A 63,444-nucleotide genomic window follows, 5' to 3' on the forward strand; every position below is an offset into this window, starting at 1 on the left:
TATTTATTCAATATAACAGTTGCTGTAAAATCAGTAAGCCAAATAAAGCAATTAATACACTGTTTGATCAAACAGTAATAAATTATCCATAATGTTTGAACACTTCGTTATATTGACAGGTAAAATGTCACCTGTTGCATGGTTTGTGGAAGAAAATAATAATAAGAAAATAAAAAACATGCAGAATTGTTTGGTCCTACATGATATTAAATATGTTTTGTGATATTAGCCTATAATATCACCAACAAGAAGAGTTCATCATCACTGTCCTGGGTTTATCGAATAAATGTCACTCCAATTAAGTTTTATTATGTGATGACCCAAACAGATACACTAGCCCAGACAACAGAGTCGTCGTTGAAGTCAAAACTCAAGGCTGTGTGCGCATCAAGCTTTTTTCTTCGCTAGGCAATTGGAGAGTTGAGAGAAAAGCTGCTTGTTGCGTAGAAATTACTGTAAGCGTCTACTTCCTTCCTGCTTTTTGAAGTACACTAAGCAAACAACGGCCTAGTACTACGCCAAAGCGAAGGGTTGAAGAAGTCAAGGGGTCATAAGAGCAAGTATTTTGGACACGCTGTGGGAGAAAAAGTTTATTTATACTTGGAACTGGCCTTCCTTTTGCTTGTGAGGGAATAAGAAGAGTGTGTGCTTTGTGAAATCCGCTTAATTGAATAGATGTTTAGTGTTCTGAATCGCGCTGAATTGCACTCAGTGCTGTAGACATTCTGAACGGCTTTGAGGGTTGGACAGCCACTGGTTCGATATAGCAGGACTCCTATTAGGACGAGGTGTCTGTTAGTACAAGGTAAGACCTGCACTTACCATCTCCAATGAGTCTGTTTAGTGTCATTCAAACTTTTCAAGCAAGGTGTCAGCATAAATAAAATTTAGCTGCGTGAGTAAAATCTATTTAGATTAAACGCTCTTTATATTAAAGCTTTTTTAGCCTTTATTTACACCTACACTGTTCACAAAAATAGTATTGTGAATAAGAAATACGGTATAGGCACTCTACGTAGCTATTGGCAACAAGGACATAAGCCAACAATATTGATTGCGCACAACGGAGTAACAGCAGCAAGTTGTTACTTGGTTATAACAATGTTTCAACTGTAAATATATAGCCCAGATGATGATAGTGATGATGACGACGCTGGGAAAATGATGATGATGATGATGATGATGATGATGATGATAACAATAATAATACATCTGTTTATTAGTGTTATTATTTCAAACAAGGTCAGATGAAATATTACTAATGGTAGTTATTAATTGGCATAAGGCTTATAAACTACTGCACTTTTGCTATTGGTTTCTTTTTGCTTTAGATTAAGAGTAGCTAAAATATTTATGTCGATTCACTAAAGAATGTCATAATGGTAATCATTGAATCCCAGTAAGCGTTATAACAACATTGTCAAATTGAGCTTGCAGTAAAACCCACATGGCAGCTAGAGTAACGTTAGATTACCACGTGCTTATTGTACTGGAGAGCGTTTGCTTTATGCCATGTGAACCAATTATTGTCAAAGTTGAAAAATATATAATCACAACAAACCTAACTTGTAGATCATTGAATATTAGTTTGACGATATCCCAATGAAATACAGTCACCACAGTCAATGTATTGTATGGAGCCGATTTATCGTCTCATTGATTGGCACATCCTCATGTTTTTGTCCTTCTCTACTCTGTTTTCCTCATTTCGATGGAAATGCCAGGTCATAGAAAGAGAGCCAGGGAGTTCAGTTAGTCAGTGCTGACTAGGATGGAGGGTTCATGGGAACCATCAGAGGCGCTACTCCCTCCATAGACACTGGAAGTGTCACTTTGCCTCTGAGCAGTGTGGGTCTGACTGGGAAAAAGAGGTGCTAGGTAGACAGAAACTGACCCGCCCAGGCACCTGGCCACAGGCACAATGGTGTCCCTGTGAATGCCTGTTTCTCTTCTTACTTGGTCCACTTTAATGTTGGCTGGCTCAGCCCCCCCCCCCCCCCCCTCCCCTTCTCTGCCTCCAGACCCTCACCATGCTGTGGGCTGATGGTGGGGACTCTGGGGAGGATTGTGTGGGCTGATGATGGGGACTCTGGGGAGGATTGTGTGGGCTGATGGTGGGGACTCTGGGGAGGATTGTGTGGGCTGATGGTGGGGACTCTGGGGAGGATTGTGTGGGCTGATGGTGGGGACTCTGGGGAGGATTGTGTGGGCTGATGGTGGGGACTCTGGGGAGGATTGTGTGGGGAGCCACACAGCTGCTGTTATTGAAGCATTATGCCACGTTAACCGACATTTCAGTTTGAGGTGAACAGTAGTATTTTCTACAAGGTATGTCAGTGTAAAAATCTACTGAATGGAGAAGTGTGTCATTTTCAAAGCAACTAAAACTAATTTAGAACCTACATCATTCACGGGAAAATCCCAAACCCAACTCTGTGTGGTAAAGTTAATAGGGACTCATTTTGAAATGTTAAGTCAATGTTTGGTTTGTGTGACATACATTCACCAGGGTTGACGTTATTCTGGCTTCTGATCCAGGGTGATCCATTCATTAGGGATCCCCATTACTCTTCCTTGGGTCCAAACACATAACAAATGTAGTTAACAGTAGTAAGAACTACAGTGAATACTGATATGGTTTGTTGCTTTCTCTCTCTAATACTAATGGCAACAAGTAAATCTATTCTTGTGTCTCATTATCTACAGTAGATTTTAAGTAGTAAAAGTTCAACTCTGGGTATTTTCTTAGCTAGAGAGAAAGCAAACACATGATTATTTCTTGGAACATTGATTTGTATCTTGTAAATAGGCAAGTTATCCGCCTTGCTTTGGGAAGGAATGCTACCCTTTGTGAGGGATTTGCTGGATAATAGTTGTAGAACAAAGTGAAAGTCCACACGCCACAGTGGGGGAAATACATGTTATTCTTATTCAAATGCAAGTCATAAAATCACAGCCATTATTGAAGCTTTTACTGTCTGTGTTTTTGTTTTTCCTCTTCAACAACTCTCCTCCATAGAAGATTCAGCAGGGAATTCCACCTCTCCTCTCACATACCCCACCAAATGCTATGGTGGGGTGTAGACACCAGAGCAGCAACCAGGACTAGGGCTAGATGGGAGCCCATACTGACAGTGCCAGCCTGATACTATGGCTGCGTATGCCCTGAGCAGTCTGATTATGATGAATGGCAACAATCTGACGAATGCGAGCAGCCCTCGGACTGGGAGGCCTGTGCTGCATGTGCCAAACTGCTCCACCTACTACAGCCCTGGTAGCCTGATTCCTGGCTCCCCTGGGGGCTCCTTCGTCTCCCCCCCCTCTCCAGGCCCCAGCAGCCCCAGGGCCCGCTCCCCCTGCCGCCACCCTGAAACCTTGGGGGAGATCGTGGGCAACTGTGTCCGCCGGCTCAGCAACAACGGAGAGGATGAGGCTCCCAACTGGGAGGTTAAGCGCACGGTGCAGCTCCTGCAGATCCACCAGGAGCTCCTGAATGTGGAGGTCAACAAAAAGGTGGGTCTGTTTGAGGCCCACATCTTGAGAGCCCCGTGCAGAACAGTCCCAGCCTCCAAGCCCAGCCAGCCTGCCGAGGTGCCTCCCCCTAACCCCCCACGGAGAGACTGCCCTCCAAGCATTTTCAAGGAGCTCCAGAACGGGAAAGGTTGTCTCTGCTTGGAGGAGGGAGTAACAGGGAACGGCAGAGTGGAAAATAACACGGCTGACCCAAATACGGAACAGGGCAGTCTGCTTGTGAACAAATCAGCAGGAACTTGGGCCCAAGCTGACAATTCAGCAGGCAGTTACTCCCCGAGTTCACTGGGGGTTGGCAGCTTCTTGGCAGGCAGCAACAACGAGCACCCTGCGGAGTGGGCCCAGACCTGCCTGACAAAGGCAGGAGCAGAGCCAACGGAAACCCAGCCACAAGCACCCTGGGCCGGCAAGGAGGGGAGCTGCCCAAAAGTGGGGACCACCATCCCAGCCGTCATAGTCACCGACCACGGGATGGAGGCCCAGGGAGAAGGCTGTGATCCGGGCAGTGAGCCCCAGCAGAGCCCCAGGTCGTCCCGAGGCTTGAGAAAGCTGTCCTCCTCCTCAGCTTCCTCCACAGGCTTCTCCTCCTCCTGGGAGGAATCAGAGGAGGACATCTCCAGCGACCCGGATAGAGCTGAGGGACTGTCACTTGCCTTCCTCAACACCCAGCAGAGAGCTGTGAGTAACACACTTTTATTAAGGAACAAAGTTATTTATTATTTACTTTGTCACTTTACTTTGTTACTTTGTCATCAATTCACCCTCTATTTCACATTGAATGGGTTTTGGCTTACGTTTGGTTTATTGTTCAATGGAATAGGGACTGAAGTTGATAATAAAAATGTTTAAGAAATCTTTGGAATAATTGGACAATTCTGTTTCGCCACATTTAAGAGCACACATGTAGGGCCAACTCTCCCATCTCTAAATTAACTTTTACGTTTGTTAGAGGGCCTCTCTTCACCAAGCTCTTTGTCATACTGCACTCTTGCAACAAACCGGTCGGCATCCTCCCTGAGGAACGGTTGACATTCTCACAAACAAAGGTACTTCTGTGTCCCGTCGTCAGCCTCAGACACTTTGACTCTGAGCGCTATTGGACGGCCTTCAAAGAGAAGGCTTAAAGCACTGTTTATAAATGAGGGGGCTGTGTATACATTACTGGAAGAGTTTGCTTGGCCGTGATTTCCACCTGCTCGATCGGCAATGATTCTAAACAATGCACCGCGATTTGCTATTGGTGTTATTACCAATAAATGTCTGTAGTGGTGAGTGTGTACTGATGGAGGAACTGAGACATTAATTGCAATATACCTCAGAAATCGTTTGTGATAATTTGCCATCTCATAGAAACCTCCTTGGCCTGTCTACGTCTGACTCTGACTCTACGTCTGACTCTGACTCTACGTCTGAGATGCATCACTGGTTACCGTCATGCAGCTGGAGCACACAGACACAGGACTTCAGTGGCAGACTAAAGTAGCAGGATAATGGGTCCTACATGGCATACGGGATGTGCGCCAGGTGCACAGGAGGCTGCTGAGGGGAGGACGGCTCATAATAATGTCTGGAACGGAGCGAATGAAATGGCATCAACCACATGGAAACCATATCCTGATGAAGACAGCTTGTCTGTCGAAACGTTGGATATTAGTTTATTAAATTATTGCATCTGAGCTCCTAGAGTGTGTGGCTCTCCTTTAATTGTTCAAGTGTTCTACTCCGCTAGCCAGCACCTTGCCTAAATAGGTTTGCGTTTCTTTCGCCTCTAGATTGATGTATTTGATACCATTCCACTCATTGCGCCCAAGTCATTACCACGAGCCTGTCCTCCCCCATTAAGGTGCCACCAACCTCCTGTGGCCAGGAGATCCATGTGGTGTCTTATCTGGTATAAACGCCCGAATCAAAACACTTCATTGTGCCCATCTGGCCTGGCGATAGCAAACAAAATAAATATATGAATGCAGAGCGGCAAGGCCAAGATGGCCAAGATAGCCTTGAAGTTAAGTGGATGGAACTGCGCTGGTTTTGTGAAGGCTGTTTACACTGTAACGGATTTGCGTTGGAGAGGAATGTCTTGCTTTGATGTATCCATGACAGCGAGGCAGGCCTCTCTCTATCATTTCTGGCCAATGTCTGAGGAAAGTGTAAGTCTCAGAAAAAGGGAAGATGCATGTAGCAAGCTACGTGATGGCAGAACCATCACCTAGGAGACCTCTGCTTATTAATGAGAGACATTTTCTTGCACTCGATGATACACTGATCTGTAACTGATCTCTTGCAGTGAGCTCAAATAGTTGGATAATGTATCTGGAATGTAGACAGGAGAAATTAACTCAGCTTGAAAGGGCATATTTGGTTTTATAAAGAGGTTTATTAGATTGAATTCTACTTTATTATGTATTCATTCTACTTTACAATGTATTCATGCTACTTTACAATGTATTCATGCTACTTTACAATGTATTCATGCTACTTTACATTGTATTCATGCTACCTTACAATGTATTTATGCTGCTTACAATGTATTCATTCTACTTTACAATGTATTCATGCTACTTTACAATTAGATCAAGTTAACTGGGTGTAACTGTGTAAATAACAGGATAACTGTGTAAATAACAGGATAACTGTGTAAATAACAGCATAACTGTGTAAATCACAGGATAACTGTGTAAATAGCAGGATAACTGTGTAAAAAGATCAAGAACCTCCTCTAAGACTAGGGCTACTATAGTTTTTCCAGATACATTATTTTGTTGATCTGAAATAGAAGAAGTTACCTGTATTCTCTCTTCTTGCTCATCAAGTTCATCACTGTATAGTATCTTCTCTATTCGGTCAAATTCAAAAGTTTTACTTAATTGTTCCTTTGGGACAGTACTGTTGTAGTTGAACCTTGTGAATTCCCTGGAATGTCTTCGCCACTTCTCTTCCCAACTCAACAGCTTCTACCCCCAAGCCATTAGACTGCTGAACAATTCATAAAAATTGCCACCGGACAATTTACATTGACACTCCCCCTCTTGTACACTGCTGCTACTCGCTGTTTGTTTGTTACCTATACAGTCACATCACCCCCACCTACAAGTATAGATTACCTCAACTAGCCTGTACCCCTGCACACTGACTCGGTACCGGTGCCCCCTGTATATAGCCTCGTTATTCTAATTCTTATTGTGTTTCTTTTTATTCTTACTTTTTATTTTAGTCTACTTGGTAAATATTTTCTTCTTCTTGAACTGCACTGTTGGTTAAGGGCTTGTATGTAAGCATTTCACGGTAAAGTCTACACTTGTTGTATTCGGCGCATGTGGCAAATACATTTTGATTTGATTTGATCAAAGTACACCGAAAGTTCCCTGGAAGAGGAATCCAGCAGGAATATGTTTGTAATCATTTTAAAAGACGCTACCATGTTACAACATCCTGATAACACACACCTTTTAGGGCTTTCTTGGCAGGATCTAATATGTTTTGCTATTAGAAAAAGAAACAGAAGCTAAGTGAGAGATGTCATCTGTCATGCACTGGTATTCTCTCTGTAGTATACGTGTGAGAGAGAGAGACAGGAAGACAGTGTAGAACAGTGTCCAATAGGGAAAGACAGCATATTCCTCAGAAGACTAGATCATTCCTTAAGGTTTGGTTTACTTTTGATAGGGTTGATTATCTCAGAATGGAATGTCCCTGGGCAGGTATCCTTGTTTACACTCACACACTGAAAACCTCAGCTCTTCAAAACACTTCAACATGTTCTAGCATCTATCCGCTTCCTGTCCCAATCACAGAGGTGCATTTGGACAGGTTGTGTCACTCCTGTGGGAGTTTCCCTACATCTCAGGCCTATGGCTCGAGTGCCGTTCTGTAGTCAGTGTGGGTCCGGAGAAGTATACATTAGACTAAAATGATGGCAACTACTGAAGTACGTACTACACCAAACCTACGACATTATAACATGCCTATTCAGACAGGAGCTGTCTACTTGCCTCTGTACCAATAAGGTTTCCCAATCCCAACAACAAAAGTAAAGGAAGCGTATGATTGAAAGTGCTTCTACACCTGCATTGCTTGCTGTTTGGGGTTTTAGGCTGGGTTTCTGTACAGCACTTCGAGATATTAGCTGATGTACGAAGGGCTATATAAAATAAACTTGATTGAAAGGTTCATTATATATTGGCTTATTATGACTAACTTACATTGTGGTCCTCTGTAGCTCAGTTGGTAGAGCATGGTGCTTGTAAAACAAGGATAGTGGGTTCAATTCCTGGGACCACCCATATGTAAAATATATGCACACGTGAATGAATGTAAGGTGCTTTGGATCAAAGAGTCTGCTAAATGGCATATATTTTTACTAAACGGTCTTTATAGCTCTATTGTTTATAGCATCAAGTATTCAGGTTGCTTTTTATAACCTGGATGCAGAACTAATGGTTTAGCCAAGTCCTTTGTCATGTGCTATTGAGCTGTAGTAGATTTTGGCATGACAACGAACACAACAGAGGAGTTTTGCTGGAGAACAAACTGATTTGCTACCAGGCTCACTAGGACTGTATGCAGTCTTATTAGGTGGGTTCTCTTGGCTGCGGCCGGGCATAGTGACACCCGCTCGGTCGGGGTACTGAAACCATGTCACCGTGAAATCATGTCACGGTGGTGTCTCCTTTTCCTGTGCCGGCCTGTGGAGGAAAGCGCCCTGCGTGCTACAGCAAGCGACTCAGAGTAGAAGTCTAACAAGGTTCTCTGCAGTGCAGATGCAGAAGGCTTGTGGTTGCCTGTTGGAACAGACCCAATAACAAGTGCCCCGAGGAGCTGTTGTCTGCACTGTGTTGCAGGCAGGCGTTTCTCTAGCGTTGTAAAAGAGTTCTACAGTGGTGCAATAACATTAGTCATTAGTTGGACTGACTGGTGCGCTAATATTCTATTATGACGACAAAAATACTATTACTCACATGCCAGAATACATACATATTTAAATTCAATTTTTCTCCTGGATTGTGGCCAGTTCTTTTTGTACCTGACAGATTTTCATGAATTGAAGTTCAGTTCACAGAATCCAAATGGCCAGACTCACAAGGAAGACTCACATTGGAAACCCCATGTAGCTTTATCTGTTGTGTTAGCAGTTTGTTGTTGTTGTTGTTGTTGATGCTTGGGTTTTTCCTGGTCACACCAGTGTAAAGGGCTGGGTAGTCAATGAGGCTGTAGTGACTGATGACAGCCTCCTGTCTCCAACAGGAAGGATGAAGGGCGCTTTTCACAACCACAAGGCAGGACATGGTGTTGTCTTGCTAAGGCTAGCAGGAGGTGATGTGTTGTGGTTCCTGGGTTATTAGCAGGATAATGACACTCACTCAGGGTTTAGATGACCTCATATCCTTTGAACAAACACTTTATAATGAACTTATCTCATGTGTTTTAATGAGAGAGATGACTTGTTTATTGTTTACTCCATGTGTAACTCTGTGTTGTTGTCTGTTCACACTGCTATGCTTTATCTTGGCCAGGTCGCAGTTGCAAATGAGAACTTGTTCTCAACTAGCCTACCTGGTTAAATAAAGGTGAAATAAAAATAAATAAAGAGACTGACATGTTTTGTGTTATTGTTGTTTACTCAGGACTATTTGTCTAAATTAATGTGAATGATTTTGTATCGCCATTATTCCTTTTTATTGTAGTTTGGTCAATGCAGGAGGAATAGTCAGTCTCTTATTACAGACAATATATATTTTTTGACAGATAGGCATTCCTCTGAGCTCAGTGAGAGGGACATATGAAGTGTTACCCATCACTCCCTTTTTCTATCGCAGTTTTCACTATTCACACTCAGCAGTGATGTTAACAAAATACACACGCACACACTTCTCAAACACACGCACTTTTCACACACACACACACACACACACACACACACACACACACACACACACACACACACACACACACACACACACACACACACACACACACACACACACACACACACACTATTTGGTCATGGTTTCAATCCAAAAGTAAACTTTCTAAACCCAAGTTAATTTAGGGGAAGGATCTTGAGGGCTCAGAAGCAATGGAAAAAGTAACACTCCTGTGGTAGCCTGTTGCCTGGGAGACCATGTGACGTCAAGCCTGCTTCAAACAGAGAGAGAGAGAGCGAGCAAGAGAGAGTAAGAGAGAGAGTGATTGTAATGTTTACTTTTTATTGTTTATTTCACTTTTGTTTACCCATTTCACTTGCTTTGGCAATGTTAACATATGTTTCCCATGACAATAAAGCCCCTTGAATTCAATTGAATTGAGAGAGAGCAGCACTGCTGGAGGGAGGGAGGGAGGGACCTGCTTTCTTATGCATGAGGCAGGAAGTGTCTTTTAGTGTGTATGAGGCAGACCCTAATGCACAGCAGAGAGCTTAGGCTTGCTGGTTGCGTAGCCACGGTAGGGAAAGTACCAGTAAACTCCTAATCTGTTTGTGTTTACTAACTTCGACGTAGAAAAGGCATTTGCATTTCCAAGAGGCTTGTTGGCGGTTGTACTCAACTTTTAGAAGTGGCGATGCCTTACCAGTTCTCTATTCAGCCTGGTCTCATAGACTAGACGTAACATGGTAAACATAAATCCAGGACACTCAAATGACTTTGATATGTTACGTTTGGTATGGTTACTTGAGACATAAGCTTACTTAAGGCAAAAACAAAAAGGTTGCATGTTTAAATCTCATCACGGACAACTTTAGCATTTTAGCTAATTAGTTACTTTGCAACTACCTAGCATGTTAGCTAACCCTTCCGCTAACTCTAACCTTAACCCTTTAACTTAACTCATAACCCTAACCTTAACCCCTAACCCCTAGCCTAGCTAAGCATCAGTCACCTAGCTAACGTTAGCCACAACAAATTGGAATTTGTAACAAACACTACATGACCAAAAGTATGTGGACACCTGCTCATTGAACATCTCATTCCAAAATCATGGGCATTAATATGGAGTTGGTCTCTTCTTTGCTGCTATAACAGCCTCCACTCTAGATGTTGGAACATTGTTGCGAGGACTTCCATTCAGCCACAAGAACATTAGTGAGGTCGGGCACTGGTGTTGGGCGATGACGCCTGGCTCACAGTCGGCGTTCCAATTCATCCCAAAGGTGTTCGATGGAGTTGAGGTCAGGGCTCTGTGCAGACCAGTCAAGTTCTTCCACACCGATCTTGACAAACCATTTCTGTATGGACCTCACTTTATGCACAGGGGCATTGTGGGGCATTTCATGAAAAGTGCCTTCCCCAAACTGTTGCCATAAAATTGGAAGCACAGAATCGTCTAGAATGTCATTGTATGCTATAGAGTTAAGATTTCCCTTCACTGGAACTAAGGGGCCTAGCCAGAACCATGAAAAACAGCCCATGACCATTATTCCTCCTCCACCAAACTTTACAGTTGGCACTATGCATTGGGGCAGGTAGCGTTTTCCTGGTATCAGCCAAACTCAGATTCATCCATAGGACTGCCAGATGGTGAAGCGTGATTCATCGTTCCAGAGAACGCGTTTCCACTGCTCCAGAGTCCAATGGCAGCGAGCTTTACACCAATCCAGCCGAAGCTTGAGCATTCCGCTTCAGCACTCGGTGGTCCCATTCTGTGAGCTTGTGTAGCCTTTGCGGCTGAGCCGTTGTTGCTCCTAAATGTTTCCACTTCACAATAACAGCACTTACAGTTGACCGGGGCAGCTCTAGCATGGCAGAAATTTGATGAACTGACTTGTTGGGAATGTGGCACCCTATGACAGTGCCACGTTGAAAGTCAATGAGCTCTTCAGTAAGTCCATTCTACTGCCAATGTTTGTCTATGGCGATTGCGGCTGAAATAGCCAAATCCAATAATTTAAAGGGGTATCCACATACTTTTGTATATATAGTGTATCATATTTATTCCAAATTCATAACATACTATACGAATTGCAATTCGTAATATATCATACGAAATTATGGACATCCACAAATTAATACATACCATACGAAACATATCATGGTAAATGGGGGAGACAGATTTATATTTACTATATTAGGTCTACCCCTGAGTCCAGGTTGATTTATTTGCAAGTTGTGTTATGAACGGATTGTGAGAACAAGGGCCTAGGGCTTGTAAGCTACTGCCACTCACTCAAAAACCTTATGTTTAGAATTGATAAACCTGTTAGATACCCTAAGGGTAAGGTTAGGGTAAGGTTGTATAGTGTATAGTGTTTTTTATTTTTATTTTTTTTTATTTTTTGTATTGTCCGCATGTAGCTCGTTTTTGGTCACAGGTCCAGGAATGGTTGAAGAATTGCAACATTTGCGTAGAACTAACGCTACAGATAGCAATACTGGGGGATCTGAAAAGCCATAGTCAATCAATCAATAATATACACTGTTCAAAAAAATAAAGGGAACACTTAAGCAACACAATGTAACTCCAAGTCAATCACACTTCTGTGAAATCAAACTGTCCACTTAGGAAGCAACACTGATTGACAATAAATTTCACATGCTGTTGTGCAAATGGAATAGACAAAAGGTGGAAATTATAGGCAATTAGCAAGACACCCCCCAAAACAGGAGTGATTCTGCAGGTGGTGACCACAGACCACTTCTCAGTTCCTATGCTTCCTGGCTGATGTTTTGGTCACTTTTGAATGCTGGCGGTGTTCTCACTCTAGTGGTAGCATGAGACGGAGTCTACAACCCACACAAGTGGCTCAGGTAGTGCAGCTCATCCAGGATGGCACATCAATGCGAACTGTGGCAAAAAGGTTTGCTGTGTCTGTCAGCGTAGTGTCCAGAGCATGCAGGCGCTACCAGTAGACAGGCCAGTACATCAGGAGACGTGGAGGAGGCCGTAGGAGGGCAACAACCCAGCAGCAGGACCGCTACCTCCGCCTTTGTGCAAGGAGGTGCACTGCCAGCGCCCTGCAAAATGACCTCCAGCAGGCCACAAATGTGCATGTGTCAGCATATGGTCTCACAAGGGGTCTGAGGATCTCATCTCGGTACCTAATGGCAGTCAGGCTACCTCTGGCGAGCACATGGAGGGCTGTGCGGCCCCACAAAGAAATGCCACCCCACACCATGACTGACCCATCTCCAAACCGGTCATGCTGGAGGCGTCTCCAGACTCTGTCACGTCTGTCACATGTGCTCATGTGCTCAGTGTGAACCTGCTTTCATCTGTGAAGAACACAGGGCGCCAGTGGCGAATTTGCCAATCTTGGTGTTCTCTGGCAAATGCCAAACGTCCTGCACGGTGTTGGGCTGTAAGCACAACCCCCACCTGTGGACGTCGGGCCCTCATACCACCCTCATGGAGTCTGTTTCTGACCGTTTGAGCAGACACATGCACATTTGTGGCCTGCTGGAGGTCATTTTGCAGGGCGCTGGCAGTGCACCTCCTTGCACAAAGGCGGAGGTAGCGGTCCTGCTGCTGGGTTGTTGCCCTCCTACGGCCAGGAAGCAGCCTCCTCCACGTCTCCTGATGTACTGGCCTGTCTCCTGGTAGTGCCTCCATGCTCTGGACACTACGCTGACAGACACTGCAAACCTTTTTGCCACAGCTCGCATTGATGTGCCATCCTGGATGAATTGCACTACCTGAGCCACTTGTGTGGGTTGTAGACTCCGTCTCATGCTACCACTAGAGTGAGAGCACCGCCAGCATTCAAAAGTGACCAAAACATCAGCCAGGAAGCATAGGAACTGAGAAGTGGTCTGTGGTCACCACCTGCAGAATCACTCCTTTATTGGGGGTGTCTTGCTAATTGCCTATAATTTCCACCTTTTGTCTATTCCATTTGCACGACAGCATGTGAAATTTATTGTCAATCAGTGTTGCTTCCTAAGTGGACAGTTTGATTTCACAGAAGTGTGATTGACTTGGAGTTACATTGTGTTGTTTAAGTGTTCCCTTTATTTTTTTGAGCAGTGTAATAATTATTTTAGCAAAAATGTTTATTTTTAATTTACAATCCGTGGAAGCTATGAGAATAGGAAGATTCAAATCTTTTGTGAAGCATCACAGCACAGTTGAAAAATATATGGCAAATAAAAATCCGAAATGGATGATGTTGGAAGATAGATGGGAAAGGTTGAGTGGAGCAGAAGGGTGGGACTAATAACAAGATAAACAATGTAAGGCATATGGGATCTGTGAAATGTGTATAGGTGCGGAGCTATTGTGAAATAGCACAGTTACAAGTGGAAATCAAACTGGATGGACAACAGAAATAGAGGAAGGACTAAGAACAAACAAGAGAGAACTATTATAAAGTAGACTGTGTCTGTAAAATGTGTATAAGATGTATAAATTGAAGGTAAAAACAGAAATGTTTATCAGTTTACTCCAATTGGGTGATCGGTGGTAGGGTTTGCGGGGAATAATAATAAAGGTATACTCTTTAAAAAAAGTATGTATGTCTATGTAGGTATGTGTATGTATATATGTGTATATGTATGCATACGTGAATGGATATATATATTTACCCCAAAAAATATGGGGGATTGGAAATGATGCAGACAATTACATTGGAAGCAACATTCTTTCCGCAATATTAAGCTGATCCACCACCCCCCCAAAAAAAAAAAAAAACATGTATAGTTGATGCTGCCTGCCACAATGATTTACAGTGCCATGCCGAGTTGAACAAATAAGCAAATAAGTAGAGAGATGCTCCTTTGGTGCTCAGTTCCTTGAAGTGGATTCATAGCAGTTGATTCACAGCCTCTACTTGACTTTTATATCTGTAAACAACCTCTTCTCTTACTACCACAGTATACTGCAGGTATAGTCTACCTAGATGAATCCTACCCCTGGCCCTTATTTACTGTGTGTCTAACTCGCACTGTTATTGAAGAAACACAAGTGGTGTGCATCGAACAATTCTCATTACATAGAAAGCAAGTCATTTACCCTGTGTAGAGTGGAACAGAAGTGGGACATGGAGTCCTCTAGTCTAGTTTATTGTGTGCATGCTTTCAGTCTAGGGTTGTTATTTACAAGTTTCCACATGTCTGCCTCTCTCAGGGTATCAGCATAATAAAGACTGTAATGACAAGGTATGATTTTAGCAGAGGCCTGTTAAAGCATGTCCTTGTTGTTTATGGCCTATTGCCAGTAACTAGCATGCTATATTTCAGAGTTCCCCACAAGGCGGCCTGGCCAGCGGGTGATTTTATTTGTCCCCCCAAGTTTTCTTGGATATAAAAGACTGTAAAAACACCAGGAAATGAGCTCAATGTTTTTTTAATTGAAGATATCTGTTCCCAAGTATTGCCACACATAAATATAGTGGCATATGTGATCGTCTACTAATGTAATCAAGGTTTGAAATGATTCTGTTTTTGTGAAATACTATATCTGATTGGGATTGTTGTGGTCAATTTGCAGTGTGCAAATTATTTTTAACTATGTTCCGGCCCTCCGACCATCCGCTCAAAGAAGAATCGTCCCACTGCTGAATGTAATTGAGGACCCCTTGTCCTCCAGGACTAGGTCTGTCTGTCTATCTGTCTGTCTGCCTGCCTGCCTGTCTGGCTGTCTGTCTGTCTGTCTGTCTGTCTGTCTGCCTGTCTGCCTGTCTGCCTGTCTGCCTGTCTGCCTGTCTGTCTGCCTGCCTGTCTGTCTGTCTGTCTGTCTGTCTGTCTGTCTGTCTGCCTGCCTGCCTGCCTGCCTGTCTGCCTGCCTGTCTGTCTGTCTGTCTGTCTGCCTGCCTGTCTGCCTGTCTGTCTGTCTGTCTGTCTGTCTGCCTGCCTGCCTGCCTGTCTCTCTGTCTGTCTGTCTGTCTGTCTGTCTGTCTGTCTGTCTGTCTCTCTGATTGCCCTCTGAATGGTTACTGTTGTGATGCTGCTGAGGGAAGACTAAAGTCCGGAGGAGTTTAGATTATATTCTCAGAGGCTTTACACATAGTTATTACATTCTGCAGAACCTTTAACCAGAGGATTAGAGATGAAAGTAGTTATCAGCTTTAAGTAAATGCATTCCTCATTTAGTAGAAGAGTGGTGAGAGATATACCATACAGTCATATGGCTGTACAGTAATATAATACATTTGGAGTGTTTGAAGAGTGACTAGCTGCTGCTGCCTGACACACAATGACCTACAGTGACATGCAGAGTTGAACTCCAGTAAATAAGCAGAGAGATGTTGCTTTGATGCTCTCTTCCTTGAAGTGGATTCATAGAATTAGATTCACAGCCCCTCCTTGACTTTTATATCTGTAAACAACCTCTCCTCTTACTACCACAGTATACTACAGGTTAGGGCTGGGCAATATGGCCTAAAACTCATATCTCAATGTTTTCAAACTTATGGGCGATTCACAATATATATCTCGATTTTTTCAATGTTTAATCTAATTAAGCTTTGTTGTACAATTAAAGATCAAGAACACTGCATTTAAACAGTCAGCAATAATGTAATGAATACAGGGCTTGTGAAGTTAAACCAAGGCTGACTATATGTCTTCCACAATCATAAGACCCACTAATCATTACATTATTTTATCAGAATTGTTGTACCTGTTTTTTTGTTTTTGCAATAATCACTGATCTGGCTTTCAGGTTTGTCTATAAAAAAGCCTTTTTTTCCCCTCTTTAATCCTCCACCCGCTCACCCTCCCTCCTCCCTCTCTGTGGACGACTTTGCGGACTAAAAGAAAGTTGATGACATTCGCTCCTCATTCGGCCGTTTGAGTCCTTTGTTTCCACTCATACATAACTACCCTACGCCTTGACCTCTTTCTCTCCTCTCTCTCCAGATGACATCTTGCGACTAGTGAGGTCTGGCCGCCCGACAACCTGCCCGCTCGACCTCATTCCTTCTTCCCTTCTCCAGACCATCTCTGGAGACCTTCTCCCATTTCTCACTTCCCTCATCAACTCATCCTGACCACTGACTGCAACCCCTTTGACTTCAAAATGGCCCGAGTTGCTCCCCTCCTCAAGAAACCAACACTCGACTCATCTGACATCAAAACTATAGACCTGTATCCCTTCTTTCTTTTCTTCCATAAAACTTGAGCATTCTGTCTCTGATCAACTTTCTCATTATCTCTCAGAATTATCTTCTTGTCCCTAACCAGTCAGGCCTCAAGATGGGTCACTCAACCGAGACTGATCTTCTCTGTGTCACGGAGGCACTCCGCACTGTCAAAGCTGACTCTCTCTCCTCTGTTCTCATCCTCCTAGATCTATCCACTGCCTTCGATACCACAAATCATCAGATCCTCCTCTCCACCCTCTCAGGGCTGGGCGTCTCAGGCTCTGCACACTCTTGGGTTGCATCCTACCTGGCAGGCCGCTCCTACCAGGTGACGTAGAGAGGATGTTTGTCTGCACCACATACTCTCACTACTGGTGTCCCCCAGGGCTTGGTTTCAAGCCCTCTCCTTTTCTCTCTATGCGGATGACACTCAACTACATTTCTACTTCCCGCCTTCTGACACCCAGGTGGCGACACGCATCTCTGTGTGCCTGGCAGAAATCTCAACTTGGACGTCGGCCCACGTCCACGAGCTCAACCTCGTCAAAACGGAGCTGCTCTTCCTCCCGGGAACTTATCCATCATGATTGATAACTCCACAGTGTCACCCTTCCCGAGTGCAAAGAACTTTGGCGTGACCGTGGACAACACCCTGTAATTCTCTGCAAACATCAAAGTATTGACTTACTCCTACAGGTTCATGCTCTACAACATTTGTAGAGTATGACCCTACGTCACACAGGAAGCGGCTTAGGTCCCAATCCAGGTACTTGTCCTCTATCGCAGGAATACTGCAACTCACTGTTGGCTGGGCTCCCCGCTTGTGCCATCAAACCCCTGCAATGTATCCAAAACGCTGCATCCTGCCTGGTTTTCAACATTCCCAAGTTCTCGCATGTCACCTCGCTCCTCCACACTCCACTGGCTTCAAGTCAAAGCTACAAGACCATGATGCTTACCTATGGAACAGGAAGAGGAACCCTACACCCCAACCCAAGCACTCTGTTCTGCCACCACAGGTCTTTTGGCCCTCCGACCCCTACGGGAGGGCAGCACCTGCTCAGCCATGTCCAAGCCCTTCTCTGTCCTGGCTCTCCAATGGTGGAACCAGCTTCCCCCTGGCGACAGGACAGCAGAGTTTCTGCCCATCTTCCAAAAACATCTGAAACCAAACCTCTTCAAAAAGTATCTTTAATAATCCTCCTCACCTCAAAAAACCTGAAAACCTTTGCTCTGACACTAATGAACTTTCTATGCCTGTGATATGTGGTTGTCCCACCTAGCTATCTTAAGATGAATGCACTAACTGTAAGTAACTCTGGATAAGATTGTCTGCTATATAAAAATAATAATGAATAAAAGTCAAATGTAAATGACTAAATGGACCTCATCTTTGCTCAGATAAAGGTCAGACAGACAGATTTTGTTGGCCAGTGGAATGTGTATACTTATCTTCATAAGATCTCACTTGATACATTTTCTGTCGCAGATGTGGAAAATACTGTCGCCACTAACGAGCCCCTACCACTTTCCTATCTCTCTTAGAGAGGTTCCTTTAGAGGGGTTAAAAACCACTTCCTCTCTGTGCTCGGCGCCGTGCTCAGTGGAAACTTTAACAACACCAATGAGGTGGAGGAGTCACTGTAGAACAGCGGCATCCCTTTCCTCCTGTTCAATATAGAACGCTGCCTGGGTCTCTATAGCAGAACAATAGAACGCTGCCTGGGTCTCTATAGCAGAACAATAGAACGCTGCCTGGGTCTCTATAGCAGATCAATAGAACGCTGCCTAGGTCTCTATAGCAGAACAATAGAACGCTGCCTGGGTCTCTATAGCAGAACAATAGAACGCTGCCTGGGTCTCTATAGCAGAACAATAGAACGCTGCCTGGGTCTCTATAGCAGAACAATAGAACGCTGCCTGGGTCTCTATAGCAGAACAATAGAACGCTGCCTGGGTCTCTATAGCAGAACAATAGAACGCTGCCTGGGTCTCTATAGCAGAACAATAGAACGCTGCCTGGGTCTCTATAGCAGAACAATAGAACGCTGCCTGGGTCTCTATAGCAGAACAATAGAACGCTGCCTGGGTCTCTATAGCAGAACAATAGAACGCTGCCTGGGTCTCTATAGCAGAACAATAGAACGCTGCCTGGGTCTCTATAGCAGAACAATAGAACGCTGCCTGGGTCTCTATAGCAGAACAATAGAACGCTGCCTGGGTCTCTATAGCAGAACAATAGAACGCTGCCTGGGTCTCTATAGCAGAACAATAGAACGCTGCCTGGGTCTCTATAGCAGAACAATAGAACGCTGCCTGGGTCTCTATAGCAGAACAATAGAACGCTGCCTGGGTCTCTATAGCAGAACAATAGAACGCTGCCTGGGTCTCTATAGCAGAACAATAGAACGCTGCCTGGGTCTCTATAGCAGAACAATAGAACGCTGCCTGGGTCTCTATAGCAGAACAATAGAACGCTGCCTGGGTCTCTATAGCAGAACAATAGAACGCTGCCTGGGTCTCTATAGCAGAACAATAGAACGCTGCCTGGGTCTCTATAGCAGAACAATAGAACGCTGCCTGGGTCTCTATAGCAGAACAATAGCACGATGCAATGAGGTTGCGCGCTCTCCCCACGATACGGAGCTGCCTCTTCCAGTCCCCAACTAACAAACGTGGCGGTGCTATTAATAGTGTGCATGTAGAATGGCTGGAATGGAGAAAGAGGGATGGATGGATAGATGGTGAGGGGTAGAGAAAGAGAGAGGTCTTCTGGTCCATGGCTGTCCTGAAAAGAGTGGCTGAACATTCACACCCATTCTGTCAGGGCCCCTGTATACACTGGATGCCAAAACGTTGGTTCATTCAACTACAAATTAATATCAGGGAGTATAATAGAGTTTATAACTTAAACATGTGTGGGGACATGTATTCACTGGAGTAGACTATGTTGAGGAAGAATGGTTTCACGAATCTCAACCCACCATGGCTGAGACTTATTTACAATAGGATAGAACAGTCATACAGGATTAGGGGGAGAAGGGAGGATCTGTGGACCTATTAGGATGGATGAAGACTGTGGAACACTTGTTCAGAGGTTATACTGAGCGTCTGCCCCCAGCCTCTGCCCTGCTGTGTTGCTTGTTTTGGTATGGTCTATCTAACTATTTACCTCCAGCACTGGCCATGTGATTCTCATCACTGTGCCAGACCATTAGATGACTATGACTGATGCACTGAGGAGCACTTTATATCCCAATTAAGGTGGTAATATCCCATGACCTTGACTACAAATCACCCGTTCTCGCTCTGCTCTGAGGATTTGAGTTAGGAAAACACACTGCACATGGAGGTGTTTTGAACCTCAACGTCTTCGTCAACAGTCACTGAACGAAATGAACAGAAAAATCCCATCTATTATCGCTTGAACAAAATGAATGCTGCCTGCCTGCCTCCCTGCCTGCTTTGCTAGGATACAATGGCAGCTTGCTTACCTCTATTCATGCCTGACACTAGGTGAGTGATTGCTGCAGCACGGGGGAGACGGTAGTAGGAAAGTATTGTGGTTTCACGTGGTGCTAGCTGTGCTGTACTGAAAACTCAACAGAAGCTGATATGTCTTCATACCTACAGTTGAAGTCAGAAGTTTACATACACCTTAGCCATCCAAGTACATTTAAACTCAGTTTTTCACAATTCCTGACATTTAATCCTAGTAAAAAAAATCCATGTTTTAGGTCAATTAGGATCACCACTTTATTCTAAGAATGTGATATGTCAGAATAATAGTAGAGAGAATGATTTATTTCAGCTTTTATTTCTTTCATCACATTCCCTGTGGGTCAGAAGTTTACATACACTCAATTAGTATTTGGTAGCATTGCCTTTAAATTGTTTAACTTGGGTCAAACGTTTCGGGTAGCCTTCCACAAGCTCCCCACAATAAATTGGGTGAATTTTGGCCCATTCCTCCTGACAGAGCTGGTGTAACTGAGTCAGGTTTGTAAGGCCTCCTTGCTCGCACAAACTTTTTCAGTTCTGCCCACACATTTTCTATAGGATTGAGGTCAGGGCTTTGTGATGGCCACTCCAATACCTTGACTTTGTTGTCCTTTTGCCATAACTTTGGAAGTATGCTTAGGGTAATTGTTAATTTGGAAGACCCATTTGCGACCAAGCTTTAACTTCCTGACTGATGTCTTGAGATGTTGCTTCAATATATCCAGATAATTTTCCTGGCATCTATTTTGTGAAGTCCAGTCCCTCCTGCAGCAAAGCACCCCCACAACATGATGCTGCCACCCCCGTGCTTCACCGTTAGGATGATGTTCTTCGGCTTACAAGCCTCCCCCTTTTTCCCTCAAAAACTAAACTATGGTCATTATGGACAAACAGTTCTATTTTTGTTTCATCAGACCAGAGGACATTTCTCCAAAAAGTACGATCTTTGTCCCCATGTGGAGTTGCTAACCGTAGTCTGGCTTTTTTATGGCGGTTTTGGAGCAGTGGCTTCTTCCTTGCTGAGCGGCCTTTCAGGTTATGTCGATGTAGGACTCGTTTTATTGTGGATATAGATACTTTTATACCTGTTTCCTCCAGCTTCTTCACAAGGTCCTTTGCTTTTTCTGAGGTTTTGGCTGATTTGTTTAGATTTTCCCATGATTTCAAGCATAGAGGCAAAGAGTTTGAAGGTAGGCCTTGAAATACATCCACAGGTACACCTCCAATTGACTCATATGATGTCAATTAGCCTATCAGAAGCTTCTAAAGCCATGACAATGTTTTCTGGAATTTTCCAAGCTGTTTAAAGGCACAGTCAACATAGTAATTGTGATACAGTGAGTTATAAGTGAAATAGTCTGTCTGTAAACAATTGTTGGAAAAATTACTTGTCATGCACAAAGTAGATGTCCTAACCGACTTGCCAAAACTGTAGTTTGTTAACAAGTCATTTTTGGAGTGGTTGAAATTAAGTTTAATGACTCTAACCTAACTGTATGTAAACTTCTGACTTCAACTGCATTATCTGAATGTGAAGTCGGCTCGACTATTTGTCCTGTCTGTGTGGCTTGCGTTTAAATGTATAGATATATTGCCTAATTTTTTCTTATTTTGTTGTGTTACAAAGTGCAGTTAAAATTGATTTAATTGTCATTTTTTGTCAACAATCTACACAAAATACTCTGTAATGTCAAAGTGAAATAGAAATATTCTAATGTTTGTAAAAAATAATAAAAAGAAGAAAAATGAAACATTAATATATATTGATTAGATAAGTTTTCAACCCTCTGAGTCAGTACATGTTCGAATCACCTTTGGCAGTCTATCTGGGTAAGTCTCTAAGAGCTTTTCACACCTGAATTGTACAATATTTGCATATTTTTTTTTTTAATTCTTCAAGCTCTGTCAAGTTGGTTGTTGATCATCGTTAGACAGCCATTTCAAGTCTTGCCATTGATTTTCTAATTGATTTAGGTAAAAAATGTAAATAGGCTACTCAAAAACATTCAATGTCATCTTGGTAAGCAACTCCAGTGTATATTTAGTCTTGTGTTTTAGGTTATTGTTCTGCTGAAAAGTAAATTAGTCTCCCAGTGTCTGTTGGAAAAAAAGTCTCAACCAGGTTTTCCTCTAGAATTTCTGTGTTTAGCTCTATTACGTTTATTTTTATTATAAAATTATCATAAAATGATGCAGCCACCACCATGCTTGAAGATATGAAGAGTGGTACTCAGTGATGTGTTGTCTTGTATTTTTTTTTTGAATACACTTTGTATTCAAGGTCATTATTTAGCCAAATTTTTTGCAGTTTTACTTTGTGTCTTATTGCAAACATGATGCATGTTTTGGAATATTTTTATTCTGTACAGGCTTTTTCTTTTCACTCTGTCAATTACAATAGGTTAGTATTGTGGAGTAACTGCCATGTTTTTGATCCTTCCTCAGTTTTATCCTATTACAGCCATTAAATACTTATTGACTGAAGACATTTCAGCTTTCATTTTTAATTGATTTGTAAAAATGTTATTTAAATTTTGAATTTGAAAAAACATAATTCAACTTTGACATTATGGGGTATTATGTGTAGGGCAGTGACAAAAAAATCTAAATTTAACCTTTTACTGCAGTGGGCTAAATCATGGTCACACAGTGTGTTTCTTGGTTGTCTTAAACAAATGTACTTTGAAACCAAAGTATACACTTCACAAACATGGTTATGGGCTTAAAGAAAAAAAGACACCTGACCATGTCAGATATAGTGTTGAAATGTATTCAATTTTGAGTTGGCTTCCCAATATTACACTTTATATACATCATAGAAGACTGAAATATAACAAAATCATTAGACATAGAAACAACACATATTCTGCTGTTAAAAAAATTAAAAAGTGTATTAATTGTGAAATTATATATACAGTACCAGTCAAAAGTTTGGACACACCTGATCAAGTATTGCTACGCATAGATATAGTGGCATATGTGATCGTCTACTAATGTAATCAAGGTTTGAAATTGTTTTGTTTTTGTGAAATACTATATCTGATTGGGATTGTTGCAGTCAATTTGCAGTGTACAAATTATTTTAAACTATGTCGGCCCTCCGACCATCCGCTCAAAAAAGAATCGTCCCACTGCCGAATGTAATTGAGGACCCCTTGTCCTCCAGGACTAGGTCTGTCTGTCTGTCTTCCTGTCGGATTGCCCTCTGAATGGTTACTGTTGTGATGCTGCTGAGGGAAGACTAAAGCTTGGAAGAATTGACATCATATTCTCAGAGGCTTTACACATACAGTACCAGTCAAAAGTTTGGACACCTACTCATTCCAAGGTTTTTCTCTATTTAAAAAAAAAAATTCTACATTGTAGAATAATGGTGAAGACATCAACACTATGAAATAACACATATGGAATCATGTAGTAACCAAAAAAGTGTTAAACAAATAAAAATATATTTTATATTTGAGATTCTTCAAAATAGCCACCCTTTGCTTTGATGACAGCTTTGCACACTCTAGGCAAAAAAGAAAAACCATTGAATGAGTAGGTGTATCCAAACTTTTGACTGGTACTATATAACAATAAAACAGTCAAGTTTATAACATTCCACCCATTTGACTGCAGGAAAGGGCTCCTCCATTTTAACACAACAACATGTGGAAAAAGTCAACGAGTGTGAATACTTTCTGAAGGCACTGTTTGTGCTGTATATGCTACTGTCATCATAATTGCCACAAACAGGTACATACAAACTTGGGCTCATCAAATCATTCAAAACACATCACCTGGAGCCAAGATCTGGATGTCAATGATGTGTGTAACATTTCAGATTTTTAAGAGCACAAAGCAGGTTGAGAAAATCTGGAGAATAAATGCTTAAGAGAGTTACAAATGAGTTTAAGGCTCATTTGCCCATAACCTCAATATTGAACTAACTTAGTTTGATTATGGCCAATGGCCACAATTGTCATAGATACCCAATGACGTAGTCTCAACTCATCTCAATACCTGGTGTTTGGCCTGGTATGACCTTTTGTCTTTAACTTAACAAATCTATTCAACCTCTGTAGAATTTAGTAGACTAACTTGCATATGTAAAGGAGCCTCAATAACCTAATTGAAACTGATGGATACAGCAGAAACAACTCCTCAATAGTAGAGTCATGCAAATCTGTCTCTGAGTCTGGATGCAAGTACCTGACCATTTTCAGCTCTGCCAATGACAGAGTGGCCTTCAATGTCTATGTGTGAACACAATGGTTCATTATGCACGACAAGTACCTGACCATTTTCAGCTCTGCCAATGACAGAGTGTCCTTCAATGTCTATGTGTGAACACAATGGTTCATTATGCACGACAAGTACCTGACCATTTTCAGCTCTGCCAATGACAGAGTGTCCTTCAATGTCTATGTGTGAACACAATGGTTCATTATGCACGACAAGTACCTGACCATTTTCAGCTCTGCCAATGACAGAGTGGCCTTTAATGTCTATGTGTGAACACAATGGTTCATTATGCACGACAAATACTATACAACTGCATAGGTAACAGCTATAAGTATTCCATCAAGGATTATGTTACTAGAAAGTAAACAATGACTAGATTTCACTTGAATGGATAGTACTGTCAGTTTTTCCCTCGAAACACATCTCTCCAGTGCTTGGCATGGCTGCTGAGTAGGAATAATGACAGGTATATTATGTGCTTCCTAACTTTGATGGAAGTGGAGAGAATTATTGAGTCCAGAGAGGAGCAGCAGAGCTGGGGGAATCCATCATCCCAGGAATACAGGAAAAGGAAGTCTCACTGGGACAAATCACCCCAAATACGTCACACCACTGGAGTGACCTCAGATCCTCTCTGAACACAACCCCAGAGAATCCTCAGGAAATTAGCTTATGTAAATAACCTACAGTGCATTCGGAAAGTATTCAGACCCCTTGACTTTTGTCACATTTATTACGTTACAGCCTTTTTCTAAAATGGATTAAGTAAAAAAATGTCCTCATCAATCTACATACAAAACCCCATAATGACAAAGTGAAAACAGGTTTTTAGACATTTTTGCAAATGTATTACAAATAACAGAAATATCTTATTTACATAAGTATACAGACCCTTTGCTATGATACTCGAAATTGAGCTCAAGTACATGTTTCCATTGATCATCCTTGAGAAGTTTCTACAACTTGATTGGAGTCCACCTGTGGGAAATTCAATTGATTGGACATGATTTGGAAAGCCACACGCCTGTCTATATAAGGTCCTACAGTTGACAGTGCATGTCAGAGCAAAAACCAAGCCATGAGGTCGAAGGAATTGTCCATAGATCTCTGAGACAGGATTGTGTCGAGGCACAGATCTGGGGAAGGGTACCAAAACATGTCTGCAACATTGAAGTTCCCTAAGAACACAGTGGCCTCCATCATTCTTAAATGGAAGAAGTTTGAAACCACCAAGAATATTCTAAATTGAGCAATTGTGGGAGAAGGGCCTTGGTCTGGGAGGTGAACAAGAACCCGATGGTCACTCTGACAGAGCTCCAGAGTTCCTCTGTGGAGATGGGAGAACCTTCCCGAAGGACAACCATCTCTGCAGAACTCCACCAATCAGGCCATTATGGTGGAGTGGCCAGACCGAAGCCACTTCTCAGTAAAAGGCACATGATAGCCCACTTGGAGTTTGCCAAAAGACACGTAAAGGACTCTCAGACCATGAGAAACAAGATTCTCTGGTCTGATGAAACCAAGATTGAACTCTTTGGCCTGAATGCCAAGCGTCACGTCTAGAGGAAACCTGGCACCATCCCTACCAGGGGATGATAGGGATGAATGTCCTTGAGTGGCCCAGCCAGAGCCCGGACTTGAACCTGATCAAACATCTCTGGAGAGAACCTGAAAATAGCTGTGCACGATGCTCCCCATCCAACCTGACAGAGCTTGAGAGGATCTGCAGAGAAGAATGGGAGAAACTTCCCAAATACAGGTGTGCCAAGCTTGTAGCGTCATACCCAAGAAGACTTGAGGCTTTATTCGCTGCCAAAGGTGCTTCAAGAAGGTACTGGGTAAAGGGTCTGAATACTTATGTAAATGTGATATTGAAGTTTCAATTTGTTTTTACATTTACAAACATTTCTAAAAACCTGTTTTTGCTTTGTCAATATGGGGCTTTGTGTGTAGATTGATGAGGGAAAAATACTATTTAATCCATTTTAGAATACGGCTGTAACTCCACTTTACACAGTTGTGTAAAGTTGGCTGGATGTCCTTTCAGTGGTGGACCATTCTTGATACACACGGGAAACTGTTGAGTGTGAAAAACCCAGCAGCATTGCAGTTCTTGACACACTCAAATCGGTGTGCCAGGTACCTACTCCCATACCCCATTCAAAGGCACTTAAATCTTTTGTCTTGCCAATTCACACTCTGAATGGCACAAATAAGAAATCCATTTCCCAATTGTTTCAATGCTTGAAAACCCTTCCTTAACCTGTCTCCTGCCCTTCATCTACACTGATTGAAGTGGATTTATCAAGGACATCAATAAGGGATCATAGCTTTCACCTGGATTCACCTGGTCAGTCTATGTCATGGAAAGAGCATGTTTTGTACACGTGGTATATTCTAGTACTTTAGTTAGCCAATAGTCACACACTGAATCTTGATTCTAAAAGTAAACCACTGTGTGTTTTATGGATTTAGTGGCAGTTACAATCTGGATATAAAAATAAACAGTGATAACACTACTCTTGTACTACCAAGTGTTTACCAAGTATAGCCTAAATACACTGAAACTCCATATTAGTCCACCCCCGCCCTCAATCATTCCTTCTCAGACAGAGCTGGGATTTAGTATGTTAACTGTGTGCTGTTGAGTGTCGGTCCGTCTGTTCGTCCCACTGTGTCCTGATTAGGGTTGAATATTTTCCCAGTATTTTACAAATGTTCCATACTGAGAATAAATCACTTTTCTCCCGGGTAACCCAGTCTTTCCTGCCAAAACCCGGAAGTCTCATTCAAAAACATTATAATGCATTTAAATAGGCCTACGGCTGGATTTGATTAGAGCTTTGATCGAAAATTCAATCCTGATGCTACCTGAGCCTGATGAACCATACATTATTACAGATATTTTATGAGCCCTACATTAAAGATATTTTATGAGCCCTACATTAAATACATTTTATGAGCCCTACATTAAATACATTTTATGAGCCGTAGCCCAAAAACGTCCAAATTATTGTGCCGTTATCCAATACATATATGTAACGGCTTTCTAGCTCTTCCTCCTCCTCGGACGAGGAGAGGAGAGAGGGATTGGAAGACCAATGTGCAGTGAGGTATGATGACATAATGAATTTATTTAAAGACGAAGACGAACACGAAAAACACTTGGAAAATTACAAAACAAATAAATGACGTAGACAGACCTGGACGACGAACTTACATGAAACACGAAGAACGCATGAACAGGGAAACTGACTACATAAAAGAACGAACATACAAACAAACCGAAAACAGTCCCGTGTGGCGCAACGACATACACAGACACAGGAGACAACCACCCACAAACTAACAGTGTGAAAACACCTACCTTAATATGACTCTCAATCAGAGGAAATTAAAACCACCTGCCTCTAATTGAGAGCCATAAACAAACATAGAAACAGAAAACATAGACTGCCCACCCAAACTCACGTCCTGACCAACTAACACATACAAAAACTAACAGAAACAGGTCAGGAATGTGACATAACCCCCCCCTTAAGGTGCGAACTCCGGGCGCACCAGCACAAAGTTTTAGGGGAGGGTCTGGGTGGGCATCTGACCACGGTGGTGGCTCAGGCTCTGGACGAGGTCCCCACCCCACCTTAGTCAATCCCAGCTTACGTTTCCCCCTACGACTGACCACCCTCCTATTCCACCCACTTAATTTTTTGGGTAACATCGAGACAAGGGGCAGCACCGGGACAAGGGACAGCACCGGGATAGAGAGATAGCTCGAAACAAAGAGGTAGGTTAGGATAGAGAGGTAGCTCAGGATAGAGGGGCAACTCTGGACTGAAGGGCAGCTCCAGACAGAGAGACAGCTCTGGACTGAGGGGCAGTTCTGGATAAATAGCCGCTCTGGGCTGAGGGACAACTCATGACTGGCTGACGGCTCTGGACGCTCATGGCTGGCTGACGGCTCTGGACGCTCATGGCTGGCTGACGGCTCTGGACGCTCATGGCTGGCTGACGGCTCTGGACGCTCATGGCTGGCTGACGGCTCGGGACGCTCATGGCTGGCTGACGGCTCTGGACGCTCATGGCTGGCTGACGGCTCTGGACGCTCATGGCTGGTTGACGGCTCTGGACGCTCATGGCTGGCTGACGGCTCTGGACGCTCATGGCTGGCTGACGGCTCTGGACGCTCATGGCTGGCTGACGGCTCTGGACGCTCATGGCTGGCTGACGGCTCTGGCAGATCCTGTCTGGTTGGCGGCTCTGGCAGATCCTGTCTGGTTGGCGGCTCTGGCAGATCCTGTCTGGTTGGCGGCTCTGGCAGATCCTGTCTGGTTGGCGGCTCTGGCAGATCCTGACTGACGAATGGCTCTAGCGGCTCCTGACTGACTACCGGCTCTGACGGCTCGGGACAGACGGGCGGCTCTAATGGCACTGGGCAGACGGATGGCTCAGACGGCACTGGGCAGACGGATGGCTCAGACGGCACTGGGCAGACGGATGGCTCAGACGGCACTGGGCAGACGGATGGCTCAGACGGCACTGGGCAGACGGATGGCTCAGACGGCACTGGGCAGACGGATGGCTCAGACGGCACTGGGCAGACGGATGGCTCAGACAGCGCTGGTGAGACGGATGGCTCTGGCCGGATGAGACGCACTGTAGGCCTGGTTCGTGGTACCGGAACTGGAGGTACCGGGCTAAGGACACACACCTTCAGGCTAGTGCAGGGAACAACAACAGGGCACACTGGACTCTCAAAGCGCACTATAGGCCTGGTGCGTGGTACCGGAACTGGAGGTACCGGGCTGAGGGCTCGCACATCAGGGCGAGTGCGGGGAGAAGGAACAGTGCGTACCGTGCTCTGGAGACGCACAGGTTGCTTAGTGCGTGGTGCCGGAACTGGAGGCACTGGGCTGGAGACACGCACCATAGGGAGAGTGCGTGGAGGAGGCACAGGGCTCTGGAAACACACTGGAAGCCTGGTGCGTGGTGTAGGCACTGGTGGTACTGGGCTGGGGCGGAGAGGTGGCGCCGGAAATACCGGACCGTGCAGGCGTATTGGCTCCCTTGAGCACTGAGCCTGCCCAACCTTACCTGGCTGAATGCTCCCCGTCGCCCGACCAGTGCGGGGAGGTGGAATAACCCGCACCGGGCTATGTAGGCGAACCGGGGACACCATGCGTAAGGCTGGTGCCATGTATGCTGGCCCGAGGAGACGTGCTGGTGGCCAGATATGCAGGGCCGGCTTCATGACATCCGGCTCAATGCTCAATCTAGCCCTACCAGTGCGGGGAGGTGGAATAACCCGCACCGGGCTATGCACACGTACAGGAGACACTGTGCGCTCTACTGCGTAACACGGTGTCTGCCCGTACTCCCGCTCTCCACGGTTAGCCTGGGAAGTGGGCGCAGGTCTCATACCTGCCCTTGGCCCACTACCTCTTAGCCCCCCCCAATAAATTTTTGGGGTTTCTTCTCGGGCTTCCTTGCTAGCCGCGTACCTTCATATCTCCGGTCTTGAGCTTGATTCTCCGGCTTCCAGCCACGTCTCCTTGCTGCCTCCTCATACCACCGCTCTTGGGCTCTCGCTGCCTCCATCTCCTCACGAGCGCGGCGATATTCCCCAATATGTGCCCAGTGTCCTTTTCCCTCCAAGACTTCTTCCCATGTCCAAGACTCCTGTTTAGTGTTCCACTGCTCGAACTTCTGCTGCTTGGTTCTGGATTGGTGGGTGGTTCTGTAACGGCTTTCTAGCTCTTCCTCCTCCTCGGACGAGGAGAGGAGAGAGGGATCGGAAGACCAATGTGCAGCGAGGTATGATGACATAATGAATTTATTTAAAGACGAAGACGAACACGAAAAACACTTGGAAAATTACAAAACAAATAAACGACGTAGACAGACCTGGACGACGAACTTACATGAAACACGAAGAACGCATGAACAGGGAAACTGACTACATAAAAGAACGAACATACAAACAAACCGAAAACAGTCCCGTGTGGCGCAACGACATACACAGACACAGGAGACAACCACCCACAAACTAACAGTGTGAAAACACCTACCTTAATATGACTCTCAATCAGAGGAAATGAAAACCACCTGCCTCTAATTGAGAGCCATATTAGGTCACCCTTAAACAAACATAGAAACAGAAAACATAGACTGCCCACCCAAACTCACGTCCTGACCAACTAACACATACAAAAACTAACAGAAACAGGTCAGGAACGTGACAATATATGATATAGGCTACTGCACATTACGCACGACAGAAAAACATAAAAGCCCATAGATGTAGCTAGCTATTTACTCTCTTGGCTAAATAAACTATACTAGCTCCAGTAGGCTAATCTTTTTGAGTATAAACTGTATTACTGTATTGTATTGTATTATACTGTATTATATGGTGTGGAATTACAAACATTGTTCAAACCATGATACAGCAGAAGAGAACATGCGATTATGGTGCAGCACATGCACATGCGACCTACAAAGTTGCAAGTATAGGCTAGCTAATTTGATTTTTGATATATAATAGGGCCTATTTGTATAATTAGCAGGCTGATGCATGTACACTTTTCATAATATTTCACCTGATGTTATTAGCCTACCTCTTTCTCTATTGTTGCTTCATTCCTTCCTCGCTTTCAACACTTAAATACGTTTTGTTGTCCTTATCTTCATCATTCTAACGACATCCTTGAATAATATAGGACTATAATTAAATGCAGAAGGCTTTCACTTCTCTTCACGAAGATTGAATGGTTATAGCTTACTGCCATCGCGCGTTCGCTTTTCTATCACACTACCCCTGAGTTCTATTGGCTTCTGTATTTAATATTCATCAAAAAAGAGCTTGCGTCCCTCTTCAAATAGTTTTGTGCATTAAAGCTATTCTAGTCTAGCTTTTCCTGCATGAGGCTCCAAGAGCTAAGGAGCGTTTTTTAAGGAGAGAGGCCAGTAAGCCTGGTGTGTGCGTGTGCAAGAGACAGAGGATATAAATTAGAAACGTATTATGCATAACCCATCATTAATTAGCAAATAATTAGGCTAATGCTGCATTGAATGTGTTACCTGAAAGAGGTAGGCTAGGACGTCTATATATAGAGCTATATATCAATGTAGAACAGGATGACCTATTTTGAATGCAATTTGAATGGAGTTGATGGAGAGAGAAAAAGACTGCTAGAGACTGCTTGCGCATGCACTGATTTAAAGCAATGATATTCGAGTGATAGGCTGTAGCATAGACTATGCTTCAGAAAATGCAAGCCTACCTGTCACAAGAATAAAAGTTACCATGATGAAATACATGCGCTCCATACTGAGATGGGCTGTCTGTTCACAACCTGAGCGTTGATGATTCATCATGCAGAGGCCGTAGAGAAGCCAGATTTAGACATTGCATATAATTTAACAGTTCCATTTCACGCCATGCTGTTCGAATAAATAATTTATTAGAATTGACTGGTTTCTAGCAGTTATTTATCCCGGGAAAAGGGAGTGGTTTTGGGCGTTAAATCCTGGTAAATCTTGGTAACTGTGTTCCCTCCATTCAACCCTAGTCCTGATGTGTGTCTTACATGTCACTACCTGAGCAGTCTGCTGTCTATGCATTGCCCACATGTTTGTGATTTGTGTGTTTAAGGAACAGGTGTTTTGCATGGACGCGGAAGGCACATAGATTCAGACCTGACTACATGCAGGCAAGGCCATGTCTACGGACGCTGGTTCGCCTGCCTCTCTAGTCCTCACTCTCAAAGTCATACCAACTCATTTGCATGGCCCTTTGTTTTTCTAAGGTGGCTTTGTGAAACAAATGAGCCATAAGCCCTATTGTCCTGCCCCTGTGAAGCCTCAGATTATAGCCAGCAGCTTGTCTGATCCTTGAGAGAGGAAAGTGAAGAGACAGAGTGCAGCATCCATCCATTCATCTATCACCATGTCGTCTTTTGTCTTTCACATGTGGAGCCTGGTTGTCCCTGTACTGGATGTTGTCTCAGCGTCTATCCTCTTCTTCCTCAGAGAGCTGCAGGTACTGTAACAGCAACTTGCTGGCTTTAGACATCAGTTTATACTGAAGTGCATGTTCAGTGTTTCCACTATGATTTTTTTCAGCAGTGGTGGCAAGGATAGCAGGGGCAGAAATATATATTGAAGAAAAATTACAATATATTTTTTTGTAGCGGTGGCAACAATTTAGCAGCGATGTCCCCCAATGAATATATGGGAAACACTTGCCTGTTGCTTTATTTGATAGCAGTATGGAGGTGCTACTCTCGTTTATTAAACCAAAACTAGTTCTGTGTGCTGTATGGGTCTTATCTCTATCCTGATGAAAAGTTCTCATGTTCTGTAAGTTCTGATGGGTGGTCAGAGGTCATGAAAGGCATTCAGTGACATATGTAAAGTGCTTTTAGATATGAGGAATTAGGTTATGACTGCAATGCTTATATACTGTTTGTATCTTATTCAGCATGGATAATATTGAATTAATAAATGCATAACATTTTTCTGTCACAAACTTCCATGAATACTTTTGACCACACATGCGGTCATCTTGACCTGACATCCTCCCTCCACCCTTTTCCATCCCTCCATACCAGAGTCGCTCCAGTCAGTTCCTGTCTCACAGACTCTTCCTGCATCGTCTGTTTCCCCAGTCTCCAGTCAGTTCCTGTCTCACTGACTCTTCCTGCATTGTCTGTTTTCCCAGTCTCCAGTCAATTCCTGTCTCACTGACTCTTCCTGCATCGTCTGTTTCCCCAGTCTCCAGTCAGTTCCTGTCTCACAGACTCTTCCTGCATCGTCTGTTTCCCCAGTCTCCAGTCAGTTCCTGTCTCACAGACTCTTCCTGCATCGTCTGTTTCCCCAGTCTCCAGTCAGTTCCTGTCTCACTGACTCTTCCTGCATCATCTGTTTCCCCAGTCTCCAGTCAGTTCCTGTCTCACAGACTCTTCCTGCATCGTCTGTTTCCCCAGTCTCCAGTCAGTTCCTGTCTCTGTCTCACAGACTCTTCCTGCATCGTCTGTTTCCCCAGTCTCCAGTCAGTTCCTGTCTCACAGACTCTTCCTGCATCGTCTGTTTCCCCAGTCTCCAGTCAGTTCCTGTCTCACAGACTCTTCCTGCATCGTCTGTTTCCCCAGTCTCCAGTCAGTTCCTGTCTCTGTCTCACAGACTCTTCCTGCATCGTCTGTTTCCCCAGTCTCCAGTCAGTTCCTGTCTCACAGACTCTTCCTGCATCGTCTGTTTCCCCAGTCTCCAGTCAGTTCCTGTCTCACTGACTCTTCCTGCATCGTCTGTTTCCCCAGTCTCCAGTGCGTCTCCATGGCTCCTCTCTGCTTCCTTCTAACACTGAGCTGTTTTGATCCGTCTCTCCTGTCTGTGAGGGGTACTGTCGGTCGTCTTCTCCTGCACCCCTCCATGTCGGCTCAGTGCAGTGGCCCAGTACCTGTCAGTCTGTGTGACTAATGTCTTTTTAAGCACCCCCAACCACAACCCAAACCACCATGGCTGGCCGGTTGTGTTTCCCATCAGCAACTTTGATACAGACCAGAACCCCAGTGCCTGAGCTGAGCTGTGAGAGACTCAGATGAGCCACTCACTCTGCTTTCATCTGAATGCACAGAAATATCACAGAACACAGAGATACCTTCTCTTTTAAACCGTTAACTCAAAGGGAGAATCTATTCACAATGTTCCAACACTAGTGATGGATGGGTTTGAGGATTTCTAAGAGATTTATTTTGAACAGAACTAGGTGGAGCCATTATATTGTTCTCACTACTTAGCTACTTTCTCACTATGGATGGAGTAGCACCAAAAAATGCTATTATACGTCGGATGCAGAGGAGGCTGGTGGGAGGAGCTATAGGAGGACGGGCTCATTGTAATGGCTGGAATGGAATTAGTGGAACGAAGTCAAACATGTGGTTTCCATATATTTGATGTGTTTGATAGCGTTCCGTTTATTCCATTCCAGCCATTACAATGAGCCAAATCTCCTATAGTGCCTCCCACCAGCCTCCTCTGCTCAGATGTACATGTACTGGGTCGTTCCACCAATTCGGTGTCCTTTGAGATGTGTAAGTTGGTAATTTTTGTGTTGTTGATTTCACAATTTTTTTAATGATGTCATTAAAAGTTAGGCAAAAACAACAACATGTTTTCCAATCTCAAGGTGAAATAAAACAAAATTCCTATAGTAAGTGGATATTAAGTGCCAAATAAAGTAACAGGGTTGACAGTAACAGGGTTGACGATGTCATCTTAAATCGGCCATACATATCCTTGTGACAGGGGGAATGGAAGCTTGTTGTGTGCAACAGGGAGAGGCAATTGAATACAAGCTTCACAAAAGCTATTTAAATCTGTGGGTAACAGGGTTGATGTATTATACCCGACCTGCTCAGTTTTCCACCACAAAACACCAGAAAATAGCCAAAACGAGTAGAACCAGCTCACCTGCTTTTACACTATGATTTCACTATTACATGTTGAATGTGTCTTTTGAATAAAAAAAAGGAATAGTTTCAGGTCATAGGGTGTCCTTAAAATGAGGGGCAGACGTAGATGAATCACTAATCACATTAACTAAATAATAATCTTCAGAAATGACTTTGTCAAAGCAACAAAATAACGATGAGGGCTTTACAATGATGGTGAAAACATTTTGGGGTTAAGTGGTTTAAAATCTTCCTAGAAGTCACAGAGGGTAGGTACACTGAGGGACATGTCAAAATGACAGTGGTAGAATAAGTACCCAATTGTCATACTTGAGTAAAAGTAAAGATACGTTAATAGAAAATGACTCAAGTAAAAGTGAAAATCACACAGTAAAATACTACTTGAGTAAAAGTGTAAAAGTATTTGCTTTTAAATATACTTAAGTATTAAAAGTAAATGTAATTGATAAAATGTACTTAAGTATCAAAAGTAAAAGTGAAAAACAATTCAAATTACTTATATTAAGCAAACCAGACAGCACCATTTCCTTTAAAAAAAATACGAATAGACACGGGCACACTCCAAAACTCAGACATCATTTACAAACAGCATTTGTGTTTAGTGAGTCAACCAGATCAGAGGGAGTAGAGATGGCCAGGGATGTTTTCTTGATAAGTGCATGTATTGGACCATTTTCCAGTCCTGCTTAGCATTCAACATGTAACAAGTACTTTTGGGTGTCAGGGAAAATGTATGGAGTAAAATGTACATTATTTTCTTTAAGAATGTAGTGAAGTAAAAGTACAAGTTGTCAAAAATAAAATAGTAAAGTAAAAACAACCACTTTATTTTTGTATTTTATTTATTTCACCTTTATTTACCCAGGTTGGCTAGTTGAGAACATGTTCTCATTTACAACTGTGACCTGGCCAAGATAAAGCAAAGCAGTGCGACACAAACAACAACACAGAGTTACACATGGAATAAACAAACATACAGTCAATAACACAATAGAGAAAATGTTTATAAACAGTGTGTGCAAATGAGGTAAGATAAGGGAGGTAAGGCATTAAATAGGCCATAGTGGCGAAATAATTACAATTTAGCAATTAAACACTGGAGTGATAGATGTGCGGAAGATGAATGTGCAAGTAGAGATACTGGGTGCAAAGGAGAAGAAGAAAAATAACAGTATGGGGATGAGGTAGTTGGATGGGCTATGTACAGGTGCAGTGATCTGTGAGCTGCTCTGACAGATGGTGCTTAAAGCTGGTGCTTAAAGTTAGTGAGGGAGATATGGGTCTCCAGCTTCAGCTTCATTTTTGCAATTCGTTCCAGTCATTGGCAGTAGAGAACTGTAAGGAAAGGTGGCCAAATGAGGAATTGGCTTTGGGGATGACCAGTGAAATATACCTGCTGGAGCGCGTGCTATGGGTGGGTGCTGCTATGGTGACCAGTGAGCTGAGATAAGGTGGGGCTTTACCTAGCAAAGACTTATAGATAACCTTGAATTGAACCCTGTGACATCCCCATAGAGATTGCCAGAGGTCCGGACAACAGGCCCTCCGATTTGACACACTGAACTCTGTCTAAGAAGTAGTTGGTGAACCAGGTCAGGCAGTCATTTGAGAAACCAAGGCTATTGAGTCTGCCGATAAGAATGTGGTGATTGACAGAGTCGAAAGCCTTGGCCAGGTCAATGAATACAGCTGCACAGTATTGTCTCTTATCGATGGCGTTTATGATATCGTTTAGGATCTTGAGCGTGGCTGAGGTGCACCCATGACCAGCTCGGAAACTAGATTGCATAGCAGAGAAGGTACGGTGGGATTCAAAATGGTCGGTAATCTGTTTGTGAACTTGGCTTTCGAAGACCTTAGAATGGCAGGGTAGGATAGATATAGGTCTGTAGCAGTGTGGGTCTAGAGTGTCTCCCCCTCTGAAGAGGGGATGACCGCGGCAGGTTTTCAATCTTTTAGGATCTCAGACGATACAAAAGAGAGTTTGAACAGGCTAGTAATAGGGGTTGCAACAATTTCAGCAGATCATTTTAGGAAGAGAGGGTCCAGATTGTCTAGCCCTGCTGATTTGTAGGGGTCCAGATGTTGCAGCTCTTTCAGAACATCAGCTATCTGGATTTGGGTGAAGGAGAAATGGGGGAGGCTTGGGCAAGTTGCTGTGGGGAATGCAGGGCTGTTGACCAGGGTAGGGTTGGACAGGTGGAAAGCATGGCCAGCCGTAGAAAAATGCTTATTGAAGTTCTCAATTATTGTGGATTTATCAGTGATGACAATGTTTCCTAGCCTCAGTGCAGTGGGCAGCTGGGAGGAGGTGCTCTTATTCTCCATGGACTACAGTGTCCCTGTAATGGCTGTCCTCCTCCTCTTCATCCGAAGAGGAGGAGCAGGGATTGAACCAAGGTGCAGCGGGTTGTGAATCCATAATGAATTTATTGACAAGACGAAAAACGAACACGAACTACACTTGAAATGATACAAAATAACAAACGACGTAGACTGACCTAAACATGAGAACTTACATAGACACGAAGAACGCATGAACAGAAACAGAATACATACATACCGAAACAGTCCCGTGTGGTACGAAATAACATACAGACACGGAAGACAACCACCCACAAACAAACAGTGTGAAAACACCTACCTTAATATGGCTCTCAATCAGAGGAAATGAAAACCACCTGCCTCTAATTGAGAGCCATATCAGGTCACCCTTAAACCAACATAGAAACAGAAAACATAGACTGCCCACCCAAACTCACGTCCTGACCAGCTAACACATACACAAACTAACAGAAAACAGGTCAGGAACGTGACATAACCCCCCCCTCAAGGTGCGTACTCCGAACGCACCACCAAAAGTCTAGGGGAGGGTCTGGGTGGGCATCTGACCACGGTGGTGGCTCCGGCTCCGGACGCTGTCCCAATCCCACCATAATAAATCCCCGCTTCTGTGTCTTCCTCAAGGTGGCGACCCTCGCCACCGACCTTGGACTGGGAACCCTAGACATGGGTCCCGCTGGATTTAGGGGCCGCCCCGGACTGAGGGACGGCAGCTCCGGACTGAGGGACAACACCGGACTGGCTGGCGGATCCTGGCTGGCTGGCTCTGGCGGATCCTGGCTGGATGACGGCTCTGGCGGATCCTGGCTGGATGACGGCTCTGGCTGGTCATGGCTCGCTGACGGCTCTGGCTGGTCATGGCTCGCTGACGGCTCTGGCTGGTCCTGGCTGGACGGCTCTGGCTGGTCCTGGCTGGACGGCTCTGGCTGGTCCTGGCTGGACGGCTCTGAAGGCTGGTCCTGGCTGGACGGCTCTGAAGGCTGGTCCTGGCTGGACGGCTCTGAAGGCTGGTCCTGGCTGGACGGCTCTGAAGGCTGGTCCTGGCTGGACGGCTCTGAAGGCTGGTCCTGGCTGGACGGCTCTGAAGGCTGGTCCTGGCTGGCGGAAGGCTCTGGCTGATCCGGTCTGGCGGAAGGCTCTGGCTGATCCGGTCTGGCGGAAGGCTCTGGCTGATCCGGTCTGGCGGAAGGCTCTGGCTGATCCGGTCTGGCGGAAGGCTCTGGCTGATCCGGTCTGGCGGAAGGCTCTGGCTGATCCGGTCTGGCGGAAGGCTCTGGCTGATCCGGTCTGGCGGAAGGCTCTGGCGGCTCCTGTCTGGCGGACGGCTCTAGCGGCTCCTGTCTGGCGGACGGCTCTGTAGGCTCTTGGCAGACGGGCGGCTTTGCAGGCTCATGGCAGACGGGCAGCTTTGCAGGCTCATGGCAGACGGGCAGTTCAGGCGCCGCTGGGCAGACGGGCAGTTCAGGCACCGCTGGGCAGACGGGCACACCTGTAGGGAGGAGACGGAGAGACAGCCTGGTGCGTGGGGCTGCCACAGGACCCACCAGGCTGGAGAGACCTACAGGAGGCTTGATGTTAAAAGGCACCTGAAGGACCGGGCTGTGGGGGAGCACTGGAGCTCTGGTGCGCAGCCTTGGCACCACTCCCCCAGGCTGGCATACTACTCCAGCCCGTACCCTCCAGAGTGCAGGCACAGGTTGAACCGGGCTGTGGATGAGCACTGGAGATCTAGTGCCTACTACGCGCACTTCTCCCTTAGGCTCCACTCCCACATTTGCCCGGTACGAGCGGAGCGTAGGCATAGGACGCACTGCACCCTCCCAGCGCCCCGGAGACACAGCACGCAGAGCCGGCGCAGGATACCCTGGACCGAAACTGCGTACCGGAGACCAGACGCGCTGAGCAGGCACAACACGCCCCGGCTGGATGCCCACACTCACTTGACACTTTCGGGGGGCTGCCCTATAGCGCACCAGGCTATGGGCACGCACTGGCGACACCGTGCGCTTAACCGCATAACACGGTGCCTGACCAGTGACGCGTTGCTTATAATAAGCACGAGGAGTGCGCTCAGGTCTGCTACCTGGCTTAGCCACACTCCTCTCTAGCCCCCCCCCAAAAAAAATTCTGGGGTTGCCTCTCGTACCTGTCCCGCTGCCGTGCGGCCTCCTCATATCGCCGCCGCTCAGCACTCGCTTCCTCCAGCTCAGCTTTGGGGCGGCGATACTCCCCAGCCTGTGCCCAGGGTCCTTCTCCATTCAAGATCTCCTCCCATGTCCATGAATCCTGGGATTTCTGCGGTTGCTTTCGCTGCCCTCTTCCCCGCTGCTTGGTTCTGGTAATTTGGTGGGTGGTTCTGTAGTGGCTGTCCTCCTCCTCTTCATCCGAAGAGGAGGAGCAGGGATTGAACCAAGGTGCAGCGGGTTGTGAATCCATAATGAATTTATTGACAAGACGAAAAACGAACACGAACTACACTTGAAATGATACAAAATAACAAACGACGTAGACTGATCTAAACATGAGAACTTACATAGACACGAAGAACGCATGAACAGGAACAGACTACATACACACCGAAACAGTCCCGTGTGGTACGAAATAACATACAGACACGGAAGACAACCACCCACAAACAAACAGTGTGAAAACACCTACCTTAATATGGCTCTCAATCAGAGGAAATGAAAACCACCTGCCTCTAATTGAGAGCCATATCAGGTCACCCTTAAACCAACATAGAAACAGAAAACATAGACTGCCCACCCAAACTCACGTCCTGACCAGCTAACACATACACAAACTAACAGAAAACAGGTCAGGAACGTGACAGTCCCAGAACTTTTTGGAGTTTGTGCTGCAGGATGCAAATTTCTGTTTGAAAAAGCTTGCCTTTGCTTTCCTAACTGCCTGTGTATATTGGTTCCTAACTTCCCTGAAAAGTTGCATATTGCGGGGGCTATTTGATGCTAATGCCGTACGCCACAGGATGTTTTTGTGCTGGTCAAGGGCAGTCAGGTCTGGAGTGAACCACGGGCTATATCTGTTCCTGGTTCAATTTTTTTTGAATGGGGCATGCTTATTTAAGATTATGAGGAAAGCACTTTTAAAGAATAACCAGGCATCTTCTACTGAGGGAATAAGGTCTATATCCTTCCAGGATACCCGGGCCAGGTCGATTAGAAAGGCCTGCTCGCTGAAGTGTTTTAGGGAGTGTTTGAAAGTGATGAGGGGTGGTTGTTTGACCGCAAACCCATTATGGATGCAGGCAATGAGGCAGTAATCACTGAGATTCTGGTTGAAGACAGCAGAGGTGTATTTGGAGGGCAGGTTGGTTAGGATGACATCTATGAGGGTGCCCGTGTTTACGGATTTGGGGTTGTACCTGGTAGGTTCATTGATAATTTGTGTGAGATTGAGGGCATCAAACTTAGATTGTAGGATGGCCGAGGTGTTAAGCATGTCCCAGTTTAGGTCACCTAACAGCACGAGCTCTGAAGATAGATTGGGGGCAATCAATTCACATATGGTGTCCAGGGCACAGTTGAGGGCAGAAGGTGGTCTATAGCAAGCAGCAACGGTGAGAGACTTGTTTTTGGAAAGGTGGATTTTTAAAAGTAGAAGCTCAATTTGTTTGGGCACAGACCTGGATAGTAAGACAGAACTCTGCAGGCTATCTCTGCAGTGGATTGCAATTCCGCCCCCTTTGGCAGTTCTATCTTGTCAGAAAATGTTATAGACATTTCAGGGTTTTTGGTGCCTTCCTAAGCCAGGATTCAGACACAGCTAGGACATCCGGGTTGGCAGAGTGTGTTAAAGCAGTGAATAAAACAAACCTAGGGAGGAGGCTTCTAATGTTAACATGCATGAAACCAAGGCTTTTACGGTTAGAGAAGTCAATAAATGAGAGGGCCTGAGGAATGGGAGTGGAGCTAGGCACTGCAGGGCCTGGATTAACCTCTACATCACCAGAGGAGCAGAGGAGGAGTAGGATAAGGGTACGGCTAAGGGCTATAAGAACTGGTCGTCTAGTACATTCGGGACAGAGAGTAAAAGGAGCCGGTTTCTGGGCGCGGTAGAATAGATTCCATGCATAATGTACAGACAAAGGTATGGTAGGATGTGAATACAGTTGAGGTAAACCTAGGCATTGAGTGATGATGAGAGAGGCATTGTCTCTAGAGACATCAATTAAACCAGGTGATGTCACTGCATGTGTAGGAGGTGGAACTTAAGGGTTAGGTAAGGCATATTGAGCAGGGCTGGAGGCTCTACAGTGAAATAAGACAATAATCACTAACCAGAACAGCAATGGACAAGGCATATTGACATTAGGAAGAGGCATGCGTAGCCGAGTGATCATAGGGTCCAATGAGTAGCTGGACGGGCTGGAGACACGTTGATTCAGACAGCTAGTGGGCTGGGGGCTAGCAGGCTAGCAAAAGTCCGATAAGATCTGGGTTGAAACACGCTGTACAGACTGGCAGGAGTTGTCCTGGCTAAAGGTTAGCTGATGCCGCTAGCAGTGGCTAGCTGACTACTAGCTAGTAGCTTAAGTAATACTTGAAAGTATTTTTACTTAAGTACTCTTCACCACTGCTAAATGCTGCATTTCGGCACTTTAGCAAGTCTTTATTCATGTACACAATCTGATTTATTGAATTTTCCATATGGTCTATATTAAAGGACACTTCTTTGAATATAACAGGCTTTTAAAATGCAATATTAGTGCAGAATTTCTACTTAAAATATCAAAGGGATGCAAAAAGCACTCATTTCGTAGAACTAAACTACTGCATTTATGAGTATATCTGGTGTGTGTCCTCTGTGGGAATGCGTGTGATGTTATTACTGCATCATTATACTTGAACTGCTTACTTTTTTAGACCGAGTAACGTCAGGAAAGCATTAAAGCATGTGGTCATCTAAGTGTGTTGTTGATGTATGTGTTGTTGTAGGCCTGTGTTTGTGTGTGCTGTATTTCTAGTGTTTGTCCTGTGAGGGTGTGGCTGTGTTACTGTTATGATCGTGGCCTATCTAAAAAACACATTAACAGGTCTAAGGGGAAAGCTCACACTCAGGCCTATATGGGATGGCTGGGCCCTGCCTGTCCCCTGAGTGCCTCCTCTCTGCCGCTGACCCCAAGATCAGTCAGTTTCCACCACCTGAAAGACGTGTGTGTGTGTGTGTGTGTGTGTGTGTGTGTGTGTGTGTGTGTGTGTGTGTGTGTGTGTGTGTGTGTGTGTGTGTGTGTGTGTGTGTGTGTGTGTGTGTGTGTGTGTGTGTGTGTGTGTGTGAGAGAGAGAGAGATAAAGAGCACTGTGTGTTTTCACGCACTTACATGTATGTCTGATACTCTCTCACACCCACTGTAGTGTGAAGAGCAAGTTGAGTGACTCCCCCCACCGCTGGAGCACAGCAGCACAGTCTCGTGATGAGAAACCAAGCCAGTACTGAGAGGAACTCCAGTGCCTTTTATGAGCGTCTGAATGTAACTTAATCTACCGTGTTACTGAAAACAGACGTCCACTGGCCAAAGATAGCCCTATACCTTATAATCACATCTAGATATATATCCTTCCATGTATGGGAAGTTGCTTTGTCATTGTTTTTTCAAAGTCAGCTGAGAGAAAATATATAGCCAAGAATATACTGTATTTAACTTCTGATTAAGTACATTTTAATGGTACTGACTCTTAAGAATGGCTCTTAAACGTCTCTCTGAGAGAGAAGGGGCTTCTTGTGACTGACTTCTGTTTGCCAGAACGGCTCTTGTTTGTGCGTTTGTCCTTGCTGTTGTGTGTTTGTGTGTGTGAGGGAGGCACTGAACTCCCAGGCTTGGAACAACGATATTACCCTGCTGGCTCTGGTGCTTGTGGCGAGAGAGACCAGAGTGCTGTGGTTAGTTGGTGGCTAAGGGAAACCCCACATCCATCCATGGTGGAGAGCAGCTAGTGGAGTGAAGAATGCACTGGCCATGCCAAGACGGAAAATTAAAGAGAGCTCTCTCCGGGACGTCTAGTGAGGAAATAATACAGTGTAACCATCAGCAGAGCACAGCGACTAGGCTGGAACCCAAAAACACACTCTGCCATTAAATCAAAATCAAATTGTATTTGTCACATGCTTGGTAAACAGCAGGTATAGACTAACAGTGAAAGGCTTACTTACGGGTCCTTCCCAACATTGCAGAGAGAAAGAAAATAGAGAAATAATAGAAAAGTAAAACACATAATAATAAATAGATAATTAGTAACAATAACTTGGCTATATACTTGGGGTACCAGTACCGAGTTGATGTGCAGGGGTAAGAGGCAATTGAGGTAGAATAAATTAACTGATAGTAAACAGTTGCAGCAGCTTATGTGATGAGTCAAAAAAGTTACTGCGAAAAGGGTAAATGCAGATAGTCCGGGTAGCTATTTGGTTAACTATTTAAACTGTTTAGCAGTCTCATTGCTTGGGGGTAGAAGCTGTTCAGATTCCTGTTGGTTCCAGACTTGCCGCTTGCCATGCGGTATCTGAGAGAACAGTCTATGACTTGGGTCGCTGGAGTCTTTGACAATTTTTAGGGCCTTCCTCTGACACAGCCTGGTACGGAGGTCCTGGGTGGCAAGGAGCTCAGCCCCAGTGATGAAATGGGCCGTACGCACTACCCTCTGTAGCGCCTTGCGGTCGGATGCCAAGCAGTTGCCATACCTAGCGGTGATGCAGCCAGTCAAGATGCTCTCAATGGTGCAGCTGTAGAACTTTCTGAGGATTTGAATGCCCATGCCAAATATTTTCAGACTCCTAAAGGAAGTTAACCATGGCTCTGATCATATGCCCTTAGTTAGATTGATACCATCCTAATGATTTGATAGCAGCAGACACCTAACACCTTTTCTCTGAGGTGATAGGCTCTCCGTTGAAAGGTGGCCCAAATCGATGGGTACTAGATTGCCAAGCACAGTTAGCTAACCATCGGCAGCACTGGACTGGTGTGTGAATCTGACCATCTGGAGGTGTTTCTGCATGAATAGGTGCTCAGTATGTCTACACTCTAAACAATATTGGGTTGTCTGGATGACCCGACTGCTGGGTTGCAGGCATTGGTCACTTAGTTGGGTTGTTTTCTTTAAAAAGAGTAGGTTTGGGTTGTTGATGCTGAGTTATTGAGATATGACCCAGCGAGTCCGATCAGGAGACTGGAGGAGTAGTTTAGTAGGGTCGTGGCTTTCATATAGTTACTTTTAGCCACCCGTGAGAGTAAATGTCATTGCTGTTTATCTGTACACATGTTAAGGTTAAACATTTACATGTGTGTCCTGTCCAATATTTACCCAGCACTGGGTTACCAAAGAACCCAAATTGGGTTGTTTTTAACCCAGCATTTGTTTTGTGTTAAAGCAGCAAGAGCAACTAAATAAGCTTTTATCCCCAATCAATGAGCTGAATACTGACTTCAGACTTCAGACTGTTATTATGAGCTGGGTTGGAGGAAGTATATTATACCATTTTCTGAGTTATACTGAAATAACTGGTATTATCACGTTTTCCTACAGCCACAAATAATTTAATTTATTTCATTTGGGAAAGCATTTGGACTCTAGTGTAAACAATTGCAGATTCTTCTCCTCAGCAGTCACATGGAGAGACACTGGATGTCTTATGTATGCAAATGATGTTTTTTGTTGTTGTTTCTACTTTTTGTTGTTTCCTGTGGTCTGTAATAATTCTGTGGTGTATGCTAATATTGGTTAAGATGTATGCCTGACTCTGTGACTGTCTTCTGTGAGAGAAATCTCTGTTTGAATCATCAACTGCTAAGTAATACACTCAACTACATCGATGAATGACAACAAAAGGAGTCAAATGTTAATGTGTGGTAGGCTGTATTCTAAATGGAATAAAGTAACAATGCCGTCCACACACAACAGAGCATTGCTCTGTGTTTTTTTCTCTTGTAATACTACAGTGCTTGTAATGAAAACAGACGAGGATTGTGCGAGGAACACAACGCACAGTAGGTTTACACGAAGCCTCCTCTGTTTGTCATCCATACAGCACAAGTCATGGAAGAAGATCAAGAACATTGTCCACTGGTCTCCATTCGTCATGTCTTTCAAGAAGAAGTACCCTTGGATCCAGCTGGCGGGTCATGCAGGTAGGCCTTGACAACGCTGCCTCTGGAATGCGGGGATTCTGGGATAAGGCTATGGAAGGAATGTGTGTTCTGTGTTCCGCTCTCCTTCTCCTGGCTGGATTGGATACGATACAGTGGCCATTGGCCAGTGTGTTTGGAATTCAAATCTAGTCTCAGGCTAAGTGTTGGGATATACTTGCAAATCATATATTCAAAGGCTTAGTACTAGGGCATAACTAAGAGTTTCATCCTATTTGTATATACTGTAGCTAGGCTATCTGAAATGGAATGGTCCATTCAGAATCAGATACGACCTTTTCTTTAGCAACAGGACAAAACAAAGTAAAGCAGGCCTACTGTGAACACTGAACATCCTCTAATGTTTTTATTGCATGTTTTGGTTCCTCTCAGGCAGTTTCAAGGCAGGGGCTAACGGGCGTATCCTGAAGAAGCACTGTGACTGTGAGCAGCGCTGCTTGGATTGGCTGATGAAAGACGTGCTGCGTCCCTACGTACCGGCCTACCACGGAGACGTGGAGAAGGATGGGGAGAAGTACAACCAGATGGATGATCTGCTCTCTGAGTTCGACCTGCCCTGCGTCATGGACTGCAAGATGGGTGTCAGGTGAGTGTGGGTTGACGGACCTTTATAGGCAGGTGCATCTCTGTGTTGAAGTTACACATAGGCACATATCTCAGTTTACCCTCTGGATATCCTAATCTAAACTTTTTGGGGGTGAATGAAAATAGACCTTAGATCAGTGTTGGACGTCATTGTAGCTCTCAGATCTCTTTGTTCCATTTTGACAGGTTAGGGTAAGGTCCAATATTCAATCAGGCAGACATCCATTAGGCATAAGGTCTAAGAGTGACCATCACACTCCCCTAGAGAGGAGAGATGTACTGTAGCCAGCTGGCCCTTCTCAGACACACCATGACTTAAATTAGCCTGTAGGGAAAGTATTGGGAAACAACTTCCATTCCTTTGGATTCATTATTGGGCTGCCGAACTCCAAATACTGTACGTGTTACATTTGTCAAAATCTCCCTTGTTACGTTTACATCAGATGTATACCAGATATGGGTATACCGAGACACTTTGCAAAGTTATTACTGACCAGTGAAATATTGGAGACTCTTCTGAGGCACTTTGAACTGGGTGCTAACAGGTCAGGCCTGTTTTGCCACAGTATCCTGTACTCTACTGCTGTGACGAATAGCTTTGTTGCCCGGTGGCCTTCATCACTCTCCCTGCTATATCCCTCTACTCTCATCTCCTTTCCTCTCTAGCACAACTTTGGTTGTGTGAGCCTTCTCTGGAATGGCCGGGATGTTAGGAAATGATAAACCAGCCCCTCCAAACACAACAATTTGGTGCAGTGCTAACAGACTAAAGCCTGGCCTGTTCTTGAGGTAGCTGGCTACTGCAGGAAGAATGAGAAGGAGAATATGAATCTAGGAAAGGTTAAGACAATCCCTTATTCAGGGATGAACTGAAGAGAAGGAAATCCCTATTGTCTTCACTGCAATAATAATTCTACAGTATAATTGTTATGTGAAAGAAAACAGTTTCTCTTCTTCATTCACATGTTGGCCCCTGGGGCATGATCACTCAACGGCTTTGTCAAACAAGATCTGAATGATCATTATTGTATTGCACAATGTTTGCAGTATATTGTGCAATGATTGTATTCTAAGAAGTAGAGTCAAATTATCCTTTATATTGGCTCATAAAAGGAAATTCATTTGATTGCTGGACTGGTTACAACATAAAATCTCATTCAACAAAGTCAGTACCAAACAGACGTAGCTTCTCTATCCACCAAAGGACGTACCTGGAGGAGGAGTTGACCAAGGCCCGTAAGAATTCCAGTCTGAGGAAGGACATGTACCAGAAGATGGTGGAGGTGGAACCCCTGGCACCCACCCCCGAGGAGCAGGAGCAGCAGGCGGTCACCAAGCCCCGCTACATGCAGTGGAGAGAGACCATCAGCTCCACCGCTACCCTGGGCTTCCGCATCGAGGGCATCAAGGTAAGCCACGGGACAGATCATGCACTGGGATATACGGTAGAGCAGGGGTCGACAACAGGAGTGTTTTTTTTGGGGGGGGATGGGTCTAAAATGACTATAAAATCACCAGGAATTCAGCAAAATATAAATCTGTTTAATCAAGGAAATCTGTTCCCAGCTATTGCCATGGATTTTTTAAAAAGAGACGTATATGAGCGTGTCTCAATGTAATCAAAGTTTTAAAAAAAACTACAACATTTGGGCTTAGTTGTGGTAAATTTAGCAGAGTACAAATTATTATAATTATGTGCCGGCCCCCCGACCATCCGCTCTGACAAAAATGGTCCCTTGGCTGAATCTAGTTGCCTATCCCTGCCGTGGAGTGATGCATTGTGACATAAAGTCATACTCTGTAAAACTAATTTAACAGTCCGTTATTGGAAGAAGTAAACACTATAGGAAAGGTGTCACGCCCTGACCTGAGATATCTCTGTTTTCTTTATATTTTGGTTAGGTCAGGGTGTGACTAGGGTGGGTACGTTAGTTTTTGTATTGTCTAGGGTTTTTGTATGTCAAGGGTTATTGTAGGTCTAGGTGTTTTGTATGTCTATGGTGGCCTGATATGGTGTTTGCGGGTGTTTGCGGGTTCTTGTTCTATGTTTAGTTGCCTGTCTGCACTATCCATATAGCTTCACGGTTCGTTTTGTTAGTTTGTTCAGTGTTCATTTGTTAAAATAAATAAGAATGTACGCATACCACGCTGCACCTTGGTCTCCTCCTACCAACGGCCGTGACAAAAGGTGACCAAATACTCCATCTGTCAGTCTGTACACTCAGTAGTTACTAGTTGATATTATAATAATTAAAACAGTAATAGTAATGTGAAATTGAGAGTGTAATTCCACTTAGAAGGGATGACCGTGATGGTCCTGCTTGGTTTGTGTACAGACATACCCTGCAGTCGCCCCTTAATAGCATTCTTCATACTGAGGGTTGCCAGGGCCAACAGGAAGGAATATCCTCTATTTGGTGTCAGTGTGTATAGAGTGTGTTGCGTGTTTTTGTCACACATAGGGCCTGCTTGTGACACCTCTACTGACAGTAACTTCAGTTGCTGACATGTCCCATTTGCTCCTACACACCATCAGTCTCCTTCAAGCTGAAACTAATAGATTCAATGCAGCAGCACAAAGACAGACAGACTGACTGACAGACAGCCTGATCATGTGATTCTGCCTTAGTAAAGCTAATAATCCTATTCGGAGAAAGCTGGGTGCAACAACAAAAAGAGCATATCTGCAACATATTCTTCCAAGACAATTAGATGACATGGGTCTAATTCCTCCTAAAGCCAAGAGGGAGAAATCCTGGCTATGTTTGGCCGTCACACCATCTTCCAGAATCTGTCTCCTCTAATGAGGCCCTGATATTTGACTCTGGAGGGCTTAAGGATGAATAGTTCAGACTGGACTGGCAGCGTAGGGAGCAGTGGCAGCAACAGGGCTGTCCGGAGTTTCGACTCCTCTGTCTCTCTTTCCCGACTCCAGCCATGTCCATAGATGGCCACGGCCCGCAGAGCTTTGATGGCTCTCTCTGTTGTCATGACACCAGGGGTTGCCCTCGGAGACTGTGTGTAGAATCAAAAGGTTCTGTGAGTTTTTAGAGAGCACACAGCTGCTGTTGTGTCTGTTGGGCCCCAGCTCAATGCCCATATTATTTGCCTGCATTTCTACGGAGACAGTAGAGCACAGTGCTGTGGTAGAGTTACAATATGAGCACATTAAGTGTGTGGAGACACGTCCTCCTGTCTTAGATGATGCAAAACGTTGGGCCATTTTCCTGTTTTAGTCACCTCTTTCAGCAGGGTTTTGCTGCTTAAAGAAATGGCTATGCATAATAGTATAGTACTGAGTAGTAGGAATAAAGGAGTTCGCATGCTTCCCAGCCGAAACTGTTTGGATGAGTTTGTGCATACAGTATATTATGACGACATTTTGTGACGTTTTAGACTTCGGTGAGGTTTTTTTCGGCTGTTCGGGCAGACAATTATTTTTCTGGAGGCAAGCCGAAGTCGGTAGCCGAAGTCTATGCCCCTTCATCGGTTATTGGTCAACAGTAGGGATTCTTCAATAAAGTCTTTGTTGTCATTTAACGGGAGATGACTCGTTTTCATGCACATTTCTTCAGTTAGAAATACTGAACCAAACATCTCAGTTACAGTAGATATAAAATGTATATAAAATAAGATCTCCTCGGCAAAAACGTCAAAATTAATGAACGATTTCTTTAGTTATCTTAGATGAATTCGGACTATTTTGAGGAAGCGTATACTGGCTACGGCTTCTCAAAATGGACAAACTATTGCCTCTTATTCTTTTAATGGAGTATGCGAGCACACTCGTTCGGTTTGCTTAGCTGACTTTCGCTAGTCGCCAGCCTAACCGAAGTGTGCTGATGCCACGGCATGGGTCTGACTTCTGAAGCTCTTTAGCCTCCCCTTGAATGACGGAGGCCTTTGTATCAAGCTAGCAGTGTGTGTCACATGTATACGGGGGACCTCAGACATCATGTAATTGTTGGAGGCCCCATCCTGCTGGACTCTAAAAATATCTGCCTTTCTTTCCCTTCGTCTGTGCAGAAGGAAGATGGGACGGTAAACAGAGACTTTAAAAAGACCAGGAGCATGGATCAAGTGACAGAGGCATTCAACGACTTTGTCAAAGGAAACCAGAACATCCTGGTGAGTGTGTGTGCTTGTGTCTCTGTGATTCTTTCGGGGTGTGTTTGTGTGTGAGCCGGAGCCCCCTAATGCTGCGGCAGACCTCTCCCTGCCCCATGGTCAAATGGCCCCTGGAGGGAACTCCCAAGGACTTCCACCTCCCTAATGGCCCAGGAAGTGAGGTCATAGCCGGGACGGCTGTGTGTGATTTAGGTCTCCCGGGGTCCTGGAAACAGAGAAGGGAAATTAAACACTCAAACAAGATGTCCTCCATTCCATTCCACATTGGTTTGTCATGTGTTTATCTAGCACCACTAGGCCCAAGCCAAGGCGGGCAAGCCAAGCCAAACACACAGTATCTGTCACTGTGTGGTGGGCCTTGGCCCTACTGTTGTGTACTTAACTGTCACTCATGTGTGGTCTTCATCTCTCTCTCTACTGAGCTGAGCTGTTGTCCCATAGGGTTTTGCACTATGGAGTTATCCTAATTCATAGAATGGTCTGTTTATGGGTAATGTTCTGTAATGAATACAGGGCCTGTATCCGCAAAGCGTATCAGAAAAGGTCCTAGGAATCCAGTAGCGGTGTGTGGGTAAAATCACTGTGTAAGCCAAGCCAGGAAAAAACTACTATTACATATTACTATTGACCTACAACATGGTCAATCAAGTTAATGTTTCCAACAGTTTACTAAACAACTACTGATTTAGAACCACAGAGAGCTACAACAAGTGAGCACTGCATCCGCTATTCCAGCACCATTTCAACTTTTAAACATAATCAAATCAACTAGGCTATGGGGGCCGATTCCAACTTAGGAAATGACGCCTTTCTTACGCACGGCTTTCCTACGCAGTTCTCAGTAGTTGGTATTCAGACTTACATTATGCAGGTTCGTAATGTGCTTTGCAGGTGTGGTTCCCTTGCACGCGCTGAATAAATGTAATTCAACTGCTGAAAACCCTCCCACTTGCTGGCCAACAGATTTTCTCGTGGGGTTTTCATTCAATAGGGATTTCAGTACATTTATCTTAAGCCATCCCTTTAAATATGGTTTACCTTTAATTGGACTTTTGTCCACAGACTAGAATACATTGAGAGAACAAGTTCAGAAATTTGGGATCAAAGAAAGAATGCCATCTATGCTCCTTCGTCTCCGTTTCAGCACCAACTGGTAAATAAAAAAATACTGTGATCTTGTAGATTATTTAGGCACATTTTAGGGTTAGGGAAATGGTTTGGAGAGCCTTTAAGCACAACATATATTGATGAATCAAAAATACAGTGGTTTGATTCATCCTGTTGTCATATTCAAGTTCATTCCATGAAATAATGGAAGGTGGAACACATGGAATGGATTGAAGCAAAATGGAAGCTACTGTACAAATTGAAGGAAACTTACACTGAAGTGACAGTTATAAATGTATGTGGGTATTACTGACAGTGGCCTCCGATAGTGGCTAATATTTAACATGATACAAATTGTAAAAAAGAAGAGAGGAAAGCCTGGGCATAGGCTATAATTTAAACATTATAAAGCGCATACATCAGCTCGGCAGGTTCAGCCCTAAAGAAGCCTATGGCTTGGGTGTCCAAATTTCATCCACGCAAATTATGAGGGCACACAATACAAATTCGGAACAATGGCACAGCTATTTATAGCCTATTTCACTGTGGAAAAGGGGCCGCAATACATGTCATGATGATATGACTTTCAGTTTGATTCCATATGGCTGGTTTCACATTCGTCTCCAGAAATTAAAAGGTCAGCAGGTAGCCTAGCGGTTAAGAGTGTTGGACCTGTAACCGAAAAGTTGCTGGTTTGAATCCCTGTGCAGTCTGTGTGAAAAATATACTGATGTGCCCTTGAGGGAGGTACAGTACTTAAACCTAATTGCTCTTCTAAGTCGCTCTGGAAAAGAGTGTCTGCTAAAATGTACATAAATCGAAATATAGGGAACAATTGCTATTTGTATTTACAATCCCCTTATCCAAACGGATGACTCATTTACCTAGCTCTTATCCATCTATAAATTACAGTGCATGGAGAATGCTGTTATTTCTATCGGGAAAAAAAGAAAGTACACTGAACAAAAATATAAACGCAACATGCAACAATTTCAAAGATTTTAAAGAGTTACAGTTCATAAAAGGAAATCAGTCAATTGAAATAAATTCATGAGACCCTAATCTATGGATTTCACATGACTGGGAATACAGATATGCATCTGTTAGTCACAGATACCTTCAAAAGAAGTTAAGGGCATGGATCAGAAAACCAGTCAGTATCTGGTGTGACCACCATTTGCCTTATGCAGCACAACACATCTCGTTCGCATAGAGTTGATCAGGCTGTGGATTATGGCCTGTAGAATGTTGTCCCACTCCTCTTCAATGGCTGTGTGAAGTTGCTGGATATTGGCGGGAACTGGAACACGCTGTCGTACACATCGATCCAGAGCATCTCAAACATGCTCACTGGGTGACATGTCTGCTGAGAATGCATGTCATGGAAGAACTGGGACATTTTCAGCTTTGAGGAATTGTGTACAGATCCTTATGACATGGGGCCGCACATTATCATGCTGAAACATGAGGTGATGGTGGAGGATGAATGGCACGACAATGGGCCTCAGGATCTCATCATGGTCTCGCTGTGCATTCAAATTGCCATCGATGAAATGCAATTATGTTCGTTGTCCGTAGCTTTTGCCCGCCCATACCGTAACCCCTCTGCCATACATGCTGTCTGCCATCTGCCCGGTACAGTTGAACTAGGATTCATCTGTGTTCACCATGGGGCACTCTGTTCACCATGGGGCACTCTGCCATACATGCTGTCTGGTACTATTGAACTGGGATTCATCTGTGAAGAGCACTCTTCTCCAGCATGCCAGTGGTCATTGAAGGCAAGCATTTGCTAACTGAAGTTGGTTACGACGCCGAACTGCAGTCATGTCAAGACCCTGGTGAGGACGACGAGCACGTAGATGAGCTTCCCTGAGATGGTTTCTGACAGTTTATGCAGAAATTCCTTGGTTGTGTAAACCCACAATTTCATCAGCCATCTGGGTGGCTGGTCTCAGACGATCCCGCAGGTGAAGAAGCCAGATGTGGAGGTCCTGGAGGGGCGTGGTTAGGCGTGGTCAGCGGTTGTGAGGCCGGTTGGACATACTGCCAAATTCTCTAAAATAACGTTGGTAGAGAAATGCACATTAAATTCTCTGGCAACAGTTCTGGTGGATATTCCTGCAGTCAGCATTCCAATTGCACGCTCCCCTCAAACATGAGGCATATGTGGCATTGTTGTGTGACAAAATTGCACATTTTAATGTCCCCAGCACAAGGTGCACCTGTGTAATGATCATGCTGTTTAATCAGCTTCATGATATGCCACACCTGTCAGGTGGATGGATTATCTTGGCAAAGGAGAAATGCTCACTAACAGGGATGTAAATAAATGTGTGCACAACATTTGAGAGAAATAAGCTTTTTGTGCGTATGGAACATTTCTGGGATCTTTTATTTCAGCTCATGAAACATGGGACCAACACTACATGTTGTGTTTATATTTTTGTTCAGTATATATCCGGTATCCAGTATAATAATAGTTTAGTTTATGTTCTTTTCTGTGTCCTTACAATTTGAGAAATACTGAAAGCTTTTCAGCTCAGATTTTCCCACGTCACCCTGGGTAGTTTTAATAATACATCTTGTGCTCTCATCTGTCTGTTTTCAGAACTGTTATCTGCACCGACTGAAGGACATCAGGGACACTCTGGAAATATCAACCTTCTTCAAGACCCACGAGGTAAACAAATCTATTTCTTGTCCTCCGCTGGTATTTTTGAGTTGTAACATTTACCGAAATGGAAGCATTTGAGATCCGCCCATGTACCACTCAACTGATACAGGAGGCTACAATCTGTGCCGTGGAAACCCATGAACAATGGCATTCACACAAACACCAACCAATCACAGGACATTGTTATTCTAAACAGGAAGCGTAGTCAGGCTTCTGACGATGCTGTGGCGTTTCAGAGGAAAGGTTGAGACACAGGCCCTAGAACAAACCTCTCTGGAATAGCCTATGTCCTGCTGCTTAGGTGGAGACAAATACAGGGTATGTACATTAAGTACAGAGTGTGTCTGTTAATCCCTCAAAAATGCCTACTGTATTTGGCATCAGTGGGTCTTTATAGTGACATTTTACGTAAACTCAGGAATAGCTGATTAATACGATTATTTGGAATCCCATTTACATCAACCATCTGTCCAGACATACTGTAGTGAGACACACCTGTAACATACAATAGTATTTTCCCCGTCACCTAACTACAGAAAGCATAGAACTATTTGATCAAATATGCATCTGATCTTCTAAGTCGGAAGATAAAGTATAACAGTAAATGAACTATGTACATACAGTTGTCAAATACAGCTGAATCATGATGGACCTTTACAGTAATAATAGGGGTGCTTGAAGAATGTTGATTTAATGGGCAGATATTTACTCGGTGCAGATAACATACTTAACGTGATTATATATGGCGATTATAGACAGTACTAAACAGGATATGCTTCATTAGGCTTCTCCGACTTTATTCTTACATTTATTTTTGGGCTCCCGAGTGGCGCACCAGTCTAAGGCAATGCATCTCAGTGCAAGAGGCATCACTACAGTCACTGGTTCAAATCCAGGCTGTATCACATCTGGCTGTGATTGGAAGTCCCATAGGGTGCTGCACAATTGGTCCAGGTTTGGCCGGGGTAGGCTGTCATTGTAAATAAGAATTTGTTCTTTAATGTATTTGCCTATTTAAATTAAGGTAACAATAATTAAGCGCTTTGAGATTCGATGAAAAGCGCTATACGGTGCCTTGCGAAAGTATTCAAGCCCTTGACATTTCTACATTTTTGTTGCCTTACAACCTGAATTAAAATAGATTTTTGAGGGGTTTGTCTTGTTTCATTTACACAACATTGAAGATGCTAAATATTATTTATTGTGAAACAAACAAGAAATAAGACAAAAAAACTGTTCACCCCCCCCCAAAGTCAATACTTTGTAGAGCCACCTTTTGCAGCAATTACAGCTGCAAGTCTCTTGGGATATGTCCCTATAACCTTGGCACATCTAGTCACTGGGATTTTTGCCCATTCTTCAAGGCAAAACTGCTCCAGCTCCTTCAAGTTGGATGGGTTCTTTAAGTCATACCACAGATTCTCAATTGGATTGAGGACTGGGCGTTGACTAGGCCACTCTAAGACATTTAAATGTTTCCCCTTAAACCACTCGAGTGTTGCTTTAGCAGTATGCTTAGGGTCATTGCCCTGCTGGAAGGTGAACCTCGGTCCCAGCCACAAATCTCTGGACAACTGAAACAGGTTTCCCTCAAGAATTTCCCAGTATTTAGCGTCATCTATCATTCCGTCAATTCTGACCAGTTTCCCAGTACCTGCCGATGAAAAACATCCCCACAGCATGTAGCTGCCACCACCATGCTTCCCTGTGGGGATGTTGTTCTCGGGGTGATGAGAGGTATTGGGTTTGTGCCAGATATAGCGTTTTCCTTGATGGCCAAAAAGCTACATTTTAGTCTCATCTGACCAGAGTACCTTCTTCCATATGTTTTGGGAGTCTCCCACATGCCTTTTGGCGAACACCAAACGTGTTTGCTTATTTTTTTCTTTAACAATGGCTTTTTTTCTGTCCACTCTTCCGTAAAGCCCAGCTCTGTGGAGTGTATGGCTTAAAGTGGTCCTATGGACAGATACTCCAATCTCCGCTGTGGAGCTTTGCAGCTCCTTCAGGGTTATCTTTGGTCTCTTTGTTGCCTCTCTGATTAATGCCCTCCTTGCCTGGTCCGTGAGTTTTGTTGGCCGGCCCTCTCTTGGTAGGTTTGTTGTGGTGCCATATTCTTTCCATTTTTTAATAATGGATTTAATGGTGCTCCGTGGGATGTTCAAAGTTTCTGATGTTTTATTATAACCCAACCCTGATCTGTACTTCTCCACAACTTTGTCCCTGACCTGTTTGGAGAACTCCTTGGTCTTCATGGTGCAGCTTGCTTGGTTGTGCCCCTTGCTTAGTGGTGTTGCAGACTCTGGGGCCTTTCAGAACAAGTGTATATATACTGAGATCATGTGACAGATCATGTGACACTTAGATTGCACACAAGTGGACTTTATTTAATTAATTATGTGACTTCTGAAGGTAATTGGTTGCACCAGATCTTATTTAGGGGCTTCATAGCAAAGGGGGTGAATACATATGCACGCACCACTTTTCCGGGGTTATTTTTGTAGAATTATTTGAAATAAGTTATTTTTTTCATTTCACTTCACCAATTTGGACTATTTTGTGTATGTCCATTACATGAAATCCAAATAAAAATCCATTTAAATTACAGGTTGTAATGCAACAAAATCGGAAAAATGCCAAGGAGGGTAAATACTTTTGCAAGGCACTGTATAAACGTAATAAGTTACTATTATTATTAAAATGGCTACCATACACACATTCCAACTCTATTTGAAACTTTCTGTCCTAGCCTATTGCAAACAGATTTTTTGGTTTTGTTCTCAGTGTTTTGAGGACTAAGATGGATCCCTCTTTCCTTCCCCAGGTGATTGGCAGCTCACTGCTGTTTGTCCATGACAAGCGTGAGCAGGCCAAGGTGTGGATGATAGACTTTGGGAAGACCACCCCTCTGCCTAAAGGACAGGTCCTGAGTCACAGGGCCACCTGGGAGGAGGGCAACCGCGAGGATGGCTACCTCTATGGCCTGGACCACCTCATAGACATTCTCACCCACATGGTGGTGACCCCAAAGCCAGATTCACTCTAAAAAGGGACTGTCCCCCCCCTCAACTCAATCCTAACCCCGACAGGACCACCACCTCGCACTACAATGACGCCTCTGATGTCCCCAAAAAGCTACCCCTCCCTCCCTTATTCCCCTTCTCCCCTGGCCCCAAATATCAAACTGTAACCATACAAGTGTTTTGTGTAAACTTGTAGATTCTGTAGCCTGGCGGGTAGGAGCGTTGGGCGGTTGCTGGATCGAATCCCCGAGCTGACCATGTAAAAATCTGTTGTTCTGAGCAAGGCAGTTAACCCACTGTTCCCCGGGCGCCGTGGATGTCGATTAAGGCAGCCCTCTGCACATCTCTGATTCAGAGGGGTTGGGTTAAATGCAGAAGACACATTTCAGTAGAATGCATTCAGTTGTACAATTTGTAATACTATTTGTAATATTCCCTTGCTGAATTCTCCAATGTTTATTATTCATTTGTACCTCATTATGTAATAGTGTACTTGAGATTATGTGATGTGCCTATATTCATTCCAGTGCCTTTGGAGGAAAAGTAGAGAAGGTGGCATAAGTTAATGCACTCCGATATGTAATTATAACCTATTTTATTAAGGCTAATGTTGACATTCCTGTAATCCAAACCATTGAGGAGTGACTTTCAGTTCAGAGGTCAATGTACATGAAGCAGAGGGAGTGGGCGACTAACAGGAAATGGCCCTTAACCAAGTGAGAATGAGTTTGCATTCTAAATATGCCAAGTGCCTCAGCCTTTCAGCAGACATTAAAAGACCAGGGCCCAGTTTCCCAAAAGCATCTTAAAGGGATACTTCGGGATCTTGGCAGTGAGGCCCTTTGTCTACTTCCCCAGAGTCAGATCAACTAGTGGATACCATTTTCATGTCTCTGTGTCCAGTATGAAGGAAGTTAGAGGTAGTTTTGCGAGCCAATGCTAACTAGCATTAGCGCAATGACTCAAAAGTCTATGGGTATCTGCTAGCATGCTAGGACCCTATGGTTCTAAGATGAACTTAGTCTTAAGATGCTTTTGGGAAACCAGGCCTAGGTTTTATTCTCTTATTTTAATGATTACATTAGTCAGAGATGACATCACCTGTGACTCCGTCATTAATGTATATCGTCTACCACTGTACACCCATAATAGTCACTGCTCTTAGAATGAACCCACCCCATCCTGTTTTCCTAGGATCCTGTTATTGTGCACAAGACAGATGGTGATTGCTGTTTGCATGGCAATTTGACATTCATATATACCATTCCTGCCTGATGCCCAAACATCCTGAGGTGGCAAACAAAACAAATGGGGTGTTGTCTGTCTACTGTCTATTTATTAAGTCTACAGACAGAGAGATAGGCATTTAACAGGTCAACATTGTCATCATTGTCTGTTTGGATTCAATTAGCATTGAGTCATGTTTTTGATCACTGTCGGATCACACGAGCATGACATTGACCATAGAAAGAGTAACTTAATACCCTTTTTTAAATGTTTACTTCAGGGTTTAATAGTCATTCACCTTTAATAGCCATATCACATACAATAGTCCTAGTTATGAGAGTGAGGTGAGGTTGGCCTTGTTTTGAAATGACTGTTCTCTCACCTATATCTAAGGAACTGAGAGGGGTGTGGTGTGTTAGGACTGCAAACATCATGTCCTAAAGAAACAGCTCACTTCTCCACGGCCTTTAATGGGTGGAGCTTGAGGCAGTTGATTCTAGCAGGACAAACTGGACCAATAGTTTTGACCAATACCCAAGGTGTAAAACGTTGTGCTTTACTTGTCCTGTCTTTGAGTGCCGTTGAACTACTTTACCTTTGCATCAGGGTTATCAACCTGAAACTTTTAGAAATAAGTACAGTTTGGTATGTTAAAGTATGACTTGATATTAATGGCCTGCACTGTTGGAGCTCGGAGCTTTAGATGGTCACTGTACCCTGCATTTACACCCTGCAACCCTGTGCATGTGACTAATACACTCTCTGAATCTAAATCTAATGTGATGTACAGAATTGTGGTACATTTGCATGAGAGTGAGACTATAGGTCAATTGCACTGGACCAGAAAGGACAGAAATAAAGAGAAGAGTGTCCTCTGCTGTTACTGAATTGTATTACATTGAGCAGCATAAAACAAATGACATGGGTGCATTTTACAGAAACACATTTGATTTTAATATGTTGCCTTTATTCTCTTACTTCAATATTTCTTCAGTAGCTTCTTTTAAATCGCTCTGTCGTTGTGCTTGTCGTTTTTGTGAAGTCTCTTAGAATGATATACTCATGACCATATTTATTTCTTTGTGACATTTGCACAAGAACACTAATGCATGTGTTTTCATTTTTGTTGAAAGTCAGTCATTATATAATCATTTAGTAGGTCACTGTAATATAGGCCTGACTCACTGCTTCTTACAATGTGTAAATAATACTGTATGTTTTAGAGATGAACAAGAAATCTGTGTTCTGTGCACTCTACCAGGCGTTCTTTTGTGCCTTGTGACACCTATGATCTGTAGACCTGGTTTTGGGCTACGCTGGCCACAGAGTGGTTGACATGGAGATTGCCATAGCAACCTCATCTGTCATCCCTGGTCCAGGTTGACATGATTGAGTCCTTCCCCTCCCAGCCTTGTGCTGTGACACTGTGGGGACATTGCGCCTGAGATCCTCTGCAGGGTTGGGGTTCATTCCAATTTCATTTGGAATTATTTCATTCGCTCATGAAGTGGAGAGTTACATTTAATTCAACTATCTTCAAGTTATGTAATTGTAATTGAATTGAAATGATATTGTTTGGACTGTTTGAATTTAAATTAAATTGGCATTGGACTTCAATATTGGTACATTTCCTAGTAAATTGAATTAGTGCACTTAGTATCAAACATTGACCGCAGGATTTGTTTGAAATAATTTCAACTTATATTTCCAGTGTAGCTAGGCTGTCTGAAAGCCTGAGGAAATTGAATTCGAATTGGAATGTGGGAATTGTTGGGGATAATATTGAATTATCTCCGAATTCAAAGACTGACCTGGAATTTTTATTGAATGAAATGTGATTTACAGGGAGGTGTGGAACAAACCTCACCCCTGGTCTTCAGGTCATTGTGCTGTCACCCCATGGATCTGCTTATGTAAATCATGCCATCATGTCAATACTGCAAGCAAAAATAGGCTTGACTGTACAATTTTTACTGTAGTAAATTTGAACAATGGCTTAAACGCTACCATGTGTGTGTGCTTTTTATTTTAATGTACAACGTGCTCTCTGCTACGGTAACGACACAGGTAAGTGTAGCTATTCCACATGGGCTTCTTGTCAAGCACATTTCACACAGTCTGCTCTTAATCTTTTCATCATGTCATATGAGACTAATCTCCCTCCCTGTCTCCCTCATCTCCCTGTTCTGCTTGACCTATTTTCAGAGCATGTATAGACATTTGACCAACCAGATCTCACAAGCACAGGGAGATGTAGCCACATTCGACTTGGAATCAGATCAGGTAAATCTAAGGAGGTACATGGAGGCATGCTTTCAGAGCTCCCCGCAGAGAGGAGAAGTACATCATCCCACCCCTAAGGCCTCTTCGCTACATGGGGTATTGTCTAAGAATATACCTGTTCTAGGTAGTGTTGTTTTTACCAGAACATGATTATGGTCAGAGAGTAAACACTCACACCAACTGTTCACGTGACAACTGACAGGCATGGAGCCACCAGCACCTGGAAACACGACAACAATCAAGCATCAACACGTTTAGAAGAACCCCAACCCTAGATGAGGAAGGTCTTAATTATACATATATGAATCTGCCACTTGACATGTAAAGACAAATACATCATTTGCTGGTGCTGTAGGGGTTTGTTTATTAATCATGTTTGTCTATTTATGTCTCCTCTTAGTCATCAGCTCATTACAAGGGTCATTTTCAACATGGCATTGTAGCAAATAAAAGTGTTGTTCGTATGTATGTACCGCTTGGCCACTAGCTAAAATAAAAATATAATGTCAACAATCCCAAGCACTGAAAGTATAAATAGAGAATAATCTAATTCTATGATGTGGTCAATTACTGTATAACAAACGGTTGATTTCCGCTGAAATGGTTACAGCACCGAAATAGCACCAAATCTATCAGTGTTTAGATCAGTGTTTCAGATCAGTGTTTCAGATCAGGCTCTTTTGTTTGGGTGATGGAATTGCTGTTCTCTAGTGGCCAAACTACATCATGACAAGCAGATGTTATTTGTTAGATGGAAGGTCAGGGGCATGAGAAGCACTACATTTCCACAAACAGTATAATTCTCTGCGTGCATCAGAGTTACAGCTCAAAATAAGCACTACATGAACACTAAAAACAGAACTAATGCAGAAGTGTGAGAGGAGGTGGTGTGGCCGTGGGAGAATGATGATGATCTTATTAAGTTGCTCGTGTGTTTTTTCCCCAAAGTAGGAGGAGAGGACTGCCTTATTTAGTAATGCTTGGCCTGAGTCAGGCGGTTGGCAGGGAGCCTGAACAACGCTTCTGGCCTGGGGAGAGGGAGGCTTGGAGAGGGGCCATGCAGGAAACCCACCCATACATCCTCTCTTCTTCTCTCCTCCCTCTCTTCCCCATCCATATTCGTCACAATATACTGTAGCCAACGGCTGGTATGTGTAACAGGGTAAGCCTTTCTGCCTGTCATCTCGGGAAGTGTCGATATAAAAAGGCTCAGGGCTGATCGCCAGAGATGACGACAGATGACAGAAAGTGATAAAGCAAATCTCAGTCATGGGGTAAGGATGACATGTCAGCTGCACAGGAGGCTGATGAGTGGAGAACGGCTCCTAATCATTTCCAGAACGGAGCAAATGGAATAGCATCAAAGAGCTGGAAACAATATGTTTAATGTATCTGATACCATTCCACTCATTCTGCTCCACTCATTCTGCTCCACTCATTGACACGAGCTTGTTCTCCCCAATTAAGGTACCACCAACCTCCTGTGGTCAGCTGTCATCAATTGAACTGGGTGTAATATGTTCAGAGAATTTCAAACACTGTACTTTTTTAATGTCTTGAAGTTAGTTTGCACATACATTTTGCTGGGAAGTACAGTTCTGTCAATCAGGTTATGGGAATTGCCCAAGATGTTTATGGATCACCGTGCCGACATGCCCAATTAGCCCCTGGGATAGGTCTATCGCTGGTCTGTATGAATCACCGGTCCCCTACTGGAAAGTGAAATCAATTAATCACCCGATCAAACAACAGAGCAATCCATGAGGTAAATTTGTAGAGGTTGCATTTTAACAAATGTCATTAATGCAATTCAACAGTCCTAGCTGATTGCATTAGTGTGAGGGACATCACGTCCATGGTAGAAATTGCCCAAGATGCATGCCACAGTCAGAACATTTTGGGCTTCCCGGCTTCTGACGATAGACCAAACAATTATGTACAGCATACATCACAAAGGATTACCTTTACTTTACATAATGTGTTGTTTATTCAGTGATGTCACTGAGAAACAGAGCAGCTGGTGATGGTGAGAAGGCTTCTTGTACATTCCTCAGCCAACAGTATCATAGGAAACAGAGAGCGTGGGATGCTGGAGTCCCACTTTACAGAAACACAGTGGAAGTGTATGTCATACCTCTGATAACCCTCAGACTAGAAGCAGAGCTGTGTCCTCATCATATCCAAAGGATCGAGGAAGCACTGTCTCCCATTACCTTACATTCACTCACATTCTCTGAGACAGAAAATGAACAGCCCGCTGAGAGGTAGGACCATCAGATAGGTGATGTGTGAAAATGAATGACATTAGGCATCTGTGTCAACCAGTAACGTGAGGCACCTTGAGTTAAAACCATGAAGTCTCTACTAGAGATCAGCGTAGCCAGCTTTTCAGTGGCACCATTGCTAAGATGAGCAGTCTCTTAGTCGTTTTATAAAGTTCAGAGCACCCCCTACTGGCCTGTAATGTCATGGTTGAAACAATAGACTAATGTTCTTCTCCCACGAAGGCTCTGGGATCAAATCTCTACCGTCTTGGTGTATCACCATCTTACCGTCACCTTACTGTCTCCTAATCACTAATAGAATGCTGTGTACTGTCTGTCGCTGTCTGACAAGATCCAACATGAAATGTCTGTTCAACCAGGAGAGAGAATTCCACATTTGGAGAAAAGGGATCCAATAGCCTGCTATCAGAGGGAAGGAATCCTTCCAAGACATATTAAAGACAAATACTCTAACAATATCCTTTTTACTGTTGATTCAATAGAGATGATGTTTGTCTGTCTGCTGCTTTGAAGCAGTGAAAAAAAGAATATCCAAGGATAACCATTATCCTGCACGCTACATCAATGACACATTGTTTTACAGTCTGGTTGCATTTTCAACAATAAAATTGAGAAGCAAAAGACAAATTGCTCTACGTAAATACCCTCTTATACAGCATTCCATCATAAACCTTAGACAATTGATCTTAGGACAATTGTCTGCCTACCCACAACAAGCCATACCGAGGTTTTCTAATACTTTTGGGCCCTGTACTGACCACTAGAGCGCGCAGGCAGCTTTGTCTCTCTATCACCTCTCCCGCTCAGCTCTGCACAATGGCTGACCCCTCCCTCGTTATCCTCCCGTCCCTCAAAACCTCTGTGTCCCCCAATGGCACC

At 44.0% G+C, this 63,444-nt stretch overlaps 1 protein-coding gene across 1 annotated transcript; it reads left to right on the forward strand.

Annotated features, from left to right (window-relative positions):
- Positions 1-408: 408 nt before the first annotated feature.
- LOC129817438 (inositol-trisphosphate 3-kinase B-like) lies at positions 409-60,001 on the forward strand. Its single transcript, XM_055872687.1, has 8 exons — positions 409-805; positions 3,020-4,209; positions 45,133-45,232; positions 45,623-45,836; positions 47,040-47,244; positions 49,862-49,963; positions 53,682-53,753; positions 56,572-60,001. The coding sequence occupies exons 2-8, from the start codon at positions 3,151-3,153 to the stop codon at positions 56,791-56,793; spliced, it is 1,974 nt and encodes a 657-aa protein (XP_055728662.1). The 5' UTR covers positions 409-805; positions 3,020-3,150; the 3' UTR covers positions 56,794-60,001.
- The last annotated feature ends 3,443 nt before the right edge of the window (positions 60,002-63,444 follow it).

Source organism: Salvelinus fontinalis, chromosome 20, assembly GCF_029448725.1.
Source record: "Salvelinus fontinalis isolate EN_2023a chromosome 20, ASM2944872v1, whole genome shotgun sequence".
NCBI classification, from domain to species: Eukaryota; Metazoa; Chordata; class Actinopteri; order Salmoniformes; family Salmonidae; genus Salvelinus; species Salvelinus fontinalis.

Excerpts from the sequence above, each read along its gene's own strand:
- LOC129817438 (XM_055872687.1), top strand. The coding sequence starts at position 3,151 with ATGGCTGCGTATGCCCTGAGCAGTCTGATTATGATGAATGGCAACAAT. Across the intron at positions 45,837-47,039 it reads GACTGCAAGATGGGTGTCAG|GACGTACCTGGAGGAGGAGT; the intron begins GTGAGTGTGGGT and ends TATCCACCAAAG. Across the intron at positions 49,964-53,681 it reads AAGGAAACCAGAACATCCTG|AACTGTTATCTGCACCGACT; the intron begins GTGAGTGTGTGT and ends GTCTGTTTTCAG.